At 34.2% G+C, this 72,089-nt stretch overlaps 3 protein-coding genes and 1 pseudogene across 6 annotated transcripts; 3 read left to right on the top strand and 1 right to left on the bottom strand.

Moving 5' to 3' along the window:
* Positions 1-16,030: 16,030 nt before the first annotated feature.
* Positions 16,031-34,744, bottom strand: LOC131596476 (structural maintenance of chromosomes protein 5). Its single transcript, XM_058869134.1, has 30 exons — positions 34,462-34,744; positions 34,198-34,375; positions 33,957-34,110; positions 33,772-33,845; positions 33,216-33,365; positions 33,021-33,125; positions 32,664-32,809; positions 31,245-31,356; positions 30,882-31,037; positions 28,788-28,909; positions 28,557-28,701; positions 28,413-28,478; positions 27,488-27,616; positions 27,311-27,409; positions 26,998-27,163; positions 26,744-26,889; positions 26,496-26,559; positions 26,280-26,404; positions 26,027-26,104; positions 24,116-24,188; positions 23,939-24,042; positions 23,623-23,739; positions 23,469-23,546; positions 22,323-22,422; positions 22,191-22,245; positions 17,158-17,206; positions 16,990-17,077; positions 16,830-16,902; positions 16,366-16,469; positions 16,031-16,282 (listed from the first exon to the last, which is right to left on the bottom strand). The coding sequence occupies exons 1-30, from the start codon at positions 34,500-34,502 to the stop codon at positions 16,221-16,223; spliced, it is 3,159 nt and encodes a 1,052-aa protein (XP_058725117.1). The 5' UTR covers positions 34,503-34,744; the 3' UTR covers positions 16,031-16,220.
* Positions 18,312-21,983, top strand: LOC131596477 (uncharacterized). The gene is made up of 3 exons (XM_058869135.1): positions 18,312-20,780; positions 20,868-20,986; positions 21,076-21,983. The coding sequence occupies exons 1-3, from the start codon at positions 19,001-19,003 to the stop codon at positions 21,595-21,597; spliced, it is 2,421 nt and encodes an 806-aa protein (XP_058725118.1). The 5' UTR covers positions 18,312-19,000; the 3' UTR covers positions 21,598-21,983.
* A 22,083-nt stretch (positions 34,745-56,827) lies between the features above and the next one.
* LOC131596475 (protein NPGR1) lies at positions 56,828-61,143 on the top strand. 4 transcript variants are annotated; one of them, XM_058869132.1, is made up of 6 exons: positions 56,828-56,962; positions 57,310-57,540; positions 58,241-58,499; positions 58,929-60,172; positions 60,299-60,446; positions 60,592-61,143. In XM_058869132.1, the coding sequence occupies exons 2-6, from the start codon at positions 57,349-57,351 to the stop codon at positions 60,900-60,902; spliced, it is 2,154 nt and encodes a 717-aa protein (XP_058725115.1). In that variant the 5' UTR covers positions 56,828-56,962; positions 57,310-57,348; the 3' UTR covers positions 60,903-61,143. The 4 variants fall into 4 exon arrangements, with proteins under 4 accessions (XP_058725115.1, XP_058725113.1, XP_058725116.1 ...); XM_058869130.1 differs by having other exon boundaries at positions 56,834-56,962; positions 57,297-57,540; XM_058869133.1 differs by having other exon boundaries at positions 56,843-56,962; positions 57,330-57,540.
* A 5,379-nt stretch (positions 61,144-66,522) lies between these two features.
* Positions 66,523-67,086, top strand: LOC131598577 (uncharacterized; annotated as a pseudogene).
* The last annotated feature ends 5,003 nt before the right edge of the window (positions 67,087-72,089 follow it).

The following is a 72,089-nucleotide window of genomic DNA, read 5'->3' as shown; positions in this document are numbered from 1 at the left end:
TTAAATTTAAAATGTCTCTAATAAAAATAGAGGTATCTGATTGTACTCAAAATAAGCATTCATGAATTATAGCATCTTGTACCGAGCCGATTTATCTACTAGTTTGTCGATATTAGGTCGTGGATAGGAGTCTTTCGGGAATGCTCTATTAAGGTTAATATAGTCTACAAACACCCTCAACTTCTTAGAGACCTTCTTAACTACTACGGTGTTAGAGAGTCATTATGTGTACTTCACTTCAAAAATGAAAATGGCGCCCAACAAGCCGTCCATCGTGCTAGCGGTAGCCTCTACTTTCTCTGAGGATTGTCTCCTTCTTCACTAGGAGACTTACCGGGCGCCACGGCCGACATTTAGATGATGGCATGCTACTGTGGGATCGATACCAATCATCTTGTAGGGATAAATAGCAAAAGGTATGCATTAGCCTTGATACATATGATTAACTTATTCTTTACTTCAGGTGGGAGGCCGAACCCTATCTTCACAAATCTGGTTGGGTTATCATCAAGCTGAATAACTTCAAAATCACCATCCAGAATTGGTTTAACTTCTTCCTCGCGAACGTCAAGGTCGAACATATTAAATTTATCTTGAGGTTTTCTAATATGACTTTATGGATACGTCTTACCGCCTTCAAGTCGATGCAAATCATGATTGAATCCCAGGTAATGTTGTGATATGCCATATTAAGATGAATTTGAGAAGCTACGACATCTAGTTCGGCCATGAAGAACATGTCAAGGATGTCGCTGAGAGTGATAATAAAAAAACACTACCAAGAAACAAAGGGTTACATTTCGTTCACTTTCTCCTTCTCTAAGTGATAGAGGTATATCTGTCATTACACATGGATGAGTTATGGAATCGTTGAAAGCTAAGAGGATTTCACCATTGTAGGGACTCAATAATACCTGGTGGAGTCCTAGTTGTTCGAGTGTGTCAGTGTAGAGGAATTTGCATGAGCTTCCCTCACCCACGAGGAATCCTGTTATGATGCGATATGCAACCGTGACCGTTATCACTAACGATAACCATGTGTTCAGAATTTCATTTACTTTCTTGTGATCTACAAATCCTAGCATCTTCCGATCTTCAATTTGAGATTTGGTATCAGTCATTGCATGGATTAGGTACTCTAGTGGCATATTTATGTCATATGTTGCTTTGGTGCGTATCTCATTGATGACCAATAATTAACGTGGAGCATGATTTGAGGATTCAACTGAATTCTTTGGTGTGACATAGAAGGATACTATCTCCATATCTCAGTGATTCTGATATAAATGTGACTTTGGATCAAGGATGATCTATCTATGGAATTTCGCGAAAATTAGAAGTCAATTTTCACAGATGACATTTTCCATAATTTGGGCTTAATTGATGATGTAGAACCCTGTAATCAGTGATAATGATCTCCTGTATAGTGGCGTAAGTGGATCTGCAAGGTTAGCACTCTAATGTCCAAGTTAGTTATAGAGTTCAAGATGAGTATATTGAAAGTGAAGATTAGAAAATGTACTTTAAATCTCATATATGCTAATTATATACGTTGAATAATCTCAATTGCATTTGTGCGTGATTGGACTACTGTATTGGATCTTTGGCCGACCCAAAATAATATTCAATAAAGATATCCATCAAGTAATTATATCTAATAGATAAATGAACTTCAATATAAATACTTTAAGAATTTGTTAGTTTGATATGTAGAATAAGTGATAAGATAACAAAATTATATCATGTCTGGATACAATATTTAACGAGACAATGTAAATGATAAATTTATTTTCAATCAAATTTTGAGGTCTTTAATTTAAAAAATGATTATCAATTTGTTGTTGGATTTAAATCAATTGAATAAAACAAAAATTTAGTTATTAATTTATTTTTATTAAATATAATTTAAACTAAAACAATTTAAAATTTAACTAATATAAATAAAAATAAATAATAATATTTTGGGTGGGTTCAGTAGTTCAACTAATAAATGAGCGTAAAATGTTCCCCTGAATTTAATCATTGACATTAACATTTATTTGTATTTAATATTTGGCTGAATTACAGTTTTGGTCCTCTTATTTTAGTCAATTTTCAAAATCAGTCACTCTAGTTATTTTTTAAACTGTTTTAGTCCCCCACGCCCATTTTTATCCAAAAAACACTGATGTGTATTATTTTTTAGATACGTAGCATACTTGTGTTGACTTGGCATAAGAAAGGTTGATTATTTATTGTATTTTTAACAATATTTTCTTCCTTCAGTCGTCTTCTCTGATCGACTTCTTCATCTTCTTTCTCTTTCAGCTTGTTCATTCGTTTTCTTTGTTCTCTAGAAAATTTTCTCGATGTAGAAAGTATGTCGCAATACAACAAAATGATACATCTACGATTTTTTGAACGAAAATGGGCATGGGAGACCAAAATTTAAAAAATAAATAGGGAGACTGTTTTCGTGAGTTGGCCAAAATAAGAGGACCAAAACTATAATTTAGCCTTGATTTTTATAAATTAACAAGTTTGAAAAAATTGATATTAAATTAATAAATAATTCATTGAAATTAAAATGTTTGAAAATTAAATTATTATTAAAATTTTCAAAAATATTAATTTAATATTTTTAGCATAGTTTTATCATTCACATATAATATATATCATATATTTATATGTAGTATCTAACCTATATAAAAGAAGCTTGTTTATTTATGATTTTTATAGTAAAAATTAATCATTTAATATTATCAATGGATATTTAAAAATGTATCTATGTTTCTTTTATTACTTAAATTTTTAAGTTTTTTTATTTATTTATTAAATTTCAAATTTAAAAGTAATTCCTAAAACTTTTATGTAATTTTTAAAAAAATATACTTTTATAATTTAAATATACAGTTTATAAATATCATTATTAAGTGTGTCTCAATCTCATGAAATCATAAAACAATGATATTAGACTTCTATTATATTATATTATATCATATCATATCACTATCTTATTATCTTATTATGCAAACTAATCAATGGTTTTCACACGTATTTTTACCGTTATTTTTAGTTGTCTTTGAAGTATTTTATTTTATGTTTTAATTCATTATTCGTCATTTTATGCTTTGGTTTTGTGTTTAAGTGTTTGCAGACTCAGATGAATGAAGTGGAGAAAATCAGTGAAAAAAATGAAGAAACTGAAGAAAAGCACACATGCTGGTCAAATGCGTCCCTGGACGCGTTTCCTAGGTCCACACGCGTGCCCACACGCGTCCAGCAAGAGAAAAATGCACCTCCTGCCCACACGCGTCCCTGGACGCGTTTCCTGAGCCCACACGCGTGTCCTGACGCGTCCCAGACTACCAGACGCGTGCCCACACGCGTCCCAGCTGCCAGAATTGCAAAGAAAACTTCCCCTCTGCCCAAACGCGTCCCAGGATGCGTGTCACAGCACCAGACGCGTTCCCACACGCGTGTGCACGTGATTTTTGGGCCTGTTTTGCTGAAAAGCCCAGAATGACAGTAATAAAAGAACGAGATTGCGTTTGGACAAGGGTTAGACAGTTTCGGGTGCGAAAATACATTGGAGAAGCTGGAGAATTCAGATTCTAAGCAAGGAATGAAGATTTCCATGAGCATTCGCAATTGAAGATCTGATTCCCTTTGTTTATCTGTAATGTCTACAATTCAAACTATGATTTTTATTATTGTTATGAGTAGCTAAACCCCCCATTGCTAGGGGGGTGATCTTGATTCTGAATGTGATAACTTTATTTCCTTGATGCAATAACAATTTGGTTTTCATATAATTGGTTTGTTTTACATCTGTTCTTTATGCCTTAACCGTCGGACAAACGGGTAATGAAATTGTATGAATGAATTTAGCTGGACAGCAATTGTTCATTGACATGAGTAAGAACATAGGATAATAATTATCACCTAGGACTAGGGATATTTTATCTTAACCGGAAATTCTTGGTATTGGAATGCTTGATCATAATTATAATTATCTATGGACATAGTAATTAGGTTGTGACGTCAAAGATCTTTTCACTAAGGCCTTAGGATTAGATATTCTTGAGAACCGGTAACCAATTGTGAAACTATGTTATTGTATTGAGAAGGATAGTTGTTACAGGAAGAATCATTCACCGGCCCCTAGCAACCTACTCATCTCTGTTCATCGATTTAATATTCTGCTTATTTACATTATTTGCAAAACCAACCAAATCAACCTTTTGAACTTTTGTTTAATTGAAACACTGATAAAACTCTATATCGTCAAGCAGTCCTTGAGATTCGATACTTGGGATTTTCCCATTACTACTACATAGGCAAAAATAGTACACTTTCTATTTTCCTACAGGTTTTTGGCGCCGTTGCCGGGGACTGCCAAAGATTATAGAGTTCTAGATTTATTTCAATTAGAATTTTGTTGCTCTGCGACTAAAATTTTATTTTCTGCACTATTTATTTTTCCTAATTCTCACATTTATCTAATCTGTGTATGCGAGGTAAGGCCTCAGCTGAATTTCTTTTTGACGCAAAAATTGAAAGAACTTTGCACGCGAGGCATAGACAAGCTCGGTTGGCTAATCTGGAACCTGAAGAGGAAATTGTGTCAATTCATTCCGATTCAGAGTCTGAAAGTGAAGAAGAAACCATGGGTGAAAATCCTCCTCCTCCTGAGAGGCTCCTTGGTGACTACGGTGCTGCAAACACACCGGGGGGAAGACAAACAATTGTCAACCAACCGGTAAATGCTGCAAATTTTCAACTACACCCAAGCACCATCAATCAGCTTGAAAGGAAACCTTTCACCGGAAAGGTTAACGAAGACGCAAACAAGCATCTGCAGAGATTTTTGACCATGAGCACCACTCTAAAAATTGATGGTCATACCGAAGAAGCAAAGAGATTGAGGATGTTCCCTTTTACTCTAGCAGAAGAGGCAGAGGAGTGGTTCTATTCGCTACCAGCAGGCAGTATCACATCGTGGGGAGAGATGGAAAAAGCTTTCCTAAATGAATATTTTCCAGCGTCAGTCTTTCTACGAAAAAGGTATGAAATTCTGAACTTCAAGCAAAAGGAGGGTGAGTCTTTGGGGGATGCCTATAAAAGGTTCAAGAGGACTTTGGTGGCATGTCCGACACACAATATGGACAAAACTGAACAGATGCAAATGTTTGTGAACGGGCTGAGAATCAAGACAAAGCAGTTAATCGACACAGCAGCTGGAGGCTCAACAAATTTCACAACAGCCTCTGGTATCATCAAGATCATTGAAGCAATAGCTGCAAATGAGCATTTGGAGTTGTATGATAGGTGTGCCAATAAACCAGAAGGAATTATTGATCTCAAGCTGGAAACCTCAAAAATCCGAGTTGAAGATGCAATATCGGCTGAAGTTGAAAAAAGATTGAAGGCTATGAATATAGGTACACAACAGGTGGCTCAAGTGCAACAAGCTCAACCTGTAATCTGTGAAATTTGCAGTGGTCCTCATCAAACTGTTTGTTGTGTTGCGACTCCCAAGCAAATTGAAGAAATCAAATTCTTGAGGCAAAATAATCCTTATTCTAACACCTATAATCCTGGATGGAAGAATCATCCCAACTTCGCTTGGAAAGATCAACAACAACAACAAGGCCCTCAGAAAGCGGAGTGGGAAGTAGCTATCGAGAGATTGGCTGGACAATGCTCTCAATTTCAAGAAGAGACAAGAAACAACCATAGGAACACCACAGCTTCAATCAAAAATCTAGAAGTTCAGGTGGGTCAAATAGCACAGCACCTCACTCTACAGGCACAAGGTAACTTTCCGAGTTCAACTGTGAAAAATCCGAAAGACCAAGAGAAGATTAATGCAGTTACAACAAGGAGCAAAAGAGTGGCTGAATCTGAAAAAGAAAAAGAGGAAATAGATGACCCTATGGTAATAGAGGTGGATTTGGAAATAAGAGAGAATCCGAAAGAACCAGAAATTGTGATACCACCGGTTAAACCAGCTGAAGAAAAAAATAAGAAAGATGCTGAACCGGTGATCAAACTACCTTTTCCTTCCAGAGTGACAAAGAAGAATTCAAAAGAGAAAGACTTTAAGAAGTTTACTGCATTGTTCAAAAGGCTAGAGGTGAATCTACCATTCTTCGAAGCACTTGAGCACATGCCATTGTATAAAAAATTTCTGAAGGAGGTAATGACAAAGAAGAGATCAGTGGAAGGAGAATCAAAAATTGCAACTGAGAAGTGTGGAATAATCTCGTCAGCAAGAAAGATCCCAATAAAGAGGAAAGACCCTGGAGTGGTGGCTATACCATGCACTATCAATAATATAACATTTAAAAAGGTACTCCTCGATTCTGGTTCCAGTGTGAGTTTAATGCCTTTGTCAATTTTTAAAAAGCTTGAATTAGAAAAGATTAGTGAGAGTAAGACACAGTTAAGGTTTGCTGATCACACCATTAAGAAATCATATGGGGTAGCTGAAGATGTACTAGTGGAAGTTGATAAGTTTGTATTCCCTGTTGACTTCCACATCATGGACATTCCGGAAGACGAAGAAACTCCTATCCTTCTTGGGAGGCCATTTTTGTCGACAGGCCGCTGCAACCTCGACATTGAAAAAGGGACACTAACGCTGAGATCTTTTGATGAAGAAGTAACCTTGAAGATGTTAGGAGTTAGGAAAAATAGGGCGGTTGTAAAGGATCAAACTTCTAGTGGTATGACAGAAAGTGATGAAAAAGACAAAAAGCCTGAGCAGCTCCAAGAAAAAGTTTCAAGCATAGCATCTCGGGTGGAAACAACTCATGAAGTTATCAAAAGTCCGAAGAAGGCTAACAAAGTCAAGAAGAATGTGGTAAGTGAGTTGAAGAGAAAAGTTGTCCATGCCTTTCATCTTCATGAGTTTTTGGTTGCGGAGGTGAAAAGCAACCAGGTGTGGAATAGAAAATACCCTCCATAATAAAGGGTAATGGACCGTCGAGCCATGCGACGTTAAACGAAGCGCTTTGTGGGAGGCAACCCACAGTTTTAATAATTACTTTCTCTGTTTGTTTGTTTTATTTTCAGGAAATAAAAGGGGCATTTCAAGTGGAAGCTATGGAATGCATTACCCTCTGTGAGTCACCTCTCTCGGGCTTGTTCTAAAACATTGAGGTCAATGTTTTGTTCAAGTTTGGGGGAGGTTTTACTCTTTGCATTTTAATTTTTATTGCTGTTATAATATGTGTAAGACTTACAAAATCATTCTCCCAAATTTTAACCGAAATTTTTAGATTTTGAAGAGTTTTGATCTTAAAGAGCGACCGGGAATAGTATATAGAGATGAAGGGAGGATTGTTTGAGGACAGGAAGTTCGGAATAATGTGACAAGAAGAGGTTTGGTTAACACCCTTGGTTCCTTAAATGAAATACGAGTCCAACGTGTAGATTTGCACCATAGTACTGGTATCCTGAGAAGTACTCCTCGAGTAGTTTATTGATACAGTCTGGCATAATTCAGATTCACATGCATGATGATTGGTTGAAAAAATAAAGGATATAAGGTTGGCACCAAATGATGAAAAGGCGGTAAAAGGCAACCGGCTCGCTAAGTTGGGTAACCCTTACCCGGTTATTCAGCCCAAAGGAGGTTGATCCCCAAACGTCGTCCAAAAGGACAATATACAACTGTAAAGTTTGAAAATTTCATCGGTAATAAGAAAGTAGCAAATGCTGCTCGTTTGGAGCCAGAAAAAGAAAATATAAAGTCTTGATTTGTCTCATGCATGTGATGATTATTATGAGAAATACAGTGCCTTAATGTGATTGTCCGAATGAAAGAGGAGGAAAATCGGAAAGAGACTTAAGTGCAAAGCATAGTTGGAGAGGTATCTAAAAGGGGAGCTTAAGGTTTAAAGTGGGATCAGAAACTCGTCGCGTCATGTGAATGTCGGACCAACTGTTTCTTGATCAATACAAACAGATATCTCACGTATGAACACTGGTGTACTCTGAAGATCATTGACTCTTGTATTTGTTGCTTGAGGTCAAGCAACGGTTTAAGTTTGGGGGAGTTTGATCAGTGGTTTTCACACGTATTTTTACCGCTATTTTTAGTTGTCTTTGAAGTATTTTATTTTATGTTTTAATTCATTATTCGTCATTTTATGCTTTGGTTTTGTGTTTAAGTGTTTGCAGACTCAGATGAATGAAGTGGAGAAAATCAGTGAAAAAAATGAAGAAACTGAAGAAAAGCACACATGCTGGTCAAATGCGTCCCTGGACGCGTTTCCTAGGTCCACACGCGTGCCCACACGCGTCCAGCAAGAGAAAAATGCACCTCCTGCCCACACGTGTCCCTGGACGCGTTTCCTGAGCCCACACGCGTGTGCACGTGATTTTTGGGCCTGTTTTGCTGAAAAGCCCAGAATGACAGTAATAAAAGAACGAGATTGCGTTTGGACAAGGGTTAGACAGTTTTGGGTGCGAAAATACATTGGAGAAGCTGGAGAATTCAGATTCTAAGCAAGGAATGAAGATTTCTATGAGCATTCGCAATTGAAGATCTGATTCCCTTTGTTTATCTGTAATGTCTACAATTCAAACTATGATTTTTATTATTGTTATGAGTAGCTAAAACCCCCATTGCTAGGGGGGTGATCTTGATTCTGAATGTGATAACTTTATTTCCTTGATGCAATAACAATTTGGTTTTCATATAATTGGTTTGTTTTACATCTGTTCTTTATGCCTTAACCGTCGGACAAACGGGTAATGAAATTGTATGAATGAATTTAGCTGGACAGCAATTGTTCATTGACATGAGTAAGAACATAGGATAATAATTATCACCTAGGACTAGGGATATTTTATCTTAACCGGAAATTCTTGGTATTGGAATGCTTGATCATAATTATAATTATCTATGAACATAGTAATTAGGTTGTGACGTCAAAGATCTTTTCACTAAGGCCTTAGGATTAGATATTCTTGAGAACCGGTAACCAATTGTGAAACTATGTTATTGTATTGAGAAGGATAGTTGTTACAGGAAGAATCATTCACCGGCCCCTAGCAACCTACTCATCTCTGTTCATCGATTTAATATTCTGCTTATTTACATTATTTGCAAAACCAACCAAATCAACCTTTTGAACTTTTGTTTAATTGAAACACTGATAAAACTCTATATCGTCAAGCAGTCCTTGAGATTCGATACTTGGGATTTTCCCATTACTACTACATAGGCAAAAATAGTACACTTGCTATTTTCCTATCACAAACCAATTAGATCTTAATATTTTTATCCTTATATAAGAAAGGTTAATTGTGAACTTAATTCCATTGCTATGTGATATGGGTTGAAATCAAAATTTATATATAAAATAGATAATGTGTATTTGATTATGTAGTGATGAAAATTGATTTTGAGTGTATTAAATTTGTAAAATTGATTTTGTTTAAAAGTTAGTTGAATGTAAGTTAATTTATGTTTGAATATATTTATGCAAAAATGAGTTGAAAGTATGGCTATCTTTGGATATTATAAAACGAATAAAGGGGAGTTGAGTAGAGTGGAGCGGAATCTAACAAAATGGAATAAAGATGTCATTCCATTATTAGGGTATTTAACTATGGAATAAATCAATTTTATCATTCCTCCAAAATCAAAGGGTACAGAAAGTGATGGAATGAGTTGTAATGCATTTCATCTGTTTTCACTCAATTTCATTTCTTTTTAATTATTACAAACAATGGAACATAATTTACTTGCTAAAAGTACTCAACAACTCCTAGTGGATAAGGACTATATGAGGTTTTAAGGTGTTTAAAGCTAGCTCATGCGAGGTGAAAAGCCACTATGTCTGTGTATTTTCTCTCTATTACTGATTGTCCTATAATATCATGATACTGGTGTATTTATAGACCTCTGGGAGTCCGAGCCTAGTCTCCCTGTGATATAGCAACCACTAAAAGAATGATCGATTGATTCCTTGAAACCTATGGAGCGTAGCTACATCCCACAGTCTATTCGTTGACCCGACACACGTCTCGAACACAATCACATGCTACGAATGAATGCATTGGGATTCATGAAATGCATACAGACAAAGGGTGCTCGGACTGACATAAGGGTGCTCAAACTTATGAAAAGAAGATTTGGAAAGGATGAAGAACCAGTTGTATGACGTTCTCCCCATTAAATATTCTTTAATTATATCACTACGCAGTCCCTCAAGCATGAGGGATCGTAGAGGCGGAAGTATTTAGCCCTTAGCCCATCTCCGATCCTTCTTGAGGAGCCTTATAAAGGCTTTGTTCCTGCCTTTAGGTCTTAAGGTTTCACATGATATTTCTGGGTGAGGGTCAACTAAACCTTCCACGACAGGAATTAGTTTAGTCACGTAGGCAAAATTTAGTTGAGTTCCTCAAGAGAGATGTGGTTAAGTCCCCCCGACAAGACTTAGTAGAGTCCTTCAGGCGAGACTTATTTGAGTCTCTTTGGCGAGAACTAGTTGAGTCCCTTGGGCGAGACTTAGTTGAGTCTCTTTGGATAGACTTAGTTAAGTCCCTCAAGCGATACTTATTTGAGTCCCTCTAGTGATATTTTTTTGAGTCTCTCAAGTGATACTTACAGGTGTCTGATGATGTGCCACACGTCAGATGGGGATATCCCCAGTCATTTATTGGGTAGGAAAATATGCAAGTCATTTAGTGTCATCGATGAAGACTTAACCTTGGGATGTCCAACTGGCCATATTTCTTTGGCATGTGTTGAAACGTACAAAACATTTCATATCTGATTCAAAACTTATGGCCCTTTGATTACCCCTAGTTTCCTTTTCTTATATAAAGAGGAAGCAAATCATCTTTTTATTTTTCCTCAAACTTCATTTCTAGAGTTTGAAAATCATTCTTTCTTACTTCGTAACTTTCTGCCCCTCAACAAGCTCTAAATCATACTCCGCATATGTACTTCCCCTTTCCCCTTTTATTTATGGCGACTATTAGAGATTTCGACGAGGATGGCAACCTAAGGTGAAAGTCCAGTGGAACCATTGCTATATAAATTCTAGGCTTCCCAACATGATATTTAACTGTAGATTAATGAACTTAGGCATGTTTAGACGTTGTGAGAGTTCTCTTAATTTAGAAAGTGATAAGAGTGATGAAAATGATATTGAATTCTCTTTTCCTTATGTTTTCCCAGTAAATAGGAAGATTATGACTATCTCAAACTTTGAGACCATGGATGTTAGGGAACTTGGATCGTTTATACCACCCACGATCATGTAGCCTTCGTACAGATGCAACTTACTTTTTCTTCCACTGATGACAAAGAATGAGTTATTCTAGAGGTGTGCTATATATTGGAAAGGGCCAACATGATCACTTTTAATGCCTCTTATACTTCCTTATTTTACTTTAATCTACGCACCATTCGTGAGGTTAGGATTTGCCTCCCATTTTCTTCTTTTGCGGCTTAGGTTCTTACGATGCTCAATGTGCCTCACTACTAAATCGTACCCAATGGTTGGATCTTGATTAGGGAATTTGAGATCATATGTCGGCGGTTAGAGATTAACCTAACCATCAACATGTTGTTCTCCTTTTACTGCACCAAGGCTCCTGTTCTCTCGGGTTGGGTAGCCTTGCTCGCTCTTCTCGTGAGGGCCTCATTTAAACCTTACTCTAACCACTTCTAAGGTTGGAGGGAAAATTTCGTGATTACAAGTGGGAGGGAAATTTTATCCTTAGTTACTACCGTGTAGAACGACACCCTCAGGTTTTCCCTTGCTTGGACTAATAATCATGCAATGATCAATGGGTAAACGCGAGCCATCTCCTTGCAGACGCAACTGGAAATCTTGCATTTGACGAATCCTCCTGCGATAGTGTTAAGGGTATACTTAATGGACCGGTCTTTGCCTTATTTAGTTGGCTCCTTATCCTTTGATGGATGCTGGAGTGTTCAACGAGTATCACCCATGTGAATTAGATTCGCCAGATCCTTTAGCGGGGTTGCCTTTTAGGGGTGGAAGTACTATAGGAAATTTGTTTTTCGGTCTTATTTTATATATATATATATATATATATATGTGTGTGTGTGTGTGTGTGTGTGTGTGTGTGTGTGTGTGTGTGTGTGTGTGTGTGTGTGTGTGTGTGTGTGTGTGTGTGTGTGTGTGTGTGTGTGTGTGTGTGTGTGTGTGTGTGAAAATGCATGATTTTTTATAACTTAGACATAAGGACTTTCATTTTTCATTCAAATCTATTCAAAATACAATTTACACATTCACACACATAAAATATAATAATTTCAACTTAGGACGGTGATGAAAGTGTTGTATGTTTATCTCTACTATTAATATATATACTCACATATATTTTAGTTCTTCTATTTCCTTCTTGTATTTTTATTACTTTTTCATTTTATAATTACTGTAATTATTTGAGACACAAAAAAAAATCGAACGTTACGAATAACTTATATCAGTAAATGTATTGGCTAAAAATCCTATATAATATAAATTGAATTCTAGATTACTCCGCACATGCGCTAAATTTATTTGGAGTAAATAATGTAGCCACATCTAATAGAAAAAGCCTATTTCTCCGCACAACCGCTAAATTTCTTTGGAGTAGTTAGAAAAAATTGTAATCAATGATGAAATCTTTCAATCTATCCCCATCTAATTTTCAAAGAACGAAAACAAATTTGGCTCGTGAGTTAGAGAGGCAGGAGGAAGGTCATGAGCAGTAGTGATGTGCGGATCCTAAAAACATATATACACGATTAACACATAACTAACAATACAAAACAACAAAATTAACAAGAGAAAACAACAAACCTGCTGGGGAAATGAAGTTAGAGAGGCAGGAGGAATGTCATGAGCAGTAGTGATGTGCGGATCCTAAAAACATATATACACGATTAACACATAACTAACAAGAGAAAACAACAAAATTAATAAGAGAAAACAACAAACCTGCTGGGGAAATGATCCATAAGTTAGAGAGGCAGGAGGAATGTCATGAGGAGTAGGGATGTGCGGATCCTAAAAACATATATACACCATTAACACATAACTAACAAGAGAAAACAACAAAATTAACAAGAGAAAACAATAAACCTGCTGGGGAAATGATCCAAAAGTTTGAGAGGCAGGAGGAATGTCATGAGCAGTAGTGATCTGCGGATCCTAAAAACATATATACACGATTAACACATAACTAACAATACAAAACAACAAAATTAACAAGAGAAAATCCAAAAGTTTGAGTAACAAGAGAAAACAACAGACCTGCTGGGGAAAGGATCCAAAAACTAGTGAGGTAGGAATCTTAGGAGTGTTATTCTTGCCAGAAGCCTAAAAATCATTTTCAGAGAAAAACCAACTAACCTTGCGTTAAAACAAACAATGGGTGTTCTTTAAAAACAAAAATTAGTTAAAGAAACAGAACAATGGGTGTTCTTTAAAAACAAAAATTAGTTACAGAAACAAAACAATGCGTGTTCTTTAAAAACAAAAATTAGTTACAGAAACAGAACAATGCGTGTTCTTTAAAAACAAAAATTAGTTAAAGAAACAGGGAATAAACAACGATGTGTGTTAAACCAATCCATTGAATGTGTGAGAATGTGTGAGATGAGTGTTTGTGAGAGAGGGAACTTTTTCAGAGAGCTTTCAAAAAAAATGAGTGAGATGAGTGTTGTGACTTTTCAGATACTTTTCGGTGAAAGAACTAACTGACAATTTACCTGAAATTTATCATAAACATAGAAGGTTCTAGAAAATTATAAGCCCATTCCAAGTTGAATTGAATTGAAATAGAAAGAAAGATTCTCGAAGCAACTGTTTACCGAAATCTTCCCAAAAAATAGATTTTTTTTATAAGCAGATGCAAATGAGACTAAATCTGTAATATAATGGTGGGAAGGGTTTGGTGGCTCGCGAATGATAACAGAGAAGAGAAGCGATATGATAATGATAGTAGAGAAGTTTTTCTCAAACTCCATCGGTAAGAACCTAAAAAACCTAAACATATCGAAAGGGGGAAAGGGATAATTGTGTAGCTTTTGGGAAACTAAATCTGAATAGATAGAGAGTTAGAGTTATTGGGCCTTCTGTTTCGTTTGGGCTTTATTCACAAACTTTTGTTGTTTTAAATAAAATTATTTTAGTTTTACGAAATATAATTAATCATGTATACCAGGGGTTTTCTAAGCAATTAAGTGAATGCTTTAAATTTAATTACTAACTTATAATAAGTGAAAAAAATTATACAAATATTTTAATCTATATATTTTATTGAATATTTAACATCAATTCCTCATTATAACTAAAACATATAAAGAAATTTTAAATAAATAAAATTTGGACCTAGTTTAACTTTCTTTTAAAAGTGGACATTTTTTAAAACTCATCATTTTAAAAATTATGTCATGTTTTATATTTAAAAAGTTATCATAAAATATAAATTATTTTACAATATTAATGCTTATTTTCTTATAATATGCTTATTTTTTATTACCATCTCTTCTTCTTCTTTTTTATCACATTACCATCTCTTCTTAAAAAATGTGTTTTGGAGAACTTATTATTTAGGGTAAATGAAGTAACATTATCACCTATTAAAATAATAATTTGTTGTCAGCTCAAGCTTCTTTATACCTTTTAGAGGTGGAAGTACTATAGAAAATTTGTTTTTCGGTCTTATTTTATATATATATATATATATATATATATATATATATATATATTTATATATATATATATATATATATATATATATATATATATATATATATATATATATGTATGTGTGTGTGTGTGAAAATGCATGATTTTTTATAACTTGGACATAATGACTTTCATTTTTCATTCAAATCTATTCAAAATACAATTTACACATTCACACACATAAAATATAATAATTTCAACTTAGTACGGTGATGAAAGTGTTGTATGTTTATCCCTACTATTAATATATATACTCACATATATTTTAGTTCTTCTATTTCCTTCTTGTATTTTTATTACTTTTTCAATCAGTAAATGTATTGGCTAAAAATTCAATATAATTTAAATTGAATCCTAGATTACTCCGCACAACCGCTAAATTTCTTTGGAGTAAATAATGTAGCCACATCTAATAGAAAAAGCTTATTTCTCCGCACAACCGCTAAATTTCTTTGGAGTAGTTAGAAAAAATTATAATCACTTGATGAAATCTTTCAATCTATCCCCAGCTAATTTTCAAAGAACGAAAACAAATTTGGCTCGTGAGGTAAATGTACTACGGCCAATGCCCCTGTAAAATTTCAATCACTGGATCAATGCTACGTTTCACATATGACCCTTTATTTTGCACAATTAAGACTTGTGCAATTTTACTTTCTTAAAGTAGTTGTACTTTAATTCAATAATTCAGGTTCTGTTTTGTTATTTGTCTATGGCTTATTTGTTTTTATTTTACTTCATACAAATATCTATATCCTTAATCACACTTACGTTTATCATTATCATGTGTGATTAGTCTAGTCAAAAACCATGTGTGAATAGTCTAACTGTAGACTTAAAATGAATAGTGACAACTATCAAGTTAATAGACTAGATTATTTTTTCTTCTATAGTTCTCTTTCGTTGTAACTAATACAGTTTAAATATAAACTTAATTCAAGTTATATTTTACAGAAAAAAAATATTTGTTGCCTTTTAAAAATATTGATAATCAATTAAAATTATTTTAACGGTTTTTGAACATTAAATAACTTTATAAATAATATTTATTACTTCACAATTAATATAAATATGTATTGTCGGTATATCCAAATAACAATAGTTAATATATTATTTAAAACACTATAATTTAATATATTTATAATTAAAATCATTAATAAACTATAACCCCAAAATTTCTTAATTAGTTTCTGTTGCATTTGTTTTTCTTTTAATTCAGTTAATCAGTGCTTATATTGACTTGTTTTATATGTTACTATGATTGAGTAAATATGAAATAAATAAACACTAAAACCTCACGATTGTACTAGCAGGAATAACTAATAATCCTCAAAACAGCAACAAACAAAAGAAAAGATAATTTTACATTGTTAGGTATATCCAATCTAATAAATGAAGAAAAAAGCAAGAAACTTTGTTTTCTTTTTCCACAAAAATATACAAAATGCTAAACAAGTGCTATCAATCCCCCATTGCTGCAACTCCATAGTGTTTTCTTTTTTACTTTTAACATGTGGTCTCTCCAACATGTCCAGTGATAATACTCCATCGATCACCACTAGTCCAGACTGATTATCAAAGACAAAATGTATTGTAAGCAATATCAACGGTAAATAAGAGGATAAAGGTAGTTTTTGGTATGATAAATTACCCTTTGAGGTTTGCTCAATCCAGGGGCCATTCATTACATTCAATATACTGCATGCCTCACTATATTGCAGATCTGGTAACAACTTAGGGGTAAGTAAGAAACACCTGCATAAAATTAATGGTCACTTCCACGTTAGAAACAAACAATTATGAGGAAATGGCTCGCAAATCTGCAAAGATCAACCTTAATTTTCTAGTATGCGAATGTCACTTTCAAAACCAAAGGCCTTGCATATATTGATCTTATTAGTATTTCACATAAATACTATGCATACATTAATAGAGTGTTTCTCTTTCAGAGAATGTGACAAGCCAGTCAATATAAATAGCCCGGTGTTTACCCCCTATTTGTTCAATAATCTTTAAAAATTGAAAGAAAATTTTTACTCACTGAAGTAGGTATGTAAAGTGTATTCATTTAAACGAAGGAATTGAAAAGATCAAGTAATATTAGTTAGTACTCACTGCGGTGTATTTGGTTTGCTTGCTGCTCTCACTAATTGCTGAAACATCTTCCTTTCATTTATTGGGTCCATCCCTGATAAAAATAAAGTAAACAGAGATCTTTTGAGTTCTGAGTGCAGTTAATCCAGAAAGAAAGAACTTATTTCAAAGAATAACTAACCTTGGTTGATCTCATCAACAACTCTAAATGGACAGTTTGTAAGATCTTGAAGGGAAACAAGATAAACAATGGTTGAAACTGATCGTTCCTGGAAAACCAAAATTAAAGGTTAATTTGTGAGCAGGTGGAGCACAAATGTGCTAATAAGAAAACAATCCTCTGTAGTACCCCTCCAGATTGATGATGAGCACTGAGAACTTCAAGCTGTCCATTTTCCCTGATAAAATAAAAAGAGGAGCTGGGGTGTAAGGTGAGGGAGTATATATAACAGAAAGAAATTCTTTTGGTATCCTATGTTTTTATTAGGATATTGGCACCCTTAAAAAAGTAGAAACACGAAAATTTAATTCAAACATAAAATAAATACCACAAATTAGTATCGGTGTTAGTGTTAGAGTCTGTTTGGTTCAAATGAAGGGGAGGGGTTTTAATGGAGGGGAGGGAGGAGAGGGATTTTTTTTAATTATATATATGTTTGGTTCAAACGAGAGGAAAGGGATTTTAGTTAAAAATGTGTTTGGTTCACAAGTGGAGGGGAGCGATTTTATTAATAATTTACATTTTTATTATTATAATTTTATATATGTGATATGATATTCAAAGGTTAAAATTTCATAAATATTTTTTTGAAAATAATATTTGTAATATTGAGTATACTTGATACATATTATAATTCTCGACACAAAATAAACTATGTGTTGATAACAACTTTTGAATACATAAAATAACTCTTATTTTATATATATATTACTATGTAGTAAACAAAATAAATAAATAATTTAAAATTTTATATAAAAAGATTTAATAGAATACATAAGAAAATTAGAAAAAAATCAACATAAATAAACATAAAAATAAAAATTATAATAAAAAATAAAAAATTACAATAATTATAATTTTTATAATTTTTATTTTGAAGATGAAGAATAATTATAATAAATTTATGGAAGGAATAGAGAAAAATCATAAATAATAAAATAAAACTGAAGATATTTTAGTAAATGTATTAATTTATTAAATATAAATAGTCACATTCCCTCCCCTCCCTCCGGACGCTAAAAGTGTGATTTGGAGGGATTTTGCTCCCCTCCCCTTCTATCCCCTTCTAAAAATTTAACCAAACATATTTGATTATAAATATTCCCTCCCTTCCATCTACCTCGAACCAAACACACCCTTAAGAAATGTGGTTGAACCTAACTCAACTCTACAAAACCGGCTTGTAGGGTGAGAATTGTCCCCACTTAAAAAGACATGTTCAGACCATATATTGTCAGATGTGGGACTTATAACAAAATTTTAGCGTTATTTAAAAGCTATGTTACGAATCGCGGCTGGCGCGGCCGCTATCGCGGCGCGGAGCGGAAAAATGGAGTCGGCCGCTTCAGCCCTTACCGGTCCAGCGCGTTAGGGTGATGCGGGTGTATCGGCCGCTATCGCGGTTCTCGAAGCGGTTCCGGCGCGGCTGTAGCGGGCGCTTCTCACATGAAGCGGGTCGGGTAAGCCCAGTAGGTTAAAATGTGTTTTTTTTTCACTTTTTTTGAAATACTAAAAGCCCTAATATTAAAACGTGACTTGTAACGGCTCTCTGCCTCTTCTCTCACCGTCTTCTCTCACCAACGACAACTCTCCTCTTCTCTCAACATCGCCTCTTCTCCCATCGTCTTCTCTCACTCTCAACATCGCCTCTTCTCTCACCGTCTTCTCTCACTCTCAACATCGCCTCTCAACTCTCCTCTTCCTTCATCGGCGGCAACTTTCTCAAGGTATGATTCTATCTTTCTTTCCTCTATTTCTTTCCTTCCGCTACTGTTTCTGCCATGGTGGTGATGATAAGATTCTATTTCTTTCTTCCATGGCTCTGTTCTGATATCCTTCTCTGCTATGGCTCTGTTTTGATAGTTAATTTTAGGCTCTGTTCTGTCTTATGGCTCTGTTCTGTCTTATGGCTCTGTTTATCTTTTGTATGGCTCTGTTTTGATATGGCTCTGTTTTATGTTCTCCAACAGCCATGGAAACTACTCCTCCAACTACTCAGCCATCATCATCTGATGTTCCATCTGTCGGTTCTTCTGCTGCTAATATCCACATACCAAGCGGTGATATTGGCTGGAAATTCAACCATTTGAAAGATTTGAATAATAAGAGGAAGGTTACATGTAACTTTTGTAAAGAAACGTCGACCGGAGGTATTTCTAGGGCAAAGCAGCATCAATTAGGAATAAAGGGAAATGTGAAAGCTTGCACTCAAACTCCGGAAGACGTTAAGTTGATTTTGCAAGAGCATGAAGATAAAAAATTGGCTGCAAAGAAATCAATGTCAGGTGACGTCCACGAAGATGATGATGAGGCATCGCACTTGCTAGAGATATCTAGGATTCGAGCGGGAAAAAGGCCAGCTGAAGAGGGAAGTATGCCGACTGCCAAGAAGAATGTAAAAGGCCCCTTGGATGTGATTTACTATCGAAAACCCGAGGAAACTTTGAAAAAAGGAAAGCAAACAAGCTTGAATGATGCATGTGATAAGAAAGCAAGATCGAGTTGTTGCAAATACATAGCGCGTTTCTTTTATCGGAATGGAATTGCTTTCAATGTTGCAAATTCTAAAAGTTTCAAATTGATGGTTGAAGCAATTGGTATGTATGGTGCACATTTGAAGCCTCCAAGCTACTATGAGTTGAGAGTTCCTATGCTTCAAGAAGAGTTGAAATTGACACATGAGATGTTGAGTAGTAATAAGAAAGAACAAGAAAAGTATGGTTGCTCTATAATGTCTGATGGTTGGACTGATACAAAGGGAAGAACATTGATCAACTTTTTGGTGAATTCTCCGGCAGGTACAATGTTTGTTAAAAGTGTTGATGCATCTGCTAACATGAAAACTGGAAAAAAGTTGTTTGAACTTTTGGATAACTTTGTAGAAGAGATTGGTGAAAGTAATGTTGTGCAACTTGTTACCGATAATGGAAGCAACTATGTTTTGGCTGCTAAGCATCTTCAAATATCGAGGCCAAAGATATTTTGGACTCCATGTGCTGCTCATTGTCTAGACTTGATGCTAGAAGATATCGGAAAAATTGCAAGAGTCAAGAAGGTTATACAAAAAGGAATGACTCTCGTGGGCTTTATTTACAACCATTCTTTGGTTTTAAACTTAATGAGGGAGAAACTAGAAAGTGAATTGGTTAGAACTGGAGTCACAAGGTTTGCCACAAACTTTCTTACTTTGCATAGATTGCACTCTTTAAAGTCAAAAATTAGACCCATGTTCACTTCTGAAGAATGGTTGAACTTGAATGCAAGTAAGGAGGTGAAAGGAAAGAAGGCGGCTGCTATTGTTCTTCAAGTCTCATTTTGGGAGGATATTGTCTTTGCTCTTAAAGCTATGGGGCCTCTTGTAAAAGTACTTAGGCTTGTTGACAATGAGAAGAAGCCGGCAATGGGAAGCATCTATCATGCAATGTTGGAAGCCAAGGAGTTAATAAAAAAAAACTTCAACAATGAGGCCAAGTCCAAAGAAGTCATTGATATTGTTGATAGAAGATGGAGTATTCAACTTCATCATCCGTTACATGCAGCTGGGTATTATCTTAATCCGAAGTACTTTTATAGCAATCCAATGATTGAGAATGATGATAAGTTGTTGGATGGCCTTTATGCATGCATTAACAAGCTTTCTGCAAGTGAAAAAGTTATTGATGACATCCATGGAGAATTGGCGAAATATAAGATGTGTGCAGGCCACTTTGGATTGAATGAAGCGGTGAGGCAAAGAGCCAATGTAGCTCCTGGTAAGTAACTATGTCTATTTCACAATAATTTAATTACATAAGCATTTTTGTGTAAATATGCTAATGCAAGTAATTGTTGCATTGCAGCTGAGTGGTGGAGGAGGTATGGAGCAAAAACACCAAATTTGCAACTCCTTGCTATTAAAATATTGAGTCTTACTTGTAGTTCATCGGGTTGTGAGCGGAATTGGAGTGCTTTTGAGCATGTAAGTAGTTGTTATTAAGTTATATATTCAAATTAATACTTAAGTATGTATATTTATTTCTTTTAACTAACATTAAAATTATAATATAGATTCACTCCAAGAAGAGAAATAGACTTGAACATCAAATGTTGCAAGACTTGGTTTTTATCAAGTACAATCAAAATTTGAAAGAGCGCTTTGATAGCGATGATTTGATTGATCCTGTGGTTTTGGAAGATGATTTTGATACTCATAACCTATGGTTGTTGGGAGGTGAAGATGAGGCTCAACCCGAACCTGAGAATGATATGGTGTTTGATGGTGAGGATTTGTCTTGGCTAGATGTTGAAATTGCAAGTGGTGCTGCTGAGCCTGCAATCAACACTAGAAGCCAAGCAACATTGCAAAAGAATGCGGCTGCTCCTCCACCACCTCAACCACCTTCTTCATCTAGATCTAAGCCAAAAGCAAAGGAAGTGGTAGTAGTAGATGATGAATTTGGTGATGGAGAATATATTGGAGAGGATGAAGAGGATGAAGAGGATGAAGAGTGTGAAGAGGATGAAGAGGATGAAGAGGATGCTAGTGAGGAAGGAAGTGATGATGAAGACTTAGATTTTAATGATTCGTGAACTTTTATTAGAGTTTCCGTGTTTAGTTAATTTAAGATTTAGATGCTTAAGTGTTTATTTTCATGAATTTTATTGCTATTTGAAAGTTTGTTGCAATGTTTTGCACTTTTGATTAAGACATACCTTTTAATGGTATTTGGAATTGGAAGTATGGTATTATTTATTTGGAATTGGAAGTATGGTATAATTTATTTGGAAGTATTTTATTACTTAAAGACTTATGAAGTTTGAGTTTATTTTTTTAGTATGTTTAGTAGTATGTTTTTGGCTAGTAAGTGTCTATTTTTTAGTGTCCGCGCCACAAAAAAAGCGCCCGCGCCGCTCCCCGCAACCGCGCCGCTCCCATTTTGGAGTTGACCGCGCCGCGCCGCTTTCCGATATTAACAACATAGTTTAAAAGTTCAGATTAGATTAACCATAACAGTCTGATGGAAACCAACAACTGTGTAGTCGTTGTAGGTTGAGTTCCCTCGAAATTGAAGTTGACCGGTAACCAAAAGGTACATCAACCATTAATAAGAATGAATAGTGACCCTGTGAAAGCACATTCTTATAAAAAAGAATAAAAACAACTGGTTCAGAACAACCGTCACCTGAATTTGACTTTTATGTGTATTCCAAATTGATCAAAGTCCATATCATGCTCGTCTGAGAAGTGGAGAAACGTGGGTGAGGATGGAAACATAAGACCAAATAAAAAGAATTTCAGTTACTATTTCACATACCTAGTGAAACCTCTCCGGCAACGGCCATCTGTTGAAAATTTCGACTAAAAGTTTCATTTATCTGAGCCACAAGGTTTCTGAGTGTTGGAAGCCATTTTCCCTGCAAAAACAGCTTAAAGATTTCAGCTTTTCTCAAGAACCAGAAACATAACAAAAAAAGAGCATGCATACCATATACTACAAATCACATTATGCTTTAGGAACCCAAGAATTGAATTCCAAAGAAACGACAATTTTATTAAGAAATATGATAAAATCTCTCTTCAGGGTTTCTCCTTTACAATAGAAAATACTCTATTCATAATTACAATATTCAAAGATGCTCTCTATCCTTTGTGTTCTCCTATTTATACAAATAGCCCTATAAAAACCTCAACTAAGTAACTAACTACTCTGACAACTCTTAACTACTTTATGGATAGAAATTGGGACATGACATATTTCAGGTGTAATCCCAAATTCATAAGAAATATGCGATCACATTCTTTAACCTTGACATAAAAGATTAACTCCTCAAGTCCCGTGGTTTTCGAAATAGCATTAATACTACTTTAGCTACATGCTAACAACTCAAGATTTTAATAATGACTCCTCCTGTCTTATCAGTTCTGAAGATTTTATCATGAAGAATTGGCAAGCTTATTTAATAGGATTGATCAAACGATTTCATAGTAGTACTTCAACTGCATAGGTCCACCGATCTATTTTGGACCTCTTCTCCCTTTCTCTCTTTCTTACCTAGAGAAAAAATAGCTACAAACATTACAAATGTATGTGCAAACATACTCATGTTCTGTAAAACACCTAAAAAATTTGTGTTTGTTCTTTGCCTTTCTCTTTTTACCATTCCAAACACAATTAACTAAAAGTGATTATTAGGAATTTTTCAAATTTATAATTTACATAAATGCAAAAGAAATTGGCATTGTTAAAGAATTTGTTCCGATGAAATCTATATTATCGAATAACATTAATTCATTCACAAAAAAATTATAAAGCTTCGGTATGAGGAAACTTTTCTAAACTAATCCGAGATGTTAGTGAGAGTGCATATGAAAAAAGATGGCAGGGTACTGCATATATGAGCTACTAGAAGCATTCTCTACATCATAATATTCTAGTTATGTACAGAAATACTTATCAGACCTTAATGTTATCCAATTCAGCTAGACACTTTTTAGATTCCTTCTTGTCTGCATCAACCTTTTTTGCAAGATCTTCTATCTGTAAAGTCACTGTAAATATAGATAGCACATGAAATAACCCATATTGTTCCAAAAATTACAACAATCAAGAGTACCTGTCTTTGACGATCCTCATATTGTTCCAATATGTTAGGATTGACAAATAAGATTGAATTAGCTTGAGAAATTGTAGCTTGGATAGCTGCTTCCAACTCCTCAATTGTAGTAGGCATCTACATGAACAAACCCATAAATGCCTTTAGAGTTCTCATTGACTTAAAGTTACATATAAGTCATCAAGCATGCAAAAAGCAAAATATATTGTCAAGTCAAGAAAACATTATCTTGCATGAGGTTGGTGATTGCAACATCAATATTTAAGACAAGAAAAAGGAAATTTATACAACAAACAATTGAATATTTTATACAAACCTCGAGAAATTCCTTCTCAAGGTTAGGTGTAAGTCGGGCAATTGATTTAGCATAGTTCAATAAATCTGTAAGCTTCTGTCTACATTCATCAGCCTCTTTCTTAGCTGCAAAAACAAAAGTTAGGAAAATACTTGTCTCTTGCAACAACTACAAATTTAAATCAAAATAGCAGCTCACAGTTATTAAAGTGCTGTGATGCTTGCAGAGCAAAATTTTCATGCTGCTTCAGATTGGCCTCCATTTCTCCAATCTAAAGAAAATTGAAAATGTATACATGAGAGAGATAGAGAGGGAGATGGAGAAAGAGAATGAACATAGAAACAAAATACAGACACAAGATTCTAAATAGTACATATAGTTAAGAGTCCTACATTAGATGAGATATGGCCTGAAAATGTGTTTATATAGGGGAGTCCGGGAGCCATCTCTCACCTCAAAAGCTAGTAGCATATAAAACTAGCTACATGAACTTTTTATACCAGAGTCAAGAAAAAAAGGCATTCCCCTAACTAAAACTCACATATTGTACTTAGGAAATATGAAGATCAGGTAAAAAAAAGTTGGGTTCAGCCACCGCCAAGGCTAACCCTAGTTTATTTTCAATTATATGTTGAGTGTCCAATGCAAACTATAGTCTAGTCCCAAAACCCTAGTTGTCATAGTCTCACACGAAGTTGACTTGTTGACTGTCCAACATAGACGGCCCTACGTGTCACGACAGCTCCATCATTAGATTCACATGTGTTGGACTTTCCGCCTTAATTGGGTCCGCCCCTAGTCGCCTTAATTGCGGCATTTTGGCTTGCCTCATTGCAGCTCCCAACAGATTCATTGTGTTGGCTTTGAAGGGATGGATTTAGTCCTACATTGCTTAGAGATATGGCATGTGTCGTGTTTATAAGTGGGGGCAATCCGCACCTATAAGCCGGTTTTGTAGGAATGAGTTAAACTCAACCCAAATTCTGAGATGGTATCAGAGTATATCCTAGTCCATTGTTGGGCTTCCCGCATCGTCCACGCTTCGGGTTCATTGAGGCCCAAGCGTGAGGGGGTGTGTTGGACTTTCCGCCTTAATTGCAGTCCACCCCTAGTCGCCTTAATTGTTGCACTTTAGCTTGCCTCATTGTAGCTCCCAACACCTTCATTGTATTGGCTTTGAAGGGATGGATTTAGTCTCACATTGCTTAGAGATATGGCATGTGTCATGTTTATAAGTGGGGGCAATCCTCACTCTATAAGCCAAGTCAGTTTTGTAGGGGTGAGTATAAGTTAAATCCTCACTCTATAAGCCAAATTTTGAGAGCATAAGTTAAATCAACTATTTACCGAAGCTCCATCATCAAACATTGTCTCGCATGTTCTCACGCGCCTCCATCGTCGAAGATTTCTTAAGCCTTTATAATAACAATGTTGGTCATATCTCAGATCAATGTGGGATAACAATGTTGTTTATTTTTCGGGTCTTAGTTAAACTAGATGCAAAATTTACACATAAAGAGACCTATTGGAAAAAAAATCCAAAGAGAGGTGAGAAAACTCATGTTCATCTACAAATCATAGAAGGCGGAAACAAGAGGACAAGGAGTCAAGGACGGGCCATTTGAGAACGAACTGTAAAGATATATGATAATTAATTTCATCAGCAATCTGAAATAATAGATTTTCTACTTATCTACATGAAACCTGAAGATTAAAGCAGCTAGGGACAACTACCATCTTGGTTTTATTTGAAACCTGAACTAGTAAATCTTCTACTTCTTCTTATCTCAATACCACTGTAAGATAAAAGCACCAAGAGGCAATTACAATCATATAATGTTATCATACAAGTCTCCAACTCTGATCATTGTTTGGAAGTTACAAGTGAAATATGGGATGCTAACAATTTTTATGTAGAAAATCAATAATTAGAACCACTGAATCACAGCCAAAATTACATAGCTGGCCCTTTCAAAGAAATGGAAAAGCCTATAACTTAGTACTCAGAAATTGAAAAATAGTTAATAAACTAGCTCCCTATAGATATGAATAATAGTCAGTTGTGTTTATTATGTGCCAGCATGAGCAGCATAACTGTTATGTGATTACCTTTGCTTCAAATTCAATGAAAGCCATTCGCTGTTCAACTAAACTTCTCTTGTAATCCACAGCTTCAACAAGAAGATCCTGTCAATTGGCCAAGAATCAACAGCAAAAGTTACATTTACCTCAAACCTAGTGGAGCTCAAATCCACAACAAGCTAGATACAAGTTTATAAGCTTTGTCATGCTCAAAAAAACCAACCCATTAGAGTTTCATTTAACAAGATATTAAGCAGTAAAATGAGCAGAGATAAATCACCTTAATTTTAATTGCATTATGGAATCGCTGAATGTTACATTTTGTTGCTTGATCAACAAGCTTCGCTAACTCGGTATCTAAATCATCCTGGTCCTCCATTGATTTCAGTATCCGTTTCTTTTGTTCTATAGGTCAAAATAAGGTATTTGCTTTATAGTATGAGAGCAAAATGTTAATGACTTTTACATATCTTTCAATACAATCGCTTATGCTTACCAATATGCCTAATTATTGTTTGTCGTTTCTTTTGCTCATTCTGTGCGGTACTACTAATGTCCTCCTAAAATAAATCAGAAAGAATAACAAAATTATGAAATTTAGTACAAAAAAAAACTCTTTAATCACAAATTACTTTAAAATTGAAAACTTTCATCAAAAATACATTTACCCTTCATTAGGAAAAATTCTCTATACATGTTCATATCAGTATATTGAATTAATCAATAAAATATTATGTAGCTTACCCTTTGTTTACGAAGATTAGCAGCCTGATTCCTCAAGCTTTTTTCCTCATCTTGAAACTTTTTGATACTTTCTTCCAAGGAAGCAATTTGTTCTTGAAACTCCCTTTCCTGAGAGTTCAGATTCTCAATGTCCCTCGCATTTGAATCTAAATAGTACAACAAAAGGTAAAAAGGGAGAGACAATAAGGAACTAGTGTTCAAAACTAAATCATATGATCCAGATGTTGGTTCAACATGCTTTTAGAGTGACATACTATTTAGCAGGAGTTGTGGACGTTGCACTTGTTCGACAACTGCTGAGACATGATTTCCATATCTAGAGTTAGTCCAATGATAGTGATTTTCGGGTGTCCATAAACTAGTAATTCCCAATTTTGGGACCTCATCGGCTTTCTGATCAGTTTCTTTCGATCCAATAAACTGAATTGTTAACATGTAGAAAAGAAATGAATAACACTGTATAACCAAATAACAGTAATGGTCATCCATAAATATTAGCTTGAATTACTTTTTAAAGAACCCATAAACTTAAATAACAAATCTACAGACATAGCACAAGAGGCATACTGAATGATCAAGTTTAAATTGGCTAATCAACACCTCCTTGACAGCAGCAGGAGCGTCAAAAATTTGATCCAAACGGGAGTATATACCAAGAGCGCGCATCTGGTAAGAATGGTACAACAAAGATGAAATATTTAATACTTAAATAGAAATAAAACAAAATTGTTGAACTGAACTTACATCAGCAGAAATTTCTGGAGGCTCTCTTTGCCAGCTATCACGACCAGTATAATTTATAACTGGTACATCAAAGTACCGAAGCTTGTTTACCAAAAAGTCCCGATCACGAGGATCCTGTGTTATGAAAGACTGCATTTGAATAAAATAAATAAATCAGTATGGATAAGATGATACTTATGCCTGTGCAGGAAATGGTGAAGCACGAGAAGCGACTACTTTTCAATAAGAAATGTATAATTTTTATATTTGACCCTTCCACCAAAAGAAAAAGAGATTAAAAATAAGACACTATACAAACCAAAATTTGTCAACGTAACTGGAGACACAGAAAGTTTGCATAGGAAAAAAGGCTACGATCAAAGAGAAAAAAAAAAACATTACCATAGTGATGGGTTGGGGAAAATTGACAGGGAGGGGAGGGACTATTTCAAATGCTGCTTATTGTGTTCAATTTTATTTTAATGGAGGGGATGAGAGTGAATTCCATCATGACATGACTCAATTCTGGCTCCCGTCGATACTCGGGGGATTAGGAGGGGATAGATGGGTTTATATAAATTTAAACGCATTGACTAAAAATTCTTGCATAAAATGTAATTTGAAAATAAGGACATAAACAGAACATTTTAGACCTTCCCCTCAAATAAAATATCCTCCCTCCCACTCCTCACAATCACAACCAAGCAAAAAGCCTGATTAGACCTCTCACATCCCCTGCCCGCCATTAAAATATCCCTTTGTTTTTACCATAGACCCAACGATATCCACAAACAATAACAGAAAAACAAGTTCAGGAATGAAGTATGGACTAAAAAATCAAAACTCCAAAATATATAGCCAGAATTCTCACGGTACGAGTGTTGAAAAAGTTCGGCAGAAATTGCTTTGACAGCAATAAAAAAGACCATAAGATATCTAAGACTACCTTCCAAGTGTAGTAAGCAACTTGACCCTCTAGATATCCAGCATGAGACTGATCTGAGACATTCACCTGTAAATTCACTCAATAATGTATCAACCCAGGCAAGAAGACCAAAAGGCTATAAAAACGTGATTCTGACGTATATACCTCAACTAAAACCGGACCATAAACCTCCTTATTGAATTCATGGCGATGCTCTTGTACCCATTTATAAGCTTCAAATATTTTCTCAACTCCTGATTTTTGCAATGCATGCAAACACTTGCTGCTTTTATTATTCATTTCCTTCAACCTGCAAATTTTCCAATAGAGAATTAAACAATAGATTTGCAGAAGTAACCAATCTGAAGAAAACATTAGTTTTTGCCCAACTTCTACCTGTCTTTACACTTCATCAAGGAGACCTTTTTAGTATGTATTTCGTTTTCTACTTGTGACCTATTCTGTCTCACTTGATTAGCAGAATCATCCAAATCCAAAATTTCATCTTTTAATCTTAGCTGATAAGAAAAAAAAAAAATCACTTTCATAGTTTTATAGGGGGTGTAAGTACCAAAAATATAAATAAAAAATTGCTGAGTATAATATTGGCTAGTAATTCCATTCATCACAGATATTTGTAGTAAGAATAATGAGAATCAAGATGATATTTGGGATTACCATAATTGAATCTAGTCTCTAATTTACCTAATCAATTTTTCATAGTCAGTTAATGCATCTGTAACTAACCGAACAGTGTTCAGCTGAAGGAATTTCAAGAGATCCAATGAAGACCAAATGAACTGAGGAGTTGCCAATTCCAATAGACATCAAGGGGCTAAGTAGGTTCTTGGAATTGACAGATTATTACACAAGTTTGTCAAAGATTATTATTGCTAGACCTCTCACTCACTTGTTAAAGAAAAATAGCTTTCATTGGGGAGAGGAAGCAATGAGAGCTTTCAAATAATTAAAAAGGGCCTCCCCACCTAAAGCTCTATAGAGCATCCATGTGTGTGATACTGTGCCAATGTTTTGCAAAACTACAAAAGGGGCACAGAAAAGTAAGTGTGGAGTCAAAGACTAGTGATAGGTGGTCCCGCAGAGCTTTTGGAGAAGGGTAGCCTAGTGCAAACACAGCAATGAACTGCAGCAAACCCCCATCGGAAAACTATAGATTCTCCAAGTTGGCTGAGATGATGGAACTACCTATGTCGAGCATGCCGAATTTCCAAGTACTATTTGAGATAACTGATGCATCTACAGTTTGCATTGGAGCTGTCCTCGTGAGTCATGACGCCATTGATTTGTTGCTTCCACTGCGAAAACTTAACATGCCAAGAGGAAATTGCCCTCGGAATTGAGAAATGGATTCAAAGTGGCCATTGAAACAGGAAGGCACGGGATAAAAATAGAAAGTCTATATTAGAAATGCAGAGTACAAAAATGTAAAAGAAACTGAGAAAGTTGAATACTAAGAATTCATTATAATTGGTTGAAAGACTACAATGATACTTAAGCTGTATTTATAACAGAACTTAAAGTTTGTGACACAAGCTACTAAGGGTCAGTTTGTTTCAGCTTTAAAAAAATGGATTTTTTGTCTTTGTATTTTTGAAAATAGATTTTTCAAAACCGTTTTTCAAAATATTACAAACTTTTTTATATTCGTTTTTTTTTTTAATGAAACACTAATTTTGACATCCTATAACATAAACATACATTATTGAAGACCAAAACTTAGTCAAAATCACAATTTTTTAAAAAAGTTGTATTTCAAAAATATTTTTTATGAAAATCTACTTGATATAGCTTCAAAATTAAGTGATTTTTTGAAATTTTGATATCCAAATTTTTTTCCCGTAAATAGATGAAATACCTAAAATCACATTTTAAGAATAACTATTCAAACAAAATTTTGATTTGAAGCTTTTATAAAAAGTTTCTTAGTAAAAAAATTTTTCACAAAATTATGTAACACTATAAAAATCATTTTTAAAAAAAGCCAACACAAACGGGCCCTAACTCTAATTAACTAGAAGCTACTAAAAACATAAGAAGCCAGCTGTCATAAGACGGCTGTAACCGCTAAGCTAACAGAGGCTCGGCTCAAGCCCAGTCCATAGGTTATCTCTAAGACTAACACTAACGTTTCAGAAATGGCGACAATAGTGACTCTCAGGTTGTAGAGGTGGGGGAGGTGGCAGGCAGTGAGGGCGTTGATGGGAGATGTAGAGACAGCAACAATGGTGGTTGGCAGAGTTGGATGATGAAAAGCAATAATAAAAATGAGAAAATAAAAACTGTAAGTTGTTATTGTTCTAAAAATAGAAAATAAGAACAAACTTTGAGAAAAAGAACAATTATAAAACAACTAATCAAACAAGTTTTTGTTTTTATTATTAAAAAAACTCAAATCAAACATGCCCTTAATTATATAGATATATAAATATAAATATAAATAATATAACCAATGACTACAGGTGCACTTACAAGCTCATCTCTGGGAGGTGCATAAGGTTTTAGACTCTCAAGTTCAAATTCAGCAGCAGCAAGTTCCTCCCTAGCTTTTCTAAATTTCTGCTGCTGAGTTTCTTCCTGCCTCCTCAACTCGTCCATCTCTTTGTACTTCCCTTGTTGTTCCACTTCCTATAAATTGATAACAAGAAACTAAAATCACACCAGACTTTAACTTCATGCCAATAGGATGTAAGATGTACTCACAAGTACAATAACATGAATAATTATTGATTTGATTTGATGGCATGATTGATAATAAAGATTCGGGTTTCAGATCTCACTCAAATAAAAATTATAAAAATAAAGTATGTCAAGTAAACGGATGAGAAAAATTACCAATTGGTTCTCTTTCTCCATAAGTTCCATTCTTTTCTTGGCATTCTCATTTATTCGGTTGTTAACCTTTTTCCATTTTGCATCTAATGCAGCTTTCTCATCTTTTTGTTTCCTGTTAAAGCATGACAAATTATAATTTCATCATACCATATCTGAACAAAAGGAAGGTGTTTGCCACAAGGACATATTCGTCAGATAGCAATAACGATACAGTTGAGGACAAGGATTCCATTTCAATCTAGCATTGCAGTTTAATATAGGAGATTGGTTGACATTGCATCTGAAGTATTATGGATTCAGTCTTTGTTGACAAAACTACCAATTCCATTTCAAACTCTAGTACAATATTGTGATAATCTTAGTGCAGTTTCCCCCCTCATAATCCGGATTCGCATGCTAAAACCAAGCACGTGGAGTTTGAAATTTTCCTCTGAAAGAAAGTCATAACAAAAGTATAATTCTCCAGCATATTCCAGTCACCGATCAGACTGTTGATTTACTCACTGAGCCACTTTCTCCACCCAGGTTTCTCACACACGCAGGCAAACTCAAGGCGGTAGACAGGGGATCACTGAATCAATCACCCTAGGTTTGAAGGGGAAATAATAATAGAACAATAGAAATAGCAGTATTTTTTATTGAATGGAAAAAGATAGTAATAGAACTCAGTATGTCATTACTGAGAACCAAGTCAGTTAGGATACATCTTCTATAGATACCTTGATGTTTGTAATTAGAATACTTAATTCCTTTTATGAACTAGTCTTTGTTTTCTTTTATTTCTCAGATAAAACATTGAAAGAAAGAAGAGGAAAAAAAATGAAAGAAGATCTGAGAAACGAATAGTGAAAAAAGGAAAAGTGAGGTGTTGGATGAATGACCCATGAAGTATTAGGACATGCAGTTCATCTTTAAATGTGTGGCGTATGTTCATGCGTAAACTGCTTATGAAATATAACGGTTAGTGCAACTCAACAGTTTATTTAAGATGTTAATGAGAGTGATGTTAAATGCATAAACTTTCCATAAAAGGTATGAACAATGTTGTTAAATACCGGTCATTGAGGATTGCAGTGGCAGAAATTTGACAAGCTACCATACAATGGCACTGGCATTGCAGATTATGATTTTGTTTTATTTAAATCCAACGTTGAAGCTTATATTAAGCCTCTTCCTAGTTATGGAGTAAGACATGTTTTTTCTTCCGGGACTTTGTTTAAAACAGCTAAAATTTTACAATTATTAATCGAACAACTAATAATGCATTTGACCAAAAGTCAAGACCCCTCCCCCAACTTCAGCCCCTGCTAAGCAACTTTCTCGTCTAGCAATTCAAATTCTCGTCTAGCAATTCAAATTCTAAGAAGCTTCAAATTTAAACAGTTACTAACATGTAACAAAGTAAGAAAAGACACATACTCAATAGGTTTTTTAACTTCATTTAATAATTTTGCAGCCTTTTCGAACTCCTTTGCAGCGGTCTTTTCACGCTCCTTAGCTTCACGATACTCTGCCTGCTTCATATCATACCTCAGCCATGGCAATTTCTTTTTCATTGATTCGGCCTACAAAACAGATACAGGCATATTTTTTTATCTTTTCCTTTAAAAAAATACACTAAGACAATGAATTTTCACTGCAGGAGGAACAGAAAACCTCCTAAATGAGAAAAATGAAGGATGAACTAATCATATCAGGAAAAGAATAGACATCACCACAAAAGAGTCTATATTGCTTGGCGTATACAAAACATTCAGACAAAGCTTAATAGCTAACCTTGGCAAGAAGTTCGTCTCTTTGACGAACACGTTCAACATCCTTCTCTAATTCAGCATTGTGTTCCTTCAACTGATTTAAAGTTCCTTCGTTTTTCTCAAGAGACTGAAATAAATTTAGTAAACCGATGCTGAAGTTATAGAGCAGCTACGATTTAGGAGATTTCTATAATTTCTTAGTAAAGGGTGAACTTACCAACTCGACATGCTTCAATGCACGACTTTTATCAATTAGTGCACGATGTTGCTCTGGAAGTTGTGGATCACCAACAGCCTTTTCGGTCTCTTCCAGAAGTTGCACAGGAGTTAACTTTGCAAACTCACAGACCCTGTCTTGCGGTAAGAACTACCAAAATGCCAAATATTAACCCATCGTAGATTTGAGCAACACAAAAACATAACACCTATAGCTCAAATTAGAGTTTGAGCCAACTCTAGACACCATGTTAGAATTAGACAGAAGAGAAACTGAATGAAATTGCACTGATGAAAATGAATGTTCAACCAAGTATAACTGAACCAACCTAGAGCATTTATAGAGTTCTATTAATCTGCAAATTAGAGTAACTGAATAACTGTTGTAACCAACTGAAGCAGGTTCAGTGAGCAACAGAAGTAGAAAGTTCTAGAATACAACACAATAAATAAGTACAAGAATAGTCCATAGCTAAACTAAGCAAACTAAAAGTCTAAATCTGAAAACACTATAGTCTAATACCATGAAGTATAATGACTGCAAGTCATAAACTTACTTGAGTCAAATTATTTACTTGGATATTAAACCTCTGAATGGTTTCAGCCACGTCCTTTTTGGGCACAACATTTCCTGAAATGAACACATTGACAGATAACATAAGTGATAAAAGACTTCAACAATTGCTATCAAAATAATAGTAGCATTCAACAAAATTATGTATCCGGAATGTTAAAACCCCACCATTGAAAAACCATTCAGACTTGTTGCTAGTATTTATTTTACGCATAATAGTAATGCGCTCCTCTTTATTGTCCCCTCTCAAGGTAATCTTAATGTGACCAGACTCTTCTCCCCGCTTCACATATGCCCCAATACTCGTGGCTCGCCCAAGCAACTGCAGAAAATGAACTTGTCATATGAAATGGTTCGAAAATAAACTCTAGAAAACGAAGCCGGATAAAGTGTATGAACAGAAACCAACCTGGGGCTCTCCACAGAGGCCAAGAGCAATAGCACATACAAGAGAACTCTTTCCAGAACCATTGGGCCCAATTACAAGATTCAAGCGAGGACCGGGTTTACATTTTAAGTAATCAAATGTCATGAAATTATAAAGCTCGATCTCCAAAATGTTTCCAGGCATATAATCATCATCTCCCCTGAAATAAAGTTTAAATCACCAACTTCATAATCACAACCTTATCGTAATTTAAAACAAAATGGATGAGTTAAAATGTTGACGAACCTGCTGATTTTAGGGCGCTTCGGTGGGCGACGTTCCGCCATTGCAAGTAACGGAGATCGACGATGGGGGAGCTAGTTGAAGTTACGGAAGTGATTGATCAAAGTGTTGTCTCTGAAAACCCTAGAATTTGGGAATGGAGAATATGAAAGCGATTGATTAGGATTTTAGGGTTAGAAATTAAAGAGAGTTGAAAGAGAAAGTGGAGAACATTTGGCGCCAATCGAATATACATACAAGAGTGGAAAAAAGTTACTAACCCTTATAAAACCGATAAAGACTTTGCTTATTTCTTAGCCCTATCCAATGAGGGTTTCTACCAACAAAAACAACTATATTTTTTTTAAGTGAAATGTATCATGACAAATCACATTTTTAGTTTTTAATTTTAAGATACTCTTTGATTTCATCAACATTTTTTATCACGGAAGATCCATCCGAATCAGTTTGGACAACAACGGTCGGCAATTCAATCATACCCCTTGTTAATGTATTTGAATAAGCACTTCACTAAACTATTTTGATTACACCACTCCATATTAATTTGTGCTTGAAATTTCTTCAACAAATTTGAATTATAAGGGACGGCGTATCTGTTATCAAGAACAACGTGGTTTTTCATCATTGTATTACCAGTTTGCCTTCTTTTGTACACATGATATCCATCCTGATCAACAATGGTTGTAGGCTAGAATTTTTTGGGAAAGTATTTAAAGCACTAGATTCATTGTTACTACATCAAAGGTGGAAACATAATGACAATAGCGATAAAAATGAATTGTTCTTGAGTGCTAAAAGTGATCCTAAAGCAGCGCACAAAGCTCGGCATACGCAATAATGGCAAAGGGTGTATCACACTGAGAAGTTTCCCACTAAGAGAATGTACCGTGCCATTTAAGAGAAGTATCAAGATGTACATTGGATAAAGCTACTATGCAGGAGTGTGCAAGACTGAGAGCAAAATTTATTTTGTGAATAACCTGTCATGAAAAGTTTGCTACTAGAGAGAGTTCATAAATTTGGTTTAATTGATAAGGACAATTGTTGTTTCTGCCCTTGAATGGAAACAATTCAACATATTTTGTTTGCGTGAATTGGCTTGATACCGACATGGAAGGAGGTGCCTTAGTAGATGCAAATAGATCACTCATCTAGTCATTAGATTAGATAGCTCCATTGGATGATCAAGGAAAGTAGCAGAAAAAGCTCTAAAGCAAAATTGCTTAAAACTACTTTCACTAAAACTATATATGAGTGTCAGAAATATAGAAATAATAATTGTTATGGGGAAATGTAAATAATCCCAAAATAGGACAACAAATTATAGATGGTTTAATATATATATGGCTTGGGTCAACCCTAAGTTGAAAGAATGTGTAGCTAGGACTACGTTAGGGTAACTAATATTGGCTATTTTGGTCTTGTTTATTTTCTTGTTGAGGGTTGGATCTTGGATCGCCTTGTACAAACTTGTTTTTGGTTATATCTAGGGGTGGGAATAGGTCAGACCAACTAACAGGGGTCTACGGCCTAGCCTACACAAACCAAGATCAGGACAGACTTTTTTTAAATAGAAAAGTCCTAGGATTTTTTATAAGCCTATTTAGTTAAATAGGCTAGGCCACGAGCCATAAGAAAAACCTATCAAACTGATATATTTAGATAAATATGAAGAAATTTACTATTTTTTATATTGTATTTTGTATTTTATATTAAAATATAAAATTAAAGCTTAGTTATCTCGAAGAACTTTTGAAAATAAGTTGAAAAAATATAATGAATAATGTCATAAGTTGTTTTTCTAAGTTTTCTCAAACAAATAATCTCACAAAACTTATATTACTTTGAAGGCTCAAATAAGTCAATGCAGACAAATATTTAATCTCGTAGTACTTTTGATTCTCTTGTCTATTTAAACATTAGTTGAATTGCTTATTTACGTATGTTCAAATAAAATAGACTTTTTAAGCAGGCTAATAGGCTAAGCATGCTAATAAGCCTATGATAGGTCATAGACCAGGCTTAGGCTTTAAATTTTTTAACAGATCAGACTTAGGTTTGGCAAAGCCTACCTCGGCCCAACCTATTCCCACTAGTTATAATAAAATTAAAAGATGGTGTGGTAAGAGATTGGAAACGTTGTGACGAATGTGACTGGTCCCTAACTGCTTGTTGGGGACTTTAATGACATTGCTTTTAGTTATGATAGAAAAGGTGGGGCCCCTGCTTCTGCTAGAAAATGCAAATTATTTCGGGACAGACTTAAAGATTGTAAGCTTCTGCATATGGAGACTGGTGGCCCAAAATTTACGTGGAGAGGTCCACTTTTTCATGTGGGCCAACGCATTTACATGAAGCTTGATAGAGCTCTCAGTAACGATGAGTGGAGAATGGAGTTCCCGAATGTGCAAGCTAAAGTGCTTACTAGGGTGGACTTCTTTGATTACCATCCCTTGTGAATCACCACTAAGATGTTTAGAAATGCAAAGGTTCCTCGTGCATTCAGATTTGAAAGCGCTTGGCTAAGTGATGCTAATTATAAGGTGATGCTTGATAATACATGGAAGGAGGGGGGCTATGTGAACATGAATCTCAATATTGTTAAAGCAGAGTTTTAGAAGCGGCAGTTCCATAATTTTCACCAGGTTATTTGTATGAAAAGAAGAATAATGGCTAAACTTAATGGCACCCAACAATGTCTTTAAGGGAAGTATAATGTTAAGGGCATGATAAATCTTGAGAGAAGGTTACATATTGAGTTAAGCAATACTCTAAAGAAGGAGAAATTAATGTGGTTTCAGAGGTCGAGAATGCAATGGTTTGCTAATGGTGACTAAAACATTAGATATTGTCACATGAAAGCTATTAATAGGAGAAAAAGAAACAAGGTTAATTTGGTGAAAGATGATGTTGGTCAGTGGGTAGAAGATAAAGATCAGTTGCAAACTCTTGTGAAAAGCTTTTATCAAAAATTGTTCCCTTCAATTAAGGCTGGCAGGAGCAAGAACACATTGAGATAACTTTCCCTATGGGTCGGTTTGGTTGGGAGTAGATGGAGGGAGGGGAGGTGATGGGATATTTATAAATATATATGTTTGGTTCATTTTTTATAAGGGGAGGGGAGCAAAATCCCTCCTACACTCACTTTTTGCTCCCCCTCCAAATTGGGGGGATTTGGAGAGGATGGAAGATTGATTAATGATAATTTTATTATTTTCCCTATTTTATCTTCAATTATTTTTTTATTTCCAAAATTGTCCTTATTGAATTACTAAAGACTAGTTTTTTTTTCTCTGTGTTATTTCACGTTTCATTTTTCTTCTATTGTGCGGTTGCTATTTGTGCGTTGTTGCTTTCAGGTTAGTTTTTTTCTTTTTATTTTGTTGAATTTCCCTTTTTGATATTATGTAGTTTTTTTTATAATAATAACGTAATCAGCTCTTGTTTATAATATATAATAGTAATAAGGTTTTTTTTATTATACTATTAATAATAATAACAGTATAGTATGTTTCTGTTATAAATAAAGATTTTAAGTCTAATATTATTTTTCCAATTTTTTTAACATTCTAACTTTTTTTTATCTATTTTTAATTATAGAAATTATTTTATTGGGTTAGGAGAATCATCCAGATTAGATAATGGTTTGATTTGCATTGAAGATTTATAGTTCAACTAATGTGTGTTGTTGTTTACTGTTATAGTATGGTTTATGAATGAACAAGTTTTTATTTGGTGAAATTTAGTCAATATTATTGCTATTTATAATTATATTTACTAAGTACAAATAACAATACTTATAAGGATAAAAAGGTAATTTGATTTTAAAATCTCCCCCCTCCCCTTGTGAACCAAACATATATGTTGTTAAAAATCTCTCTCTTCCCCTCCCATCCCCTTCTTTGAACCAAACATATATTTAGTTAAATTTTCTCTCACCCCCTCCCCGCCATTGAACCAAACGGACCCTAAGATTCTTGATGTTGAGGTGTAGCAGCTTGAGGCTGATATTGCAGATAAGGAGGTGCAGATGACGCTCTTTGCTATGAAGCCCTGGAAACAGGGACGAATCTACCCTTTTAATATTGGGGTCAAGTGACCCCACTTCTTTTAATTAAAATCAACCAATAATTTAATATGTATATGCTTTGACCCCGTATAAAATGTTAAGTTGCCCCCTCACCATTCAATTAACTTGTACGCTGCAAACAAATTACTATGTGCATCGTCCCGAGAATTAAATACAGATTTTTAATTTACATAATAGACTTGAATTTTCATTAAAAACGAGAAATAAATGTGGAAGATAACGCAAATTTAATTTTTAAAGCCATGAAACACAATAATAATAATAATAATAATAATAATAATAATAATAATAATAATAATAATAATAATAATAATAATATGCATAATTTAACATATCTTGATATATTAAGCACATAGACCATTGATCATATAATTTTCAATAAATAATAATAAGTACATGTTCATTTCATCATTTACATATTTCATAGATATTTATTTATACAATTGGATTAAATATATAATAAAAAAGAAATAAATCGACACAAGGGAGAGTTAAAAATCAAAATGTGTTGCAAAATAAATATGTCATACCACATCTTAATTTAACTTTATAATAATTTAACTAACAACTAAAATTATGAAGAAAAAAAATGGTATTTTATAATCTTACAAAGTTTACCATACAAAAAATTTAAAATTAAATAAAAAAACACTCATTTATATTTTGATTGTGTATACACACTAAAAAAACGGATAAATGAACACGGCCCGTTTGAATGCTAATATTTCTGGATCCGTCCCTGCCTAGAAAGCTCTCGGTCCGGACGGCTATCCAGCGGGGTTCTACCAAAGATCGTGAAAAGCGTGTGTGATTTTGTGAAGTATGTTTGGCAAAACCCAAGGTGCATTGGGGAAGTAAACAAGACGGATATTTGCTTAATACCTAAAGGAGAGCACCCTCAATTTGTCTCTTAGTTTAGAACCTATATCGTCATGCAACACGATATACAAAATTGTGAGTAAAGTAATGGTTGAGAGGTTGAAAAGCATCATGGACAAATTGGTATCCCCTTTCAAATTGGTTTCGTTCCTGGAAGATCCATCCATGAGAATATTATCATCGCAAAAGAAGTTATGAATTTGCTGCACAAAAAGAAAGGCAAGAAAGTTATGTTTGCTATTAAAACCGAACTCTCGAAAGCTTACAATAAGCTCAACTGGGACTTTATTTGTCATGTCTTGAATGACGTTGGTGTGCCTAAAATTATGGTGAATCTTATCATGCATGTTATAACAAGCGTGGAGACTAATTTCAATTGGCAAGGCGCTCGTGGTGAGTTTTTCCGCCCACAACGTGGAATTAGGCAAGAAGACCCAATTTTGCCATATTTTTTTGTTCTTTGCAAGAACAAACTCACGCATTTGATTGAACAAGAAGTTAGAAATAATAATTGGCACGCAATTCGTATAGGGAAGCTTGGCCCTAGCATGTCCCACCTAATGTTTGCGGGTGACTTGCTTTTGTTTAGGGAGGCAACCGAGAAACAAATGAAATGTGTTATGGGTACCCTTCATAGGTTCTGCAAGATCACGGGTTAGGAAGTTAGCCAAGAAAAGTCCAACATTCTTTTTTCTAACAATGTTACTAGGAGTATGAGGAATAAGCTGGTATATTTGTCTCAATTCAAGGAAACAATGCATTTTGGGAAGTACTTGGGGGTGCCTTTAAGTGGCAAAACCTTAAGACGTTCAAATTTCAATTATCTGGTGGAGCAAGTGGAGAGAAGTCTTGCGATATAGAAAACTAACACTTTATCTTTTGCAGGTCGTGTTACGTTGGCAAAATCGGTCATTGAAGCTATTCCAACATATTCTTTGATGACAAATAAGCTTCCCGCCACCTCCATAGAAGAAATTCAAAGGTTGTATGAAAACTTTATTTGGGGCGACACAGTTGAGAAAAATAAAATTCACGCTATCAGTTAGGATACAATCACTAAACTGAAGGAGTGTGGTGGTTTAGGTTTAAGGAACCTCGAGGTTATGAACATCATTTACCTCGTGAAATTGAGTAAGAATCAATTAAATGACTCTACGGATTTATGGTGAAAAGTTCTTAAAGGTGTGTATATGGAATCTGGCAAGCAGGATAATAATAAGATTAGTTGGAAAGATTATAGTTTGTGGAGAGCCTTATATAACACGGTGTCGCATCTGTTGGAAACCAGAGTTTGCTACATTGAAGATGGAGTGAAAACTGTTGCGTAGGAAGAATGTTGGGTTGAGTCTGGGTGCTGTTTAGCAGATTGGGATCTTCAAATTCCTGTAGAGCTGCATGGGATGAAAGTGTGCGATTTAGCTAACGAGAATGGTGAATGGAAATGGAGTTTGTTACAGGGGTGGTTGCCTACTGGTATCCTCGACAAAATTAGGGCCATTATGACGCCTGCTCCTGATAATGGGCCTGACAGGTTTATGTTAGCGGGATCCGGAGATGATACATACTCGATCAAAGAGAACTATAAGGCTTTATCAAAGTCAGATAAGCCTGAGGAGACTGCAGACTGGAAGCACATACGGGGCCAGAGAGTATTGGAAAGAGTGCGTATGTTCAATTGGTTGTTTCGTCACGATAAGCTTATAACGAACTACAACAAAAGCAAGAGAGGGATAGGATATGCGATGTGTAACTTATGCATTAATGTCAATGAATCCTTTTTGCATGCGAATCACGACTGCCACAGGGCCTGACAGGTTTGGAATCGAGTTGTTAATATCAGTCAGAATTCAAATTTCTTTGGTGAAATGGAACTCGAGAAGTGGTTTTTTAGGAATATGCCTAATGCTAGAAATACTACAGTACCGTGGCATATAGTACGGGCTACAGGCTGTTACTACATTTGGATATCAACGAATAAGGAAGTTCATGGTGAGGAAGCGAGTCGTCCGCATGACCCGAGAGCTTTATTTACTAATAAAATTAAGGATTATGAGGAGGCCGTGACATATATTCAGATTTGCATGGATAAAACCATGATTACCAAAACTTTTTCTTGGTGCCTTCCTCAAAGTAATCGGGTTAAGTTAAACTTTGATGATGTGCGTACTAATGAAGGCGTAGCCGGTTGTGGTGGAGTTATTAAAGATGAAAATGATAGGTGGATAGGAGGTTTCTCGAATTTTTTAGGGAGTTGTACCGTGTTTATAACTGAATTGTGGGGTTTGCTTGAAGGTCTGAGACTTACAGTATCGCTTGGGCATCGTAGAGTTGAAGTGAACATGGACTCTCTTATGGTTCTTCATGCCATTACTAAGGGGGTTTCAAAGTGTAGAAGTAGTTGGACTATGATAACTCAAATAAAAAAGATTATGGAGAATCTCGAAGAGGTTCGTGTGTTTCTTGCTTACAAGGAATCAAATAAGTGCGTTGATGCCCTCGCGGATATTGGGTGCATAAGTGGCCATGCGATTGCTATCTACAATTCACTGCCGGTTTGTCTGCAAAGCCTCCTTGTTTAGAATTCTAGTGGTGTCTCTTTTTCTTGTAACAAAAAAAAATAGATTGATCTCAGACATTGTATGAACGACAACACATTTGTTAAGTCCACCCAAACACAATTCAAAATGAGATAACGATCGGTCTATAGTGCTAGCTAAATTATAAGTAACTTTTAAAAAATAAATTGTATTAAATTATAAATTAATTTTCAAAAATAATAAAATATTAATATTTATTTTTCTATAACATTATTGCTATTATTACCATATTTGTCTCAAATTATAAGAAATTTTGCAAAGAAAATAAAAACTCTAAAATTATATTTCACGTTACAAATATTAATAAAATAAAAAATTGATTAGATATTATTTATTTACTTTTAATTACCCTCAACTTTATAAGTGGCGGAGCCAGAAATTTTAGGCAGCCTGGGCAAAAACTTTACACCATTTATTATGTATCTGATTTAATTTTCACACCTTATTTTACTAATTTTGCCCCTAATTTCACCCCTGATTTTATCTAAAAATCGACTATTACATTGGAGGAGTACAAAGAAAATAGGGGCTGAGCCCGGGCGGCTGCCCGGGCTGGCTGGGCCTTGGCTCCGCCCCTGACTTTATTCTAATTCTTTTAAATATTTGTTCTGGTAAAGTATTGAAGAATAATTGATCTTTTTCAATATAAAAAAGTAACTATATTTTTAAATTTGTTTGAAATTGATAAAATAATAATATTTTGAATGGGAATAAATAAATAGTTTTATTAAGTGCAAGTAAGGCATAATTAAGAAAAATAAAATGTTGTAGTTCCAAAGAAGAAATTAGTAATCTATCCAATTAGTAGATTTAGAATTATGAATATGTAAAGAAGAAAGACATAAAGAGTATCCCAAACTAAAAAATTGAATGAGAAGAGAAAAGGAAACATAATGCAGCGTGACAACACAAATCCATTAATATAGCATAAAATATAAGTATTTGTATTAAAGATCGTGTAAATAAAAAACGAGATTGTAAACATCAAGTCGTTGTAGTATAGTGGTAAGTATTCCCGCCTGTCACCCGGGTTCGATCCCCGGCAACGGCGCTTTTTTCTTTTTATTTTCATTTCGTTTTTTCGTTGGGTTGGGCTTTCTATTTTGTTTGCTCTTCTATTCTATTTGTACCCCCTCTACTCTTTTCGTTTTTTCGTTGGGTTGGGCTTTCTATTTTGTTTGCTCTTCTATTCTATTTGTACCCCCTCTACTCTAACTCTAGCCACGGATGAATTAATGAGAGTTATACAGATTTTTCTTATTTCAATAACAGAGTATCAATTTATTTTCGGGTTACGAAATACAATCAATTATGTATACCACTCTTTTTCTAACCAAACAACTCAATGCTTTTAATTTTCTTATTTTCCATCCCTACAACAATATCTAAACACCTTCAAAATTTGTTCTTAAGATCAATAAATTTTGGCATGTACAAATAAATTAATCTTAGCAAATACAATTTTGTATATATACTGAAGTGATAACTCTAGCCAATGATTATTTTTAAATTGATTAATAATAACATATTTTAAATAAAATTCAACATAATTTCGTATCTATATATAATTTTATATAATTACATTAATATTTAACACTTGAGAGTTATTTATTAATAATTAAAAATGACACATAAAAAAATAATTATGTATTAATAAAATAATTTTAATTATTTAGACTTTTGATCAATCTCATTTTTTAATTGTATTAAATTTTTAAGAATATCCCTCTTACAAATAAATTCTATATATTCATAATTTTAAAGGCTAATTTGTCTATTCACTCTAAATTGATAGGGTTTTTTGCCACATAGGCTCTTAAATAGTTAGTATTATTTTTCATTTTTTATTGAAATTGAACCATAATAATCTTTTGTCATGCTTTCATTTTACGCTCACTCCTTAAATCTTAAACCACCTTTTTACATCACTATGTTGCCCACACTATTAACATTGTTGAAACTTGAAGCCAACTCAAACAGTCCACCAAAAATCTGCTGCAACATTTTTCATACAAGTTGAAAGAGAGAGTATATAAATAAATAATCACCGAAATAGATACAGAACTCAAATTACTATTTCTAAATAGCTTGAAATCTAGAATCTTTGATCATATTTATATTTGGATTAGTTGAATTTTATAATTTTTCACACTTAGACTATTATGGCATTGAAGACAATCTCCTCTCAATTCGAAGGAATTATAAGCCTATGTGAAACATACGCCTTAAACATTGAACACATTAAACTTCAAATTTGTGCTTTTAATTTAGTATATAATATTCATTTTATTAATATGAACTATTTAAGAGCTTTTAGTATAAATTTAGTTACTAATTAATTTATTAAAAATTAATTAATTTTATATATGTATTTAATAATTAGTTTGGTATCATTTAATATTAAAAAAATTAATTAAATTTAAAATGTCTCTAATAAAAATAGAGGTATCTGATTGTACTCAAAATAAGCATTCATGAATTATAGCATCTTGTACCGAGCCGATTTATCTACTAGTTTGTCGATATTAGGTCGTGGATAGGAGTCTTTCAAAAATGCTCTATTAAGGTTAATATAGTCTACAAACACCCTCAACTTCTTAGATACCTTCTTAACTACTACGGTGTTAGAGAGTCATTATGTGTACTTCACTTCAAAAATGAAAATGACGCCCAACAAGTCGTCCATCGTGCTAGCGGTAGCCTCTACTTTCTCTGAGGATTGTCTCCTTTTTCACTAGGAGACTTACCGGGCGCCACGATCGACATTTAGATGATAGCATGCTACTGTGGGATCGATACCAATCATCTTGTAGGGATAAATAGCAAAAGGTCTGCATTAGCCTTGATACATATGATTAACTTATTCTTTACTTCAGGTGGGAGGCCGAACCCTATCTTCACAAATCTGGTTGGGTTATCATCAAGCTGAATAACTTCAAAATCACCATCCAGAATTGGTTTGACTTCTTCCTCGCGAACGTCAAGGTCGAACATATTAAATTTATCTTGAGGTTTTCTAATATGACTTTATGGATACGTCTTACCGCCTTCAAGTCGATGCAAATCATGATCGAATCCCAGGTAATGCTGTGATATGCCATATTAAGGTGAATTTGAGAAGCTACGACATCTAGTTCGGCCATGAAGAACATGTCAAGGATGTCGCTGAGAGTGATATTAAAATACACTACCAAAAAACAAAGGGTTACATTTCGTTCACTTTCTCCTTCTCTAAGTGATAAAGGTATATCTGTCATTACACATGGATGAGTTATGGAATCGTTGAAAGCTAAGAGGATTCCACCACTGTAGAGACTCAATAATACCTGGTGGAGTCCTAGTTGTTCGAGTGTGTCAGTGTAGAGGAATTTGCATGAGCTTTCCTCACCCACAGGTGTAACACCCCTTTTATACCCCAAAATAAATAAGCATATAATCAGAGAATAAGCATGCATATAACAAAAGGGCGTCACATCGAGGTTTTCAAAAACTAAAAGCCTTTAAAAACCGACAGCATTTACTTACAATATATGATACACCTGGTTATTTCAAATAACACTTCTCAATTAATCATATTTTATCCAGAATATGCATTCACAGCGGAAACTACTAAATACTCATGTGTTTAATAAAATGATCCATGTCCCATACCATAATCAAGTCTCAATAATCATATCAACATAAATTAAAACATAATTTAGAATATTTGGATTAAGAGCCTATCAAACAACAAGTAGTAACATAACAGGTTCTCAAGTCATAACATAATACATAACCAAATAGAAACATGAGTTCAACACGACTAGTCTACCCAGTGTTACATGACCAGAGCATCGACTCACTACCTAATATCCAACAAACACGGAAGAATCTCCAGCTAGATCACGCACGAGCTACTAAACTCCAGAACCTGCATGTCGCCAAACGAGGGCAACATTAAAACAGAAGGGTGAGAATACAAACCATTATGAAGAAAGTATAATGAGATACAATGGTTAAATCAACAATTATAGGAATGCATTACACTTGCCTAATCATAAAATTAATGCTAATCATAATTCACATATATTAAGCATACACCAAGTATAAGAGTATAATATCTCAATACTATATTCTCAATTATACACATAGCCATAATTATCACATATTCCCGCATTTAATCAATTACGTATTCAAACATCATCCATTCTCAATTATCAACTAATACAAATATCGCTACAACACCAAGTGTACATAGTCAATTACCAAACTCATACACATAGCATTACGACATCAATACACATAATCAATTGTTCACTCGTACACTTATTACAACAACATAATGCGCATAATCAATTATCACAATCATGCACATATCATGACAACATAATGCACATAGTCAACTATCACATAACTCTAATGTGACTCAATGAAACATGTGACACTATGCATGTGGTACCAATGTGAAATTCTAAGTTTCACCGGCCTCCGATTCACATCTCTAGAATCTAAGCCACACTTCCGACCCGGACAAGACCAAAGTCCACCAATTGTAAACATATAGTTTACGACTTCCGATTCACTCTAGAATCCAAGTTCGCTTGTGTTTCAAAGCAAATCCACCTGTGTTTCAAGGCACGCTATGATATGAATGTATGTACAATATCACAAATATATGCAATTAAGATTATCTCTACAATCTTAACTTTCCGCATATCACAATAATTCAACTTTATGAATTATCCACCATTTGTACACAACATTCACAACACACACACATCATTCACATATGAGAGGTCAATTAATCAATTACGATTCACACAATCCAATTAACACTAATAACCATACTATCTCATGTTAATTCTCATTTTTGTCAATTATACATGAACACACACTTTCCACATCAAACAATTAATTATTAGAATTAATGCTATCCAACTACTCATAGAGAATCAATATTAGCACAACATCATGGCATATACATATATTTATTCTCAACATAAATATTCGAGCCAAAAACACAATTACGAACAAATTCTCAAAATACCATAATTTACCGATAAACCGAATAAGTTATCCAAGTCCAAACATAATCTGATTAAATAGACTCATCAAAATTAATTCAATTATTAGTTTAACTAAATAATATAAAACTATATTAATTTAATTCACTTCTATTTCTATTCCATTTCCACTTTCTAGTATTTCAAGACCATTTTATTGAAAAGAATATTGCGCTGGCTTTCTAACGCTTCGAACGGAGATTCAAATGGAGTTACGGTTCAAAAGATATGAAATGTTAAAGTTTCAACGAAAAAGCAAACCCCGACATCATACACTAACAACTCTAAACATGTCGAAATTACGCAAGACAGATAAAAGTATGACTCTTAATAACTCAAAACAACTTTGACAACTTATTTTCAACTCTAACAACTCTATTGACAACTCTAACAACTTTATAAAAGAAACTATCGGAATCAAAAACTAATTTAAATTAACTCATAAATCCAATTGTATATCTCTAATTCCAAAACTTCTAAAATATTATTTGTATCCTGTAATGTGATATCCATCAAAGTTCTAGAAGTGACACTACACTACTGTTCCTATTAAACCAAGATATATTGTTCCTATTAAACCAAGACAGTCCAATTAAATCTTGTGCACTCATGGTAGAATGAGAGTGAAGTATGGTAGAATCTTTTAAGATCCTATAAGTATCAAAGTCATTTAAATAGCATGTGAAAATTTTACATAATCACTAAATATTATACTTAATTAAAAGTAGTGTGATCCATTTAAATGTTATGTAACATTATATTAATTTTAATTTTCCGCAACAGCAAGAAGTAATTAGCTGACATAGCAGTATGTATTAGTTTGGTAACAGTAACAATAATCAAATAGTATTCAACTTCTATGTCCATTATAAGCTATCTCATATATGCTCCTTGAATCTAGTAACTACTAGTATGTGTTATCACCAATACCTTATCATAATTACTATAATCATGAGACTGAGACACATTCTGCTACAGTGTACACCAGAAGTCAAGAACCCCTACGTTTGAATCTTCCTAACACCATCTAAATTATTCTATTCCTAAAATTCATTCTTCTATGCATATAATTTCATCATTATAAACTCTTATAATCATAATCCTTTGCTATATACAAAACACTAACATGTCAAAATCTAAAAATTGAAAAAACCAAAATGCCTAAATCATATTAATCTATCCATTGACCCAATCATACTAACCCATAATAATAAGGATTCTCCCCCTTACCTCTTCGATTCTTCAAACCCTAGCTTGTGTTCTTGTTCTTCTCCTCTCTTAGCCTCCTTTCTCCTCTTCCTCTTCTCTTGAAATGAATGAATGTTATGGTATCTCTACTCTTCCAACCCTTACTATATTATTCATATTGGGCTTAACCCATATAATCCCACTTCCTAACTAATTAGGCCCAATTGATGAAATAGAATAATTTAAATAAATAATTATGCTCCAACAAATAATATTATTACTCTTAATATTATTTTCCAATTAAATCCGAATTTATCTCAATTAAATAAAAATCCAATAATAATATTATTTCTAATATTATTTCTCTACATATTCCACTTTATTAATTCTTCGATTAACCGAATAAATTCCAACTTCACCTAATAATCCGAACACGTTTCTCAATAACACCGACGATCCAATTAATTATCAAACTTCGTCCAAATTAAGTAAATAAATCCTTATTTAATTTAATTAGTCAAATAATAAAATTCGGCTGTTACAACAGGAATCCTGTTATGATGCGATATGCAACCGTGACCGTTATCACTAACGATAACCATGTGTTCAGAAATTCATTTACTTTCTTGTGATCTACAAATCCTAGCATCTTCAGATCTTCACTTTGAGATTTGGTATCATTCATTGCTTGGATTAGGTACTCTAGTGGCATATTTATGTCATATGTTGCTTTGGTGCGTATCTCATTGATGACCAATAATTAACGTGGAGCATGATTGGAGGATTCAACTGAATTCTTTGGTGTGGCATAGAAGGATACTATCTCCATATCTCAGTGATTCTGATATAAATGTGACTTTGGATCAAGGATGATCTATCTATGGAATTTCGCGAAAATTAGAAGTCAATTTTCACAGATGACATTTTCCATAATTTGGTCTTAATTGATGATGTAGAACCCTGTAATCAGTGATAATGATCTCCTGTATAGTGGCGTAAGTGGATCTACAAGGTTAGCACTTTAATGTCCAAGTTAGTTATAGAGTTCAAGATGAGTATATTGAAAGTGAAGATTAGAAAATGTACTTTAAATCTCATATATGCTAATTATATACGTTGAATAATCTCAATTGCATTTGTGCGTGATTGGACTATTGTATTGGATCTTTGGCCGACCCAAAATAATATTCGATAAAGATATCCATCAGGTAATTATATCTAATAGATATATGAACTTCAATATAAATATTTTAAGAATTTGTTAGTTTGATATGTAGAATAAGTGATAAGATAACAAAATTATATCATGTTTGGATGCAATATTTAACGAGACAATATAAATGATAAATTTATTTTCAATCAAATTTTGAGGTCTTTAATTTAAAAAATGATTAAGAATTTGTTGTTGGATTTAAATTAATTGAATAAAATAAAATTTTAATTATTAATTTATTTTTATTAAATATAATTTAAACTAAAACAATTTAAAATTTAACTAATATAAATAAAAATAAATAATAATATTTTTGGTGGGTTCAGTAGTTCAACTAATAAATGAGTGTAAAATGTTCCCTTGAATTTAATCATTGACATTACTCATTTATTTGTATTTAATATTTGGCTGAATTACAATTTTGGTCCTCTTATTTTAGTCAATTTTCAAAATTAGTCACTCTAGTTATTTTTTAAACTGTTTTAGTCCCCCACGCCCATTTTTATCCAAAAAAACACTGATGTGTATTATTTTTTAGATACGTAGCATACTTGTGTTGACTTGGCATAAGAAAGGTTGATTATTTATTGTATTTTTGACAATATTTTCTTCCTTCAGTCGTCTTCTATGACCGACTTCTTCATCTTCTTTCTCTCTCAGCTTGTTCGTTCGTTTTCTTTGTTCTCTAGAAAATTTTCTCGTAGAAAGTATGTCGCTATACAACAAAATGATACATCTACGATTTTTTGAACGAAAATGGGCATGGGAGACCAAAATTTAAAAAATAAATAGGTAGACTGATTTCGTGAGTTGGCCAAAATAAGAGGACCAAAACTATAATTTAGCCTTGATTTTTATAAATCAACAAGTTTGAAAAAATTGATATTAAATTAATAAATAATTCATTGAAATTAAAATGTTTGAAAATTAAATTATTATTAAAATTTTCAAAAATATTAATTTAATATTTTTAACATAGTTTTATCATTCACATATAATATATATCATATATTTATATGTAGTATCTAACCTATATAAAAGAATTACTTGTTTATTTATGATTTTTATAGAAAAAATTAATCATTTAATATTATCAATGGATATTTAAAAATGTATCTATGTTTCTTTTATTACTTAAATTTTTAAGTTTTTTTATTTATTTATTAAATTTCAAATTTAAAAGTAATTCCTAAAACTTTTATGTAATTTTTAAAAAAATATACTTTTATAATTTAAATATACAGTTTATAAATATCATTATTAAGTGTGTCTCAATCTCATGAAATCATAAAACAATGATATTAGACTTCTATTATATTATATTATATCATATCATATCATGCCACTATCTTATTATCTTATTACGCAAACCAATTAGATCTTAAGATTTTTATCCTTATATAAGAAAGGTTAATTGTGAACTTAATTTCATTGCTATGTGATATGGGTTGAAATCAAAATTTATATATAAAATAGATAATGTGTGTTTGATTATGTAGTGATGAAAATTGATTTTGAGTGTATTAAATCTGTAAAATTGATTTTGTTTAAAAGTTAGTTGAATGTAAGTTAATTTATGTTTGAATACATTTATGCAAAAATGAGTTAAAAGTATGGCTATCTTTGAATATTATAAAACGAATAAAGGGGAGTTGAGTAGAGTGGAGCGAAATCGAACAAAATGGAATAAAGATGTCATTCCATTATTAGGGTATTTAACTATGGAATAAATCAATTTTATCATTTCTTTTTAATTATTACAAACAATGGAACATAATTTACTTGCTAAAAGTACTAATGCTCAACAACTCCTAGTGGATAAGGACTATATGAGGTTTTAAGGTGTTTAAAGCTAGCTCATGCGAGGTGAAAAGCCACTATGTCTATGTATTTTCTCTCTATTACTGATTGTCCTATAATATCATGATACTAGTGTATTTATAGACCTCTGGGAGTCTGAGCCTAGTCTCCCTGTGATATAGCAACCACTAAAAGAATCATCGGTTGATTCCTTGAAACCTATGGAGCGTAGCTACATCCCACAATATGTTCGTTGACCCGACACACGTCTCGAACACAATCACATGCTACGAATGAATGCATTAGGGATTCATGAAATGCATACAGACAAAGGGTGCTCGGACTGACATAAGGGTGCTCAAACTTATGAAAAGACGATTTGGAAAGGATGAAGAACCAGTTGTATGACGTTCTCCCCATTAAATATTCTTTAATTATATCACTACGCAATCCCTCAAGCATGAGGGATCATAGAGGCGGAAGTATTTAGCCCTTAGCCCATCTCCGATCCTTCTTGATGAGCCTTATAAAGGCTTTGTTCATGCCTTTAGGTCTTAAGGTTTCACATGATATTTCTGGGCGAGGGTCAACTAAACCTTCCACGACAGGAATTAGTTTAGTCCCGTAGGCGAAATTTAGTTGAGTTCCTCAAGAGAGATGTAGTTAAGTCCCCCCGACAAGAATTAGCTGAGTCCTTCAGGCGAGACTTATTTGAGTCTCTTTGGTGAGAACTAGTTGAGTCCTTGGGTGAGACTTAGTTGAGTCTCTTTGGATAGACTTAGTTAAGTCCCTCAAGCGATACTTATTTGAGTCCCTCTAGTGATATTTTTTTGAGTCTCTCAGGTGATACTTACAGGTGTTTGATGATGTGCCACACGTCAGATGGGGATATCCCCAGTCATTTATTGGGTAGGAAAATGTGCAAGTCATTTAGTGTCATCGATGAAGACTTAACCTTGGGATGTCCAACTAGCCATATTTCTTTGGCATGTGTTGAAACGTACAAAACATTTCATATCTGATTCAAAACCTATGGCCCTTTGATTACCCCTAGTTTCCTTTTCTTATATAAAGAGGAAGCAAATCATCTTTTTATTTTTCCTCAAACTTCATTTCTAGAGTTTGAAAACCATTCTTTCTTACTTCGTAACTTTCTGCCCCTCAACAAGCTCTAAATCATACTCCGCATATGTACTTCCCCTTTCCCCTTTTATTTATGGCGACTATTAAAGATTTCGACGAGGATGGCAACCTAAAGTGAAAGTCCAGTGGAACCATTTCTATATAAATTCTAGGCTTCCCAACAGTATATTTAACTGTAGATTAATGGACTTAGGCATGTTTAGACGTTGTGAGAGTTCTCTTAATTTAGAAAGTGATAAGAGTGATGAAAATGATATTGAATTCTCTTTTCCTTATGTTTTCCTGGTAAATAGGAAGATTATGACTATCTCAGACTTTGAGCCCATGGATGTTAGGGAACTTGGATCGTTTATACCACCCACGATCATGCAGCCTCCGTACAGATGCAACTTACTTTTTCTTCCTCTGATGACAAAGAATGAGTTATTCTAGAGGTGTGCTATATATTGGAAAGGGCCAACATGACTTTTAATGCCTCTTATACTTCCGTATTTTACTTTAATCTACCCACCATTCGTGAGGTTAGGATTTGCCTCCCATTTTCTTCTTTTGCGGCTTAGGTTCTTATGATGCTCAATGTGCCTCACTACTAAATCGTACCCAATGGTTGGATCTTGATTAGGAAATTTGAGATCATATGTCGGCGGTTAGGGATTAACCTAACCATCAAAATGTTTTCTCCTTTTACTGCACCAAGGCTCATGTTCTCTCGGGTTGGGTAGCCTTGCTCGCTCTTCTTGTGAGGGCCTCATTTAAACCTTACTCTAACCACATCTAAGGTTGGAGGGAAAATTTTGTGATTACAAGTGGGAGGGAAAGTTTATCCTTAGTTACTACCGTGTAGAATGACACCCTCAAGTTTTCCCTTGCTTGGACTAACAATCATGCAATGATCAATGGGTAAACGCGAGCCATCTCCTTGCAGACGCAACTGGAAATATCGCATTTGACAAATCCTCCTGTGATAGTGTTAAGGGTATACTAAATGGACTGGTCTTCGCCTTATTTAGTTGGCTCCTTATCCTTTGTTGGATGCTGGAGTGTTCGACGAGTATCACCCATGTCAATTATATTCGCCAGATCCTTTAGCGGGGTTGACTTTGATATATTTTTTATATAACCCTCTTAAATGAGGCGTTCTATTTCCTTTATGAGTTGGTGACAATCCTCCATTTGACGTCCTTAACCTTATGGAACTTACATGAACTGTGAGGATTAGGTCCCATGATTTATGTCTTGGGAGTCGTAGATTGAAGAATATTATGCACGTGCATGACCTCTTGCCATATCTGATCATGACGTGCGTTAAGTGGGAGGGGTGAAGCTTTTAGCGAGCTTTCTGATTCGCTTAAATATCATTTTGTCTCTCATAGGCGAGGTTTATTGGTTCCTTTACAGGTTGTCTGCACCGGGAACACACTCATTTGCATCACATACCATCACATACCTTCTTATCAACATTACTTTCCTTGCCCATGATATAACATTATGCCTGTGTTATTACTTCGGCTAACGACGTTGTTGGTCTTTAGGTGAGAGGTTTGTTGAAGTGTTCTGTCCTAAGCCCGTTTTGAAATGCTCATACAAACATTTCCTGGCCCAGGTAGACTACCTTGATTGTTGCTTATTTGAAGTAGTTGAATTACTCCCTCGCCGTGTTTGATGATTCCTAACGCATATTAAACAGACTAGTGGCAGTTAGCTTTCGATGCTTGCTTGTGGCAAATTGGTGGACTATATTCTTCACCAGGTCTTAATAGTTGGTGACCGAGAGCTTGGGGAGGCCCATACACCATCTAAAGGTTGTGTTCCTAAAGGTGTCAGAAAAAAGCTTGTATTCAAGGAAGTTAGGTGTCCCAACGATGACCATCTTGGTACTGATAAAGTCCACATGATCTTAAGGATCAATGTGTCCATCGAACTTAGCCAATGATTGAGGCTTAAAGTTCTCACGGATGGGTGCCTCTCATATATCGTCTGATAGAGGTTGGGGTTCCAATATTTATAATTCAACCACCATATGAGTTTCTTGTTGACGGTGCTGAATATGGAGAACATTGTCCTCGAAGGTTTGGTTTTGGAAACAAAGGTTGTCCATAGCAGCACACATCTATGTTATGCCACTTTCCTCACCGTCAGATTCCTTGTTGGTCGGAGTCGCTTTCTTTTTATTCACCATGGTGAAGGATGAACACAAAGGCAATACTATGGTTGAATACGGTGATGGCGGCCCAAGTCAACTTTATCGAAGCCTCGCGGTAGGTGCCAATTGTACTTGCCAAAAGTACAAATGCGTGACAATTCATAATGGATAAGGGTTGTCATAGACTTTAGAGTGTTTAGAGTTAGCTCACGTGAGGGGAGAAGCCACTATTTCTATATATTTTTTCTCTGTTACTGGTTGTTCTCAAATGTTTCTGAATCCATAATGTATTTATAGCTCTAGGGAGTTTGAGCATAGTCTCCCTTAAATATAGCAACCACTCTAGGAATGAGTGGTTGATTCCTTGAAACCTAGGGAGCGTAGATACATTCCACGATCGGTTCGTTGACCCGACACACATCTCACGCATGATCACACACTATGAACAAAGACATTATGGATTCAGGCGGTGCATACATATAAGGGGCACTCGAACCGACATAAAGGCGCCCGAACTAATGAAAGAACGACTTAGGAAGAACGAAGGACTAGTCATATGACATTCTCCGTGTCCCAAGTTCCTTTCTAAATATATCACCATATTATTTTTATACCATTTTATTTTATTTCATTCCATGAATCCAAAGGTAGTCTAAGATGATTTATGTTTGATTACATTTATACATAAGTAAATTGAATGATAAATTATAAAGTTAAAATTACATTTAAACTCAAAACTACAAATTCTATTTTCAAATAGAATAAATTTTAAAAACATAAAAAGTTACAATTTAAAAAAAAAAGATCATAATCAAAATGCACATTTTTAGAATTGCTTTTTAATTTTTTTTTTCAAATAGAATAAATTCTAAAAACATGATCAATTTGATTTAAAAGAATAAAAAATATCAAAATCAATTACATGCCTTTATAATTGCTTTTTAAATTCTACCCGATGTAAACCAAATATAGCAAATATGTAAGTTGATGGCTTTTTTTTAAGTAAAGTAAAATTTGGTCAACCGGTAGTTTTTCTTTTTAATTTTATCACTTTGATATCCTAACTAACCCTTTCATTTTTATAATTTAAAATTTTAACTGAGATATAAATAAAATTTAACAATCTAATAATGTTAATTTATATTCAATCTCTGATTTTCTTAATACATTTGTATTTTCTAATAGTTTTGTGATCAAAATTTCATTTTTTAATAATTAATAAACAAGATACCGCATATTCCAATTCAAATATCTATAATCATATATCTTTGCATAATTATAAACTTACTTGATTTAACACGATTAAACCATTTCATGTTAACTTAAATTTACTAACCAAAGTTGCTTGATTTTCATTTTATTTATAAAAAAGGTCCCTCTTTAATTAAAATACTTTTTTTTAGTGCTCTATATTAATCAACATTCTTAATTAATGTATAATTGATTACTTTAGCTTTTATATGAATCTTACTTACATTTGTCAACGAGTACAACCATTATTTCTTACCAACTACAATTAAGATTGAATCTTGATTCAGAAAATCTTTGTCCTAAGTTCATTGTTCATAGTTCTATAATTGGTAAATTAACATAAATTCTATTACAAATCTTCAATAAATTTTGAGATTTTTCTTACCTATGGAACAATACTTTCCATAATCTATACTTTTTGAGTTTTTTCAATAAAAAATAACCAACATTTTTCACCTCTTAAAAATAAATAAATATAAATTGAATATTTGCGCATAGAGACTAAAAACTTTCGGGAAGGACACTGCTGCATACTCAGAGTTGAATTTAAGTTTAATTTTTTTGATTAAGCCAGAAAAACTCATACCATCTTATAACATGTTTGAATTGATTTTTGAAAGATCTATAATCAATTCTATTGATTCTCGGTGATTTTGAGTTGTTTCGTTTATCAAAAATAGAACTAATTATGCTTTTAAAATTGATTCTACTTGAAGTTAAAATTTGAACTTCTATCTTTAAAACTGATTCTGAGTGACTATAACATTGAAATTTATTGTTCAACTCACTTTTACATAAATATATCCAAATTCAATTTAAAAAAAAATCAATCACACCAAACTCAATTCTATTAGTAAGACTCAATCAAATACTCTAAATTTTTTTTACTAGGTGTCAAAATTCATATTCAATATAAAACATACTTTGAATAAAATTATCTTTTCTTTCTATTTCAAATTTATGATTAAAAAAAAGTGATTCTTCTTTATTTATAAAATCACTTTTTTACTTTTTTTAGGTGGTCTATAAACTAGATGAATATTTTAAGATCAAATTTGAAAATATTGAGACAGAGAAACAGAAAGTTCATCAGAAGGGTAGCTATCATGCTGTGTTGAAGACTGCAAAAAAGTCCTAATTTTTGGAATCTGTGTTGCGGTAAATCCAATGCTCCGTTCCCATTGCCGTTTCTCCATAATCCCTTTTTTTCCTCACCCGTGTTTTTCTTCTTAAAAAAACCATTTTTTAATTGCATTGTGAATTTCTATTCAGTGTTCTAAAAGCTACTTTTTGATCCCTAATTCATCATTTCTTGATATAAAGTTGGAAATTTTCAATGTTGCTATAGTACATTACAGTTGTTTTGATTAAATTTATAAATTGTAGTGATTATTGATTCATGTTTGATACATTGATTTTGTTGTGATCCTTTGAGAAGAGTGATTTTTGTGGAGAAGTGATTTTTGTTGTGAAGTGATTTTTTGTTGAGAAGTGATTTTTGTTAGGTTCATTTTGAAAAGGAAAGATCTATAGCTTTTTGGAAGATGTTGTGTGCTTGTTCTGGAGAGCAACATAAATTTGAAGAGGTGCCACAGTCACCTGATTCATTAGCAACAAGGGATTTCTCTGCTAGTGGATTGTCTTCAAGGACTGGAGATTGGGAATCTAAGTTCAATGAAAACCAAGTTGAAGATGTTGAATCTACTCTAAAAGAAGCTCTTTCATTGAACTATGAGGTAGGAGTTAAGAGTTTGTTTGGTTTCTGACAATGTTTTCAATTATTGTTTTCAATTTGTGCTTTGTGGTTGGCTGAAATTGCATTTGGTTATGATTTTTTCTTTTTGATTGTGATATAGATAAGAATGAAGCAAATTACCTAATTAGGTGTGTGTTTGGTTATGAGGTGAAAAAAAATGATTATGAGTAAATTGATTATGTAAAATTAATTCTGACTAAAAGTGAATTGAAGATAAAGTGATTTATGTTTGAATAATTTTTTGTAAAAAATAGTTGAACCGTAAATTTTAGTATAAAAATCACATTTAGATTAAAAAATTACACATCAAGATTAAGTAGAATCAATTCTTGAAAGCAAAATCAATTTTATTTGAGAGCTACTAAACATATCAAAATCAATTCTACACATCGAGAATCATTTCTAAGTTCTACAACAGTGAAACCAAACATAGATCGAATGTGTTTTTGGAAACACTGAATAATGTTTTGAATTTTATTTTCAAAATGTTGATAATACCTTTTCTAATGTTTATTTTATCAATGAAAATGAAAATAGGAAACACCAACATGCCCTAATATGTTTCTTTCTTTATTTATGAAGCTGTTTGTAAAAATAGATTATGGCTATTTTCTGCTAATATTAGTTGGACTAGTGGCGATGTTTTGATGTTATTTTCTCCGATTTATTTGAATTTTAAGGAAGCTAGAGCTTTGTTGGGGAGGCTTGAATATCAAAGAGGGAACTTTGATGCTGCCCTTCAAGTGCTTCAGGGTATTGATATTGGTTCTTTGACCCCAAGGATGATCAGGGCTATAGCTGAAAGAAACAAGCCTAGAAAACCTCGTTCCAAGGCGGGTACCGTGCTTCCTAATTTGATGTCAATACATTCAGTAAGCCTGCTTCTTGAAGCAATTTTGCTTAAAGCCAAATCCTTAGAGAAGCTTGAGCGATACGAAGGTATTACCACCATATAATCATTATCTATTTTCGACGTTTCCATAATCTACATTGTTGTGTTGCTTGGTTGGGAATGCTCTTGTAAAAAGCTGCAGTTATTGATAGTTTTGTTAAAAGCTGTAATTCAATGATGAAGTCTTGGACTTGAGCAATTCTCCGTGTTAGCGTCACTGCATATTCATAAATGCCTATAAATGGTACTACATTGTGCATGTTTTTGCTGTGTTGCGGCCGTTGGATCTAATTTGAAACCCTAATCATAATCTCTTTTACACGTTTTCCCATAATCTAGACGTCAAGTGAATCTTGAACAGTTCTCCTTGTTATTATCAATGCATATTCATATATCCTTATAAATGCTACTACATTATATGTGTTTTTGCACCCGAGGCTATAAACTATAATCAGTGACATATTCTTATCTACCAGAGGCCGGGAAGGAATGCCGAATAATTGTGGATACAATTGAGTCAGCACTTCCTAATGGAATGCCCGAAGGTATTGGTGAAGTTTGTAAGTTGCAGGAAATGTTCCACAAAGCATTGGAGTTGCTTCCAAATCTATGGATCAAGGCAGGTTTTCTAGATGAAGCTGTCACTGCATATCGGCGTGCACTGGTCAAGCCATGGAATTTGGACCCGAGGAGGTTGGCCTGTCTACAAAAGGATTTAGCTACCACACTACTCTACGGCGGTGTTGAAGTAAACCTACCATCTCACTTGCTAGTGAATGGTTCAACATCACCGATGAGTAACATCGAAGAAGCGATACTTTTGCTATTGATACTATCGAGAATGATGGCGCTTCAGACAATAGATTGGGATGCTGAAATAATCGATCATCTTACATTTTCGCTTTCAATTACTGGGATGTTTGAGTCATTGGCAGATTGTGTAGAGCAGATCCTACCGGGTATCTTCAGTCGAGCCGATAGATGGTATTTTCTTGCTCTTTGTTACAGTGCAGCAGGAAACAACGAAGCAGCCTTGAATCTTTTGAGGAAGGTTTGTGGTAGCTCTGAATCAAAGTGTATACCTCATTTTTCTTCATATTTGTTTGGTGCAAAACTGTGTTCCCAATATCCAAATCATGCTCACGAAGGCATCAAACTTTCACAACAAGTTATTGGTCTAGCCAAGCATCAAAACGAGCATTTTTTAGTACAAGGCCAACAAATTCTCGGTGTTTGTTATGGGGCAGCAGCTAGAACATCTGTAGTGGATTCTGAAAGAGTTAATTTTCAAAAAGAGTCTTTGAACTTTCTAAATGCAGCTGCCCTAACTGGAAATGCGAACGCAGAAGTGCTGTTCAGTCTTGGACTCGAAAATGCGATTCAAAGGAATCTAGATGCGGCTTATCAGAATATAATGAAGTACTCAGACATGACGGTTGGAAGCTCTGCAAGAGGTTGGCAGCTGTTAGCTCTCATAGTATCTGCACAGAAGAGGTTTAAGGATGCCGAAACTATAGTTGATTTTGCTTTAGACGATGCCACGAGCGTAGATCAGTTAGAGCTACTAAGACTCAAAGCTGTACTTCAAATTTCTCAGAAACAACCAAAGCAAGCTATTGAGACCTACAGAGTCTTGTTAGCAGTAATAGAAGCCAGGAAAGAGCTTTCACTTCAAGCTAAGAACTTTGGGTTTGATCAAGCAAAAATATTCCGGGATGAGGTGTGTGTTAGTTACTTTTGAGGAAAAATCAATTTATGTTAAAACTAGTTAATTAAATCTGAATCTTCTACATTATGGACAATTTTGAATTATTAATAATTTCCATTGCTTTTCATATCTTTGCAGGCGTTAACCGAACGGAAGTTGGAAAGGGAAGCATGGCAGGATTTAGCAACCATTTATACAGATGTTAATTCCTTTCTTGATGCAAAAGCCTGTGTTGACAAAGCAAAATCGGTCGAGTTTTTCTCTCCCAGAAGTTGGCATACTACAGGTATGGAATCTGAAACCTGCTTGTTCATCTTTTTAATTAATGAAAAGCTGAATGTTTCGGCTTAATGTCATTTTAACCATGGTAATGGTAACACCGTGCATTAACAAATCACTAATATGAAGTTACACGATTATGACAATGGCAGGGAAGTTGTTTGAAGCACAATCATTATACAAGGAAGCCTTTGTTTCATTCTCAATCTCATTGTCTATAGAACCTGATTATGTTCCAAGTATCGTTTCAACTGCGGAGTTGTTGATTAAACTTGGTACGCAATCGTTTCCAATGGCTAAAAGCTTTTTAATGAATGCTTTGCGATTGGAACCTACAAACCACGACGCATGGTTCAATCTCGGAATGGTTTCAAAAATGGAAGGTTCATTACAACAAGCAGCAGATTGCTTTCAAGCTGCTTATGAGCTGAAGTTTACAACTCCAGTGCAAAAGTTTGAGTGATTGAGTTGAGACTTCGGAGAACTTAAATTCTGGGGCTGAGGCAAAGTGAGCATCACCAAGAGCATAATATAAAAGACATAAGCGGCTACTAATAGGGAAAAGAAAGAAAAATTGTTTCATGGTTACCCTTTCTTGGTTAACCAAATGTTAAAAAATGTATAGCTCAATCTAGCTGCTTACCTATAGATGTACTACTTCAACCTGTTTTCAATGAAATATCAGTTAAATTTGACAGAGTAAACACAGAAAGAGAAATTTGATTTGGTTGCTATAGATCTTTTCATGGTTACTCGGAAAGAAGTTTCTTTGTCATTTAAAAGCTCATTTGATAAATTAATAAGAAGGATTTCTTTTAGATTAACATTTTGAGTCCTATAATTGTATACTGTATATTTTAGTAGTTTCTTTGGAGGAGTTGTCATGATTATGCTGTCAGCCTTTTATTTGCCAGTCTGACCTCACTGTTCTTTACAGTGATGTGATAGCTTTGTTTCATGGTATTCAACTGTGTTGAAGAGAATCTATACTTATATAGGAGTATAAAGTAAACTTGTTGTTTTCTTAGGTAAGAGTTGTGCTCATAATCATATCATAAGAGACATGACATGATAGAATAAATACTATTATGTCATAACCTAATCTTGACAATTATCATATCATGTCATTGTCTTGTAAATTTTTATCCCGAATTTGAGACGAGTTTAAATAGATAAGATAGAATATTACTCTTCTGAACCAATTAAATGCATGTTTTAATTTTTTTAAAAATATTTTAAATACTAATAAATTAACAAAAAATAACAAAATATTATTTAAGAAATTAATAAAATTTATATCACTTTTGAAAAAAAATCAATTGATACTACTAAATAAATACTTTAAAACTTTTCGCAGATAAAAAAGTAATGTTTTTATATATGTTTGATAAATTGAAATACTACCAGTTTATTTACATATAATATATACTATATTTTTATTTAACTTATTTAATGCATATACTAAAATTACTTATATACTCGTGAAAATTTTGAAATTATTTATCTAATGTTATCAATGGATTTTTTTAATTTATCTAAAATTATTTAAATGTTTTTAAGTGTATTTCTTTTTCTTTTTCATATATTAATATTAAAAATATTTTAAAATTAATTTCAAAATAGTTATGTAATTATATTATAAGAATAATTTTAGTTTATGTAGTAGGAAAATTGAGGAAGGCCCTAAGGTAAGGGCGGGAGGCGCACATCCTATCCTTTCAGAGTCGTTCATCTACCAATTTGAGCGCCCTGCCTCTAGTATGATCATCCCTTTACTAGATTTGTCGTCCAACTTCCATTTTTCCGTCCATAACGTGCATTCATAGGTGTAGTGTGCAATAAGTCAACGAACAATGTTCAAGAAGTCGTGTGTGGCCTAGTGGTGAAAGTTTGGGTCTTGAGGGTGTGCTCTCCTCAAGGTCTCATGTTCAAATCTTGGGGGAATAGAAGGAATTAAAAAAGAAGACGACTACTCTGACATGTGAAGAATCAGATGACGGGGGAACACCAACAAGGAGTTGATATGGTGGACAAACTAGAAGCCCCGGACCCTTAGCCTCTATTGGAAAATATATGGGAGGTGTCTGTCTCCGAAAACTTCAAAGTGCCATCGTCAGCTAAGTTCAATGGATGCAGCGATCCATACGAGCACGTGACATCCATTAACACCCAAATGGCCATCTTCAAAGCGCCTGACTTCCTGAAGTGCAAGCTTTTGTCTGACCCTTTCAGAAACACAACCTTGAGATGGTATACGGGTCTCCCCAGACTCTGTCACCAACTATCAAGACATGGTGAAGAAATTATTCAATATGCTACAACTACAATCAGGCACCAAAAGTTGACCGTCACTAGACAGTTCAACATATGTTAAGGGCCATCAGAGTCATTGAGGGAGTATCTCACCCATTTCAATAAGGCGACTATTAGGTGGTTCACCCCAAATAGGAAATGTTTGTGGGAGTTTTTCAGAATGATCTTTGGGTGAGACATTTCAATGAATCCCTCACTCATAGGAGGAGGGCGTGAATGCTGAAGAAGAAGGATCATCGCCAACAAGAAACTACCACAGCGACTGTTACCTTAAAAATATTTTAAGGTATTTGAGTGGTGCAGTTAAGGAAAGGGTCTTACGAACTAAGAGATTTTACTCTACAAAAGCAATTTGTAAGGAGTTGAAGTCGACAGAGATCTGAAAAAGTTATAAGGTAGCAAATAAGTCGATGTGGTGAGCAAGATGGTCGAAGTGTGTCTGTGGACCACGTTGAAGATTGAGACTTATAAAAATTTCCAATTATGTTTATGTGCTGGAGGTTGGCGTCGAAGCAAGCACTTGAGCGGGATGAATTTGAAATTTGAAAGTACCAGTAGTTACAGAAGTATTTGAAAACAAACGCCAAAGACGTGGGGAGCAGTTACATCAAGACGTGTCAAACGTTTATCAGGTTTTAGGCTTTAGGCAGTTAGGTTGTAGTCATTAAAATTAAAGGATCCAACGAAGGATTTTGGGTGTTCATTTGTACTAAATCACCTATAAACTTTACATTCTGAGCGTAAGGAAGCATAAAGTTTCAAGTGTGCTAATGTACGTGAATCACCACTTTTATTTCAATGCAACTTCCTTTCTTTTCAGTTATTCCTTTTGAGTATTTTGTTGTAGTCTCTTTTACTTTCGAACAAGTCCTTTTTACCATTATCTATGTTTTCGACACTAATTCCATTGCAATAATGGAATTCACTAAAGATGCACTCGTTGTGTATCTCTTTTAAATGTTATAACTTTCTGTCGGTCACGAGTCACCCTCAGTTAAGTCACATTAATATCTTTTTGTAGAAAACCATATTTGTTCAACGCTTTGGAGAAAACCGTTTCTTACAAAGTCTAGTTTTTCGTCGAATTGAACAAGATATATTTAGTTACATTAGCCAAAGTAGGATTCTTGTATTATTCGTGCTTGTATTGATAATGATGTTCAATGGAGATACTATTTTCCTATATTATTAGGCCGACACATGGTTTTTAACGAGACCCTCAATTAAATTAATTTATGCAAGTGTTTGCATTATTGATGTCTTGCATGCAAGTCATCTCGAAGTTAGAAAATGAAATCCTTTCCGCCTCTCGAGCGACTACATGGTGGATTGGATACTCACATAAGAATCATTTCTGCCCCTTTAGGCAATTACATGATGAATCCTTATGTAAGAATCATTATCCCCCTCAAGGCGATTACACGTTAGATCCTCATGTAGGAATCTTTACCGCCCTCGAGACAATTACATGTTGGATCCTCTTCTACTTCTTTCTTCAAATCAACTTAAAAATCTATTCAAATTTGTTATGTTTGAAAAATTATTTTTATTATAATCCACCCCTCGTGTGAAATATTTGAGACACTTGATCTAAACAAAAGGGAGTTCATGGGTTTTTTGGAATCACTATATTGTTAAAAATTCATTCAGAACTACAGCAAAATAACCAGTCCACTAACCGAAATGACAGTTGCTTTTCGATGGGTTTTGACACTATATTTTGAAGCCTTACTACAAAAATACCCCGATTGAATGTAATTCTTCGAGAGGGGGAATTGGTGCCATCCTTATGCAAAAGAAGCAATTGGTATCCTATTTTAGTAAATCATTGGGAGTGTGAAATTTGGCCAAGTCTGCCTATGAAAAATAATTAATGATGATTGTTCTTGCCATTGAGTAAACAGGTTGATGAGCTGAGTTTCTACAGAAAGAACACGGTTTTGTTGAAATAAATATCATGCAAAGAGAAAGAGAGTGTCAAATTACCTTCATAACTTGTCTAGCAAAAGCAAAAACTACCTTCACAATTTGTATACCCATTTTCTTTCACCACAGATTCTTTACAACCAAACAGAATGTTCATTGTCTAGCATACAGCAAATTTTACATAAATATGAAACAACTGTACTCGAATCTTTTAGCCGATCTTCGAAACAAGGGAAGCACGCGAGGTGAAGAATCTGCCTGGACCTATTATTTATACTGTAAAACCAGAAAAGAAACCAGTCAGGCAAATTGATCTGTGAGTACTAAGTACATTGATGTGTTTAATGCAGTAGGCACAACTTTATTATCAAACTTTGCATACAATTGTTAATTTTCATAAATCTTAAAGCTAAACAAAGTTGGATAACCAAATGAACTGGACAACTAAAAATTATCAGATAAATCACTCACCTTACATGTAATGCCACAGACAAATTTATTGCCTAACTTCAACCCATTTGCCACTGCATCCACAAGCAGAATAGCCAAATCACAACATTAGTGAGGGATAAATTTAATTGAAGATTGCTAGTAAAAAAATATGGGCAAGAAAAAAGCAGCATATTACAGGGAAATTACATTTTTAAATATATAAAAATGTGCTAGAAATGTGCATGGAGGCTGGCCGCTATTCGAACAGCCATCGCGTCATAATTTGTCATCGCAACCGCTCTTTGTCCATTTGCAGGGGCGGAGCGGCTTCCCGACCTGGAGCGGGTTATAACTCATTTTCTGTTTTAAACCCTAATATATTCTTAAAAAAATACCACTTTGACGGTATTATTGGCATTTTCCCCAGTTGAGCCCTAAAGTCAGAATCTCCCCCTCTCTCTCTTGTGTTTGCTCGCCTCATACCAGTTCTCTCTCGTGTCCGCTTACTCTCTCATACGGTTCAAGAACTTCATCTTCTCTCGTGTTTGCCAATCACTACCGCCTGCAGTGCTTCCTCTCAGCTCCGTCGTCAGTTGGAGTATTAAAAAAGATTACGAACCCTTGGAATCTCCTAACATAAGGTCTATACAACACGGAGTCCGGGACTTCTTTAAAGTTAGCATTTTACGAGCCAATACATAATTACTTTCATTATCAGTATTCAATTGCACAACATTGTGTTCACCCATTTACTCAACAAAAGAGTCCAATAGCTTACGTAGCTTATCCTTCTCTTGACGTATTCAGAAACATCAACACTTTTCACAAACATGTTCCTGCCGGAGAATTGACCATGAAATTTATCAAAGTTCTATTCTAACTTTTCTATCTGTCCAACCATCTGACAAAATCGAGCATCCATATTTAACCAGTTGCACTTCATGATTCTTCAACACAGCTTTCTTATATTCCAATTCTTTTTGAAGGAGTGAAACCCTCGTTTCATGATAGCTTGGCAGTTTTAAATGAGGACCATATGTAACAACAGCTTCCAGCATCAACTTAAATTTTTTTTGCTCCGGCCATTAAAGCCAATTCATTTGTATAAAAAAACCGAGCAATATATTATATAGTTCTTGTCCTAACTTTTTTTTCCACACTCATCATTGATGTTTGTTTGTCTTGCGTCTTTTTTCTTAATGAACATTAGATCCAATTGACCGGAGCATGTGAAGAGATCTCAGCTAGTCTCTTTGTAGTTCAAATTCTTGTTACTCTTTTAATTCTTTCTTTTTCATTCAAATTAGTCTGCAATAACGCTTTAACATCCGGTGGTGTTTTAAAGCAAATAGCTACATCATCCTTTATTAACAACTGATACTAGTAGTGAGATTACACAAATCACAAATCAAATGTCACATTTTACTTATTACTTAGATCTTCCAATGATTATAATATCATGCTATGCCAATGTAACTACCAGTTGGATTTTATGACAGCATCAATTAAGAATTGCAAGCAAACCTTAAGAGTTGGTTCGCCGGTATTTGAGTTTGCAGCTTGCTTTGCCAGTCCCTTTTGATGTGCACGTGCAGCTCGTCCTGCCGCAGAATTATCAAATTGCTCTTGCCTACAATCAACACATACAGTAGCTATCATAAAGCTTCTCAATAACCATTTCGGATTTTCGGTATTGAAATGAAAAATCCAATTACGTAAATTTTGTTTCTTTTATACTTTTTGCATGAATTGAATGATCAAAGTTAGTAGAATATTCGAGAGAATATGAATAAAGAAGAAAAGGGGGAATTTAGAGAAAAACCTTTTTTGAGCGGCTTCAGCAGCTTTAGCACGCGCTTCTTCGGAAGCCAATCTTTCTTCTTCTTTGCTCATGTGCTTGTCACCGCCACCGAAGCATCCAAAGCATATACCCATTTCCGATCTTCTACTTTCTCTCTCTAGCTTTCTCTCTCTAAACTCTATCTCTATCTGTTTTTAACTGATCTGTTCTGTTCGGTTTTTTTGTTGTTGTCTGAATCTCAACTTATTTGTCTCTATCAATTTTCATTTTTACAATTTTTATTATTCTTTATTTTTTTTACACAATTATTATTCTTTATCTATTTTCTGTTGTTGTAACCTTTTTATTTTATAAATATTGAATATAAAAAGATTTTTTATATTTACGACATTGAATAACCATTAAACTTTGATTATGGTTATTTATATGTCTTGGTCAACACTTTCCGCCTACTTCTCAATATGTTGGGCTTTATTGACAACATTTATTTATTTAGCAAGAAATTGTTCACTCGTGCAAATCAAAGGGAGAGTTAAGAGATTTTATCCTACCAAGAAGTAATTTAGATTCAAGACCTAAGAGCATACACATCCATACCACTCAATTTGGTGGTGTAAATGGACCACACCTAATATAATATATTATTTTACATTTCTCAATTATTTAAATCACTCAACTATATTTTTCAAATATCCATATCACTCATCTAAAATTTTAAAATGGGTCCCATTAAACTTACAATATATTCCAAATATATATTTTATATTAATATATAAATATATAATTACTAATCCTCTCCCACTATACTTATAAATATATTCCAAATAATCCACTTGTTCAATAAAACTACGGTGCCTTATACGGCACCTTTGCACCATTTTTTATCTCCCTTACACTGTGCATAATCTGAAAATTCTTACACAATTTTATTGAAACCTGTGTGGAACCCACTGATGTGGGTGCTCTAACACTCCCACGTATTTTTGGTGTTCAAGTTATTTTCTTCAAAATTGTATCAAAAAATCCAGAGAAAATCAGATAAAACACTCAAAATATTTGGTAATAATTAAAAAATTCCATAATGTATTTAAAATTGTGTATCAGATATTTAAATTTTTGATATGTTGTGGGGCATATCGTTTTTAAAAAAATATATATATATATATATATTTTTATTTTTTTTATTACAGTTGAAAAACTTGGTAGTTCAACAAATTCTGATTTTTTTTTTTTAAATGTTCGGTACTTATTGGATTTTGTCCATAATTTTTCATTGTTGTGATTGCACCGACCATTTTGCGTGGTCCAGAATGAATCAAAAGTTGTATAAATAGGAATCCTGTGTTATTAGAAAAACATCTTACAATGCCTTAGTTTTTATTCAAGGCAGCAAAAGTGCACTTCAACGGAGTAAAACTTCTTGTAGAATTTCAGCTCCCAGAGGGCATCACATGTCTTATCGTTTTGAGATCCAAGTTGAATAATATGTAGCCGACACCGAAAATGAAAAGGTAAGTAAGATCAAGTTTCTTGCAGACTGGATTGATATTGAAGCAAGTGTGAAATACGACCTTATGGAGTTGAAAATCTATGGAAATTTAAAAGTTATGTGGAGAGCATATCACTGGAGGCTAACCTAAGGGACCAATCGAGTTTGATGCGACAATTATTATATTTTCAACGACATAATCAAGATGTTGAAATGTCCAAAATCATCTCATAGTGTTTAGGTTTTCTAATTTATTATTATTTTGTTAAGTTATGTAATTGTATGTCTAAGTTATGTAAGCTTTTATCAAATGTTAAGTTATGTTCATCACGCATCAATGAAAGTGTCAAAATGTTATCTAATAAACAATGTTGTGCAAATGTCTAAGTAATACTACACATAATATACAAATAACACAAAAATGTTTAAGTAATGCTATGCGTGTTGTCTGCGATGCCGAAGTATAAACCACGCCATATGAGTTCATCAAAGTCATGAGGTTATCCACAATGTATGTTATCATCTGTAGGCATTGAGCGCCATCTGCACCATGTTGAATGATGCGAGGGTGTAATACAATAAAGCACCACTTCAAGTACCCATCTATACACTCTGTAGGGAACTGAACATCCACTACCCGATCTCCAATGGCGTGTGCAGAACCCAAAATGTACTAGTAGACCATTTATTAATGCCCTCAGATGCAATAATAGATACTAGTCGTGGGATGTCCTGGACATATCCAAACTAGCTTATACACCTCTTAGGTAAGTGTCTAGCCATTAACGTCCCCCATCGCAGATAACCAGAAAAGTGAAGTGTCATCGAACTCCTGATTCACTTTATGGTATGCATAGGGTGTCTAGATGACATCGTCTACAATTAACGCATCAATCCTCCTTCTGTACTCCGCAACACCTTCCGGGTGTGCGTGTATGCCCCTCAATATCTTGGCCCGTGGTAACTCATTAGTGGTAGAAAAAACCCTTATATCACAAATGGACGAGAAACACTCGTATATCCAACACTGCACAATAACAAAGACTTAGATAACTAGGAGAAATGTCATAAAAAGAACTAACATAATAAGAAATAATAATTTGGTTATACCTGAAATAGACTTATATGACCGACAAGCTGCTTGGTCCAAAAAATAGTCGCATCTCCAAGCGTAGCATATAGAATAGTCAATGTAGCACACCTTCATGTCCAACTACAATGCTCAAGGCGAGTAATTGGACGCATGTATTTCGCATCTATATGTACATGATACTTATCCGCTAAGATAGTGCATCATACCAAACGTAGCATGTATACCCTAACAAACGCTTCATGCACACCCTGGTGCACTAGATCGCCATACCTATCCCGCATACAAGATAGGCAAAAATGAGCATCCCTGCAAAATCTAAACTCCTTTATCACTTACTCATTAGAAACCCCTAAATCCTATACAGTTAAAGCTGTAAAAATGGACTCGGCCCATCAGGCCGTCCCATACGCCCAATAATTTAGTGCAGTCAGGGCAAAAAATACCTTAAATAACACGACCCTATCATCTTGGCCCCAGCCCATCGGGCCTATGTTTTTCATGGATTGGGTCGAGCCAAGCAGGCTTTGGGCTGACCCATTAAAAAAAGATTTTGATAAATTTTGGGGAAAAAAGATTTAGATAAGATATGATTGCATAAATGTATTTTCACGATAAAGAAAAGTTAAAGAGGATGAAAATATATTTTTAAGATGATGTGATCAAGGAAATGGTTGTGAGATGAAGAATTTTTTTGATAAATATGGTGATAATATTAAGTTACTTTGTACTCTTACATGGATGTTTTTGTGGTATTAATATATATATATATATATATATATATATATATATATATATATATATATATAGATGTTGATTTGATGAATATTTTAAACATCACTTAACTAAGTTTATGATAATTTTTTACTTATGTTATATAGCTTTTATCATTACATCCCTTTTTATAAAATTAAAACTATATTATTGAAATACGGGTCAGGCTGGCCATCAGACTGCACGAGCCTTTGAAAAACGGGTTAGGTTCATTTTCTGTAGCCCATTAGGCAATCAGGGTCGGTCAGACCAGCCCATTTAAACATTTTAGCCCACCAGACCGAAGTGGATTGGCCCAGCCCATTTGATAACTCTATATATACAATAGTCATACATGCCAGATCATGGCTAATGATAGGAGGTGAAGAAACTACATGCCAGCAGAATATGGATCACAAAAGAGACATAATTCAATGTAATCGTCATTTTACCAAATACAAGATGAAAGGAAAATGTCTCCTAATGCCATCGCTCAACAAAGCCTATCAATAACTGAGTATTGAGCATGGTTAGCGAACAGTCCACGAAGGAGACCGCAATTCCCAACAATCGCCTTCATCTCCCATGGGACCACGACATCTGAGAACTTACTCAGTTTTAACCCATGGGTGGGCACCTCCAGCGAAATTCAATCTTGTAACAAACAAAATAAAAAGAACCAATTAATTTCAAAGTGTCAATAATAAATAAAGTCACATCATCAACATATCATATACACACATATCCCTTCCATAATCAAAATGCCACATGATCCGCATATCTAGTGAGAAAAGAATAGTCACTAGGCCTACCAGGAAACCTTTCATTTGTGTGTACAAACGACTCAGTCGAAGCTGAAGCAGTGACCTATGTCTTAATAGGAGGGGTAACCTCCATGTCATTCATAAGAGGCGCCTCAGAAGCCGTCTACGAAGTAACATATGTATTAGTTGGAGCCTATGCCCTAGAAGGATGGGGAGCATCTGTCGTCTCTGAATGTTAGGAAACCCGTGTCTCCACCATCATCTGCATGTCATAGTGAACTGCTGTATGAACATCAACTGGCTCATCATCATCTCCCGTCCGGCCAGAAGTAGGTCTAAATCTTCTATGTCGGGTAGTCCAGGGTGCACGAAACTTAAACTAATCAGTCAGCCGCCTCATATGAGAATCGGTGGCGCTCTTCCCGCTCGGAGATGCAAGTCCTCTACGTGACCTCGCATCGCTCAAGCCATCAAAATAGCAGCTCCAACTTTATCATGCAGCTGAGAAGCAATCATCTAGTGTTCACTAAAAAACAAAACAATATTATTTAACCTACCCGATTTTTAAAAAATCAGGTACAATTATGAATATTTTCAGATTTTTCAAAAAATCAATAATAATGCTTAACATTTTCCGGATTTTAAAAAAAGTATAGAACATATGCATTTTTACCGAATTCTTAAAAAAAAAACCCGATAAAATGTATGCATTTTTGCCGGAGTTTTAAATAAATCCTGAAAAATGTATGCATCTTTACCAGATTTTTCAAAATAATCGGTAGACATGCATATGTTCTACCGATGTTTTTTTAAAATTAGGTAAAAATTCATACAAAATATGTTATTTTTCGGATATTTTTAAAAATTCGGTAAAATGCATGAAAAATATGGTATAAATTAATAAATGAGGCAAAAACTTATACTTACTGGTCATAAATTTTAAATGTTCAGTAGTCTATATGAAAAATCCAGAAATCACCAGAGATTTTGGAAAATCTCGAAATGGAACAATGCTTTTGTGAAATAACTTTTTAAAAATTTAACATGTTAAAATGGCAATTGCATAAGAGTTGTGGGGGCGG

Source organism: Vicia villosa, linkage group LG4 (assembly GCF_029867415.1).
Source record: "Vicia villosa cultivar HV-30 ecotype Madison, WI linkage group LG4, Vvil1.0, whole genome shotgun sequence".
Taxonomy (NCBI): domain Eukaryota; kingdom Viridiplantae; phylum Streptophyta; class Magnoliopsida; order Fabales; family Fabaceae; genus Vicia; species Vicia villosa.
Note: the sequence above shows the minus strand (reverse complement) of the source record. Positions and strands in the feature narration are given on the sequence as shown.

What these genes read in the sequence shown, in the direction of transcription:
- LOC131596477 (XM_058869135.1), top strand. Translation starts at nt 19,001, where the DNA reads ATGGAAACTACTCCTCCAACTACTCAGCCATCATCATCTGATGTTCCA. An exon ending in AAGAGCCAATGTAGCTCCTG is followed by an intron (nt 20,781 to 20,867) that starts GTAAGTAACTAT and finishes GTTGCATTGCAG; the next exon opens with CTGAGTGGTGGAGGAGGTAT. An exon ending in ATTGGAGTGCTTTTGAGCAT is followed by an intron (nt 20,987 to 21,075) that starts GTAAGTAGTTGT and finishes ATTATAATATAG; the next exon opens with ATTCACTCCAAGAAGAGAAA.
- LOC131596476 (XM_058869134.1), bottom strand. Translation starts at nt 34,502, where the DNA reads ATGGCGGAACGTCGCCCACCGAAGCGCCCTAAAATCAGCAG. An exon ending in TGCCGGAGAGGTTTCACTAG is followed by an intron (nt 22,246 to 22,322) that starts GTATGTGAAATA and finishes TCCACTTCTCAG; the next exon opens with ACGAGCATGATATGGACTTT. An exon ending in CACATAAAAGTCAAATTCAG is followed by an intron (nt 17,207 to 22,190) that starts GTGACGGTTGTT and finishes TTATTTTATCAG; the next exon opens with GGAAAATGGACAGCTTGAAG.
- LOC131596475 (XM_058869132.1), top strand. Translation starts at nt 57,349, where the DNA reads ATGTTGTGTGCTTGTTCTGGAGAGCAACATAAATTTGAAGAGGTGCCA. An exon ending in GAAGCTTGAGCGATACGAAG is followed by an intron (nt 58,500 to 58,928) that starts GTATTACCACCA and finishes CTTATCTACCAG; the next exon opens with AGGCCGGGAAGGAATGCCGA. An exon ending in CAAAAATATTCCGGGATGAG is followed by an intron (nt 60,173 to 60,298) that starts GTGTGTGTTAGT and finishes ATATCTTTGCAG; the next exon opens with GCGTTAACCGAACGGAAGTT.